We start from the raw sequence: 71,355 nt of genomic DNA on the forward strand, positions 1-71,355 counted from the left end.
AACGCAATGAGTAAAGCTTGCATGTTTCCACTAATAAAATTGCTAATATTAAAGCAATCTGCTAGCAATGCTACATCCTGAATATTACCAATTTAAAAAAATGAATTAATCGCCTTACTTTTCTTTTTCTATGCAAAAGAGAAAATAAAAGAAAACAATAACAAAAGAAAAGAAAAAAAAAGGAAAAAGAAGAAGAAGTAAAAGTCCAAATGGTCAACCCAATCGCTGCTTCTTCACAGGGAGAGGACTCAACACCTCCTCCTCCTCCTCCACCCAACTCCTCATCCCAAACTCCACCGAAGCCGGCAAATTAAGATCAAAGTCCCTAACGCTCGATCCCGACACTGACGCCGATCCAGAAACCGACGACGACCCTTCCAAATAATGCCGACGCTTGTGTCCACCGAGCGCCTGGCCCGTCGCAAACCCACGGTGGCAAATGGAGCACCGATGGGCACCGCCGCCGCCCGACGCATCAACCACCTCGGGACGTGGGATTGGTACAATATGCTCGTGCCCACCGGGCTTCCGGTGGCTCGACTTATGCCCACCGAGGGCTTGGTAGGAAGCAAAAGACTTGCCACAAATGGAACACTCATAGGAGAGCTCAGAGATAGGCAGTGATGGCATGGAGCTAAGGCAGTCGAACTTCTTGCTACCATGAGAGAGCATGACGAGGCAGAGAGCGAGGCAGTCGTCTTGGCTGATGGGGTTGAGGAGGGAGGAGGTGGAGAGCTTAGGAGAAGGGAGAGAAAGGGTGGTGGAGTTTAAGAGCGCATGGGGAGCCATTGGAAATGGAATTATGAGAGAGTGGAGTAGTAGTGGAGATTGATGAAGACGAAGACGAAGATGAAGGTGAGACAACTGCTTGTGTCTATTAGAATAAATACAGCAAGATTACTGGGGTTTCATAGAGCTGTTTAGAAGAGAAGGGAAGGGAGGATAACGATGGTTGGTGAGCAAAGCCGGTCAAAGGTGCGTGCTACCTCTGCATGCTATCGTGGAATCGATGATGTTGTGTTTGGTTCGGTCTGTGGATTTAAATTTTAATAAAACAAATCTTTCTGTTTAATTTATCACTTACATACCTTTAGGGTCCTCAATTAATTAAATTTTTGGATTTCCAATACGGGGCGAGGTTTTAAACAGTAATATATATTTTTATTAATACGAAAAAAAAAAGGGAGATGCATCTGGGCTTAGACCAAATCCTAGCGTTTTTTTTTTTTTTGACAAATAGAAAAATTAAATGGTATATATTCCACGTTAGATCGGGGAAAAGGACGTGGGGTTTTTAACACGTGGGTGATCTTTATTCGATGTTTCCTGGAGGTTTCTATATGACTGGTTGTCTCGTTATCTTTCTCAGCTCACCTCGTGCGCTTAATTTTTTATTGTCAGCTATTTATTACACCGGAAATGACTAATTCTCGTCACTCCAGAAGAGAAGAACGGCAGGAGCATAATAATAATGGTAAGAACACGTGGTATTAATTAGATTAATATAGAGTTAGACAATATCCAATTGTAGGGGTTGTGACTTGACTAGTGATTATGCGTTCAGTTATTGACTCTTTATTTGACTTTGTGGGACCAATGGGGATTGGGGAGGTCGATCCAATGGCCTTCCTTTTAAGTTTACTATCAAATCCATGTACTTTGATTATTTATCAATTAATTAATAGTGAAAAGTCCAAGTGGACCAATCGAGAGAAGGGGATTCATTTCTATTTTGCAAGAAATGCAGGGTGCAATCTGCAAAGAAGACTTCAAATTACACACAGTTATAATTTTGTGGAGGCTCCTCGTTTATACCACAAACTGGACCTAGTGACACAGAAAATATTTAAAAGCCAATTAAAGTCCTTGTCAGTTTTGGCAACAGTGCTTCCTCTCATCTAGAAGTTCCCTTTTGAGGACCCCACCTAAATACCTAACCAATTAAATTAAATTAAATAGAACCTAACTGCCTAATCGATAAAAATTATTAAATTTCTCTCTCCTAATCAAATGGTTGAGATTAAATAATACTAAATAAAATTAACAGACGGTTGTATGAACTAAAAATATCGATCACTTTTTTAAATTATAAGAGTAAATTAGTCATATTTAATATCTCTCTATCAGTTATCTATTTTTTTAATAAAAAATAAAAATAATAATAAATTGGTAAAAGTTGGCACTCATATTATTAAGAAAATAGTTATAAAAATAAATAAATAAAAAACTTAAATTCTATTTTTTCTTATCGATTAATCTAGTAATAATATGTAAAATGCCTCGTATACCTTTTTAACTTATCAACAGATAGAAAATTATTTTAATAATTAATTGTTTAGTATAGAATCATTGCTCTTAATCCAATTTAAAAAAAAATATAAGTTGGATCCGTACGCCAAAAAATATAGTACAATTTTAGAAGAAATCAAAGAGGAGGTTCATGAAGCTTGCACGGTTCTAGCTCGTCGCATAGCTTCACATGTCGAATTGAATGTATCTACGATTCTTTTCCTCCAAAGTTCTGGATAAGTTTGATCAGTAAGCTCCAAATCTACTTTTGAACCAAGCTTGGCTGCAAGTTCAATTAGTATATAATCTTATATAATATATAAAAATATAGTCCTAATATCTACTTAAAATATTTATTACTTGTCAATTTAGGTTGATACACTTAACTTAAATCTACTTAATTTCGAGCTGAGCTTTCTCTCAATTACACCCCTAGTCACCATTGTCAACCATGAATCTATTAATAAAGAGATGTGAAGAAGTCAAAGGACATACACCTAGTACGCTGCATAATGACATCTTTATAACTGAGTAATCCTGCTAATGACTAATAGCAGTTATCAGTATGGGCTGCCACAAATTTCCAATTTACATCATTTATGGAACATTATTACAAAGATAATTTAGCCTGAAACTGAAGAAAATCACTAGATGGGAGCAACTAAGGAGTGTACAACGTATCCTTGCAAGAATTTTAGCCGCCTTAGACTTGGATGTCATAACGTATGTGCTTAAGCAGAACAGGAATGACACTATCTGGACAGCTAAGCTGCGGGAGATGACCCTCAGAGGGCATAACCTCGACAATGGAGTAACCTCCAATGTTCTTGTGCAAGAACTCCGACACGACCACCGGTACTGCAAGATCCTTGCTACTCTGGAGGATGTGACAAGGAACTGTAACAAGACCGAGCAGCTGCCGGACATCACTTTGGAAGATGGTCTGAGCTACTGTCAATGCAATATCAGGACGCATATTGAAAAGCGTCCGACTAAATTCCTGGACGGCGACAGATTCCATGTCTCCTCCCACAGCCAGCGGCGCAAAGCCCGACACCCAAGCCTTGTAGTTTGATCTCATAGCCTCAAAAAGCTGGTTGAGATCCTCCTGTTCGAAACCCCCAAAGTAGTCAACATCATTCAAATACCTGTTTACATCAAAAGAACAAAGATAAAGTTAACATATGAGAGAACTTATCAACTATCATGATTATATTCCTTAACCTACAAACCTTTATCAAACTGTTATAGGTCAAGATACAACCACTCATGTTTGATAAACAGTCACTGTTCCCTACCAAACTGATAGGGTGCGTAAGGAATCTGCACTGCAATATGGAAAAGGATGATAACAATAATGATCATGTTCATTGCAAGAGAATAAATCTGACTTATCTAAAGAAGAAGAAGAGACTATGCCCGTCGAAGTAGAAAAAGAAAACATGTTTGTAATTAGGAAAGGATATAAAGCAGAACGAGAGGGAAAAAAACCAGAGTAGGCCACCTCTCTGAATGACATTGCAAGTGGCATCAGAATTTAGTGTATATATGTATGTATATATATATTGATATATATAACAGAGACCTCACATGACTACTCCATGGGCCAAAGTCATGACAGGTACATTCATACAATATGAGTCCCTTTAATCATTTGGGGACTATCCCATCGGCGAATAAACCAAGCATGTTAGTTTACCTATAACGATAATAGGCAGCAAGTTAGACTAAACATCAGTGAACTTAATAGAAAAAGATTAAAAGGTAAATAGTGTTCTAAACTGATCTTTTGCATTGCTTTTACAAAAAACAAACTTGACATATGAAGTACAAGATCACTACTTAAGGAAGTCAAAAGTTTCATACAAGAAAGTTAAATAACTTAGATCATGAGGTATCCGTGGATGTTAGTTCATGTTTTATGGCATTTCAACAAGCAAACTAAGTCAATAACGCAATTTTTCTCTCAAAGTTATTTCCTTAATAGCCTTCCTTATCAAGTATAAAAAATCCCTTGTAGGTGGACTTCATAATTAGTTTCTTCTCTTGTTGTATTACGGCACCATATTTTGATCCTACCAGGAGATGGGGAATAATTGCAAAGAGATTTTTCACATAATCACCTAAAGAATTTCAGGATGAATATCTTCTCTAAGTATCAACTTCATAGTAAGCAGTGCTCAATCATAGCACTTCAAAAACTTTTTGGCTTCAAGCAAGAAATTTTCTTTTTATTTTGCATCATCTGGATTTTTCTCTACAGATCAGGTTCATAGCATGCAGATGCCGTGACCAATCATGGCACTTTGAGAACTTTTTGGCTTCAAGCAAAAAAAGTTCTTTTTTTGCATCATGTGGCTTCAGAAACTTAAGATTTTCTTTTGGCACGGACCGCTCTTATAGCTGATTGTTCCAAATAAAACTTGTTAAGAGAATTGTAGTTGGATAGGAAAAATCTGAATGGTGAACAAAAATGATTGTTGTGACTTGTGAGGAAAAAAATCTGAAACTAGCTTAGGCAAGTAGGATATAAATGAGTTTGAAACCAGAGATTGCTTAACATATATAGAAACAAGATCAGGTAAAATGCAACACAACCTATGCATTCTTGAGAAACTTAAAAGATCGATTGTCACACATGATTTAGTTGTCTACAAACATTAAGTAGATGACCAACAAAGTTTACAACCGAATCTAGTACAGTACTCAAGAATAATTAATCTTGATGATTTAATTTTGAGGTGACTTTTGATCTTCACTATACCTTGGAGTTATGACAATTTTTTGGGTTCTCTAGAGGTTAAGAATCAAAGAGTCATATAGTGTAACAAAGAGTCAAAGAGTCAAATATAGTAGATCAAGAGTCATGTAAACTACTACATATATGTGGTCTTATCCTATAAAAAGAAAAGCAAGCAAGTGAAGCAAGAAAATTTTAAATTTTTTATCTATTTTATCTTGTGCTAAGTATTAAGAGGATAATGTTTTTCTTTTAAATTTTCTACAATGTTCTCCTAATAAAATGGTATAAGAGTTAGATTTGCTTAAAGTATTATGGCTTTCAACAGCTTATTATAACCCCAAACTTCCTTACTTTACTGGAAAGAATTACAATCAATGGAGTATCTAAATAATGTCCTCTATAGATCTGAAGATCTATGGGATACACTCACACCATAACAATTCAATAAATTGAAGGACAATCGCAAGGACAAGGTGTTGTTCTTCGTTTATCAAGTGGTGCACGAGGCAATCTTTGAACGGATCTCGATCGTGTCGATGATGAAAGAAGCATGAGATACACTCAAAGTATCCTACATAAGAGAAGAAAAGGTAGACCTGATCATTAGGCCTGACCCATCCAGGCCCATCCCGAACCTGCACGATTTAACCGAGCTAAACCTAGCCTGATATGTTCAACATGATCAACATGATCAAGTGTCTAAAGTGTGTGCAGTTAGAAAGCATCATCGAGACTCAGCATCATCGAGACTCAAGTGGAAAAGTTTGAAAAGCATCTAAACCTCTTGAGTTTGTTAATAGCAATTTTTGCAGCCCTATGCACACAACATCCATTAAAGATAATCATTATTTCTTTACAAGGAGGTGAATATATTTCACAAGATTTCTCTTTCTTTAACAAGCACGACATGAAATATTAAGTTACTACTTGCTACACACTACAATAAAACAAGGTGGCGAAAAGAAAAAACCGAACTATTATGGAGCTTGTTAGAAATATGCTAAAAGCTAAAGGGATGCCTAATATATTTTGGACCGAAGCCATTATATGTGCGGTTTATATTTTGAATTGTGCAACTTCTAAAACTTTGTATGACATGACGTCCCAAGAAGTTTGGAGTGGATACAAACTTTGTATCGCTCACATGAGGGTTTTGGAAGTATTGCCAATGCACATGTGGCTAATGTAAGAAAGAAGAAATTGGTTGTCAAATCTGAAAAATATATTTTTGTAGACTATAGTGAAGGATCCAAAACCTATAAACTTATAAATCTCATTACCAAGAAGATTATTGTGAGTAGAGATGTAAATTTAATAAAAAAGAAGCTTAGTGGTGGGATGGAAAAGAAAAGAACAAATATTCTATTCTTGCAGGTGAAAAAAAAAATCAAGGCAGTCATCCTAGAAGAGAAGAATATAGGTCTTCACTTACGTCTATGTCATCTTCTTCTATATCTTCTCTAACGTCTTTATAATTGAAGTCTCCACCAAGTAAGATGAGGAGCATACATTTATTACGCGGCAAGAAAAGTATTAAATAAAGATATGAGCAACTCTACATTATTTATTAATATGGATCCTATTACTTTTGAGAAAATAAAAATGGAGACATGTTATGTATCAAAAAATTAATTCAATCACAAAGAATCATGGTTTGCCAGATCGGCTGAAATCGATCACGATCCAAGCCCAATCCGAACTTTATCTCTTTCTCTATTTCACTTTCTTTTTATTCTCTCTCTTACTCTTTTTCTTTATTTCACTCTTTCTTTCTTTTTTTCTCTCCTTACTTATGATCATTATTTCTCTTACGGAGAGATCTAGCTCTGGTAAATTCCAACAAATTCCGGCGAACTCTGGTATATAATTTATTTACTTATTTATTTATTTTCTCTCTCCGTTTTTTTTTATTTCTTCAACTCTCTCCATTTTTCTTCTCTTTTCTTCTTCTTCTTCTTTTTCACTGCATCATAGTTTTTCTTTCTTTTGCTTAATTTTCTTCCACTCACTCTCTTTCTAATCTCTTATTGTTTTTAATTTTTATTACACCATAGTTTTTTTCTTTTTTTTTTACTTTTGGTAAACTTTTATCTAAATTTTTAAAAGTTTTCCTGCATTTTTAAATAATATTTAGAATTTTATATAATTAAAAAGTTTGATTCGATCCAAGCGACCGATCTGGCTGATATGTATCATTTTTTCAAAAGGCCGATCCCGATTTTTTAAACCTTGCAAAGAATAATACTCAGGATCTTGTACCTTCCTATTGGACACAAACCATTGGCGTTAAATAGATTTACAAGACCAAGTTGAATGAAAAGGTAAAATTGAGAAGCACAAGACTCGATTAGTGGCAAAAGGCTGCAATGAAAAGTATGACATCGACTACAATAAAGTTTTTATTCATGTTGTTTGACTTAAGAATATTTGCATGGTCTTAGCATTGATAGATCAAAATAGATGAAAAATACATCAAATGGATGCCAAATCAGCATTTCTAAATAATATTCTTGAAGAGGAGGTTTATATTAATTAACCTCTAGGCTATATGAAGAAAGGTGAAGAACATAAAGTATGCAAGTTGAAAAAAGCCTTGCATGGCTTGAAGCAAACACCTAAGGGTATGGTACAACCGCATCAACGGATTTCATGAAGGATGGATTCAGAAAATGTTCAATTGAGCATTTACATTAAAAAAGTTGCACATGGTGAATTCTTAATTACATGCAATTATTTTGATGATTTGATCCTCATGGGCATCCATCTAAATTTTTGTGAAGCTTTCAAAAGAAGCATGATGCACAAATTTGAAATCAAACATAAGACTTCTTCATTTCTTTTTTAGCGTGGAAGTTAAAGAAAAGGCAGACAATATTTCCATCTTACAAAAGAAGTATGCAATGGATCTCTTGAAGAGATTTTGAATGAAAGATGCTTCTCCTATAAGCACATCTATGAAGGTTGGTTTAAAATTAGAAAAGCAAGGTGATGATAAATTGTGCTATTCTTTATAGAAGATTTGTTGGCAGTCTATGTACTTAACAGGCACAACTCAATATTTTGTAGGGATAATTCCTTTTTCACCCCTTATACTATCACCCATTTCCACATTGATCCTCTAAACTTTTTTTGGTACACACTGACCCCCCAAACTATCAGAAATACCTCACTTGACCCCTTTCGTTAGAGTTTCATTATTTATTTCCGTCCAAAAGATGTCACGTGATAATCACCTGCTAAATATATGACAATTTTATCCTCATACATGTGCAAGTCACATGCTAAGTCATGAGAAACTTTTATGTGGATGAAAATACCCCTCATTCTCTTCTTCCATTGCTGCGGTCACAACCTAGCCCACCGCAGCCTCCACGACGTTACCTCACTTGACCTCACTTGACCCCGTCATCGCCTATTTCGCATCCACGGCGTTGACCACCGTCACCTCCTCCGCAACCTGTCGTCGCCCTCCTCTTCGGCGTGCTCTAGCTCGGATCCACCGCAGATCCTGCATCCTCGTCGAAGCTAGATCTTGGATCAGTGTAGCTTCGGCAGCTACGCCGTTGCTTCTAGCGACTATGGCAGATCAAGGCGAGACAAATCCGCCTCTTCTCCGAACCCCGCCCCGGCATCGCCGTCGCTCTCTTCTCCGAGTCCAGCGTCGCCGTTGTAGTCTTCTCCAAGCCCTTTCTCTCTCTCCAAATTTCTCCCCATTGTTGTCGCCCTCTTCTCCGAGCTCTCTCTCTCTCTCTCTCAAAATGCCTCACGCTCTCTCTCACGGCCTCAAAGGCTTACTTTAAGTCTCTGTTCACCAAAATTGGGTGCTTTGAGGCGACGGAGTTCGCAAAGAAGAAGAACCCATTTGGGCAAATCCAAAGCAAAGACGAAGATGGTGGCAAGCAAAGGAGGTCATTTTAGAGTGCCTTCGTACAGCACTTGACGATGACTGCCTCGAATTTTGGGAGGTGAGGGCTTGTGCTGAGTCTGACGGTGAAGGAGCGGCGGAGGAGGAAGAGGGTGGGGAGGAAACTACAGTGAGCTCGGCGGGAGAGATAGGTTGGCCGACATACACTTCACGTGGGCAATCGATCACGCCGTCATCCTTGGCATCCCGTTTGGAGGAGGTAGGAGAAGGGAGAGCTCTTGAAGATAGACCTAGAGAAGGCGAGAGAAAGAGGCCAACAGCGGCGCGTCGCGTCCCTCGAGGTCTATTGACAACTTCGCTATCAACGGCGGTGTGGCCTCTCCTTCATCTTGCACGCAAGAGGCTGAATGCAGAGGCCAAGCCGGAGCCATGCATCCATCGGTTCCCAACACTCAGCATCCGACGACGGTATGTTTGGACGCTGGTGGGAAGAAGACCAAGGGATGCACCATTGCCGGCTTCGAATTCTTTGAAGGGAGAGGAATGAAAATTTTTGGGAGAAAAGAGATTTGGGCAGAGGGCAATGTAGGAATTTTAAAAAATATTAAAATATCCCACTATAATAAGTAGAGGGGCAATCTGGTCAATTCACTAATTCTGTTAACAACATTAGGGGGTAAGGTATTTCTCATAGTTCAAGAGGTCAGTGTGTACTAAAAAAAAGTTTAGGAAATCATTGTGAAAATCAATGATAGTTCAGGGGGTGGAAATGAAATTATCCCTATTTTGTATTTCGTTAGTCATTTATGCATGTTCATGAGAACACCAAGAAGTTGCCATTAGAATGCTAGAAAAAGAATTTTAAAATATATTAGTGGTTACCTTGGGTGAAGGTATTACTTATAAAAGTATTGATAATTCATGTTTAGTTAGGCTATTGTGATAGTGATTGGAGTGGAAGCATCGACAATAGTAAAGGTACTTCCAACCAATGTATTTAAAGGCATTTGTGGCAGCCGCCATGGCGATGACCACCTTGTTGGGGTGGCACACCGGCTGCCCCACTAAGCCAAAAGGCCCGGCACAAGGTGGGTGACCACGTGCACGAGGAGAGGAAGAGGACTTCTTATTCTCATTCTTCTTCTTGTGTTGCCCCCGCTAAGCCAGAGGGCACCAATGCAAGACAGGTGACAATGTGCTCACCGAGAGGAGGATGAGGACTTCTTTTCTCCTTCTCCTTCTCCTCCTTTTCTTTCTCTCTCTATATTGGAAATCACTTTTTTTCATTGGGCCTAAACAACCACTCTAATTAGCAAACTACTCTATAATGCACTCATACACCCACCTCTCACTAGTGCCATGCACTACTAACAGTAGATATATTAATAAAATACACACACGTATATATTACATATAGACAAATTTGTGAACTATAAATGAAAAATAAGTTACATTATTAAAAAAATTATACATAAATATTAGTAAATATTATATGTCATATATAATTATTTTTTTATTATTTACATATTAAAACTGCTAGCCTGTCTTGACGCCCACCTTTCAATACATTATTTCTGGCTACGTTTTCAATGTCGGTTTTGGTGCAATCTCATAGGCTTCAAAGAAGCAAGATGTAGTGGCTCTCTCTCTTACGAAAGCAAATTATATTTGCTTGACATTGACAAGTTGTCAAGTATTATGGCTAAGGTAGATTTTGGAAGAACTCAAGCATGAACAAGAAATCAGCAATTACACTCAGAAAGAACCCAGTCATATTAGGTTTAGGTATCATTTCATTCAAGATTTAATCAAATATGGTGAAATCGAGGTCAAGTACATCAAACCTAAGATCAATTAGTGGACATATTCACCAAAGCTCTTGAGATACCTTCACCAAATTGAAGTTGGACATGAAAATGGTCGAACTTAAGAGGAGAATGTTGAATTATAAGCTAGCCCATTTGACTAGTCAATTAGATTAATTGACTAGTGTAGAATTCAAGAATAATTACTATTGACGCTTTGTTTTGAGGTTATTTTTCATCTTCTCTATGCCGTAGGGTTATGACAACCTTTTGGGTTCTCTAGAGATTGAAAAACGAAGAGTCATGTAGTATAACAAAAAATGAAATATGATAGATCAAAAATCATGTAAACCATTATATATATATATATATATATATATATATATGTGCGTGTGTGTGTGCTTATTCTATAGAATGGCAGACAAGTGAAGCAATAAATGTTTTAAGTTTTTCTCAATTTTATCTTGTGCTAAGTATCAAGAAGATAATCTTCTTCTCTTAGGCCTTGTTCACGTGTAGAACAGAATTCAAAACTTCAAATAGGTATAGCAATTCCTATAGGAGAAAACCAAGAGAAAATGAAAAAGAACTTGAAATATTTTAAACACTGATTAATAAGTAATAAATAGAAGAGTCGTCCTTCTAAAGATAAACTACGCTTTGATAGAGGTTCTTCCTAACATCCTATGTATCTTTTGGGATTAACCAGTCCTATGAGGAGAAACCACATACATGGATAGAGTTACACACGAAAGTAAACTAAGCCCTGCTCCAAATTTGCTCATTGATCCAGAAGCATAAAGAGCAACGAGATTTCAAATTAGAGAGCTGCAATAACCTTAATGTCGTAATTGAGTCAAATCTCGTTTGAATTAAGTTATTTGAGTCTTTTTGTCCAGTAACGTCATCTCTCTTGGCTAATTTTATGTATTTTGCAATATTTAGTAAGCTTTTACCTATGAGGGTGAGTGTTTTCCAGTATGATTTCGGTGAGCCAGCGTGATCCGGTAATTATCTACTTCTCTAGTCTATTATTCACTATTCAATTTCCCAGGAAAAGGAAAAAAAAGAAAAGCAACCAAGAAAATTCCCTTTTTGGCCTTCAATAGTTGATCTTAAAACTTCCTAAAACCCAATTAGCTGAGATCTAACAGTAATAGGCCAACATCAACCCTTAGAAATGGGAAAAAAACAAAGGAAGAAGGAGATTAAGAATTCGAGACCTTGGGGAAGCGGAGAGCAAGACGAGCTTGGAGAAGAGATCGGGCCTGGAGATGGAAGCGAGTGCGCCGATCACGCCGGAGACTGAGTGGCCGACGAAGACGCAGGACTCGATCCCGAGCTCCTGGAGGATGCCGAGGAGGTCGAACACGTAGCCTTCAAGCGTGGAGTAGCGATTGAAGTCGAAGTAGTCCGGGTTGGTGGGTCCGGCACCCATGTTGTCAAAGATGACCACCCGGTACTCGTCAACGAGGTGCGGAACGAGGTGCTTCCACACCGACTGGTCCGTGCCGAACCCGTGGGCCAGCACGATCGTCCGATCGCCACGCCCCAGCACTCGGACGTTGTGCGCCTCCTCCACGATCCCCATGGATGTCGGTAGAAGCTTCTCCGGTAAGATTTCTTTAATTCCTTTTCTCTTGCTATTGGTCGATGGAGGAAGGAGGAGGAGGAGGAGGAGGAGGAGGAGGAGGAAGGGTCTTCTTCGCTTTCTTGGTCGTTGACAATGACATTGAATTTAGAGGGGGGGTTGGGTTTTAATGGTTTCCAATCTCCACCACACAAATCGCGAACTGGAGAGGAAGTAAAGCGGAGAGTGTAAGGGGCGGTATTATGACACGCGGCTCACTGATGAATGCCTTTTTTCAAGTCAACGTACTCAAATATATTGCGCCAAAAATAACTTCCCAAATAAAAAAAAGACAAATAAATATATTACGTATAAAGTTTCTTTTTAATAAATTATGTTTCATGATACCAAATATCATATAACCAGTTAATTTGCAGGTTGTAGGTGTCGCAGATTGGGCTCAGTCATTTTTCGTTGAGGCAATAACTATTCAACCTGTTATTTGGGCAATAGTCTACTTGAGCATTATCAAATTATGGATAGAAGTCGCAGATTTTAACCAACATACTTAATGAAGTTTCTAACCACCTTAAAAAAATTAGATCTATCACTAGAATATCTTACAATCTTTATGAAATTGTTCACACTTATCGAGATGCAAATCCCGCGGCTAATTATCTCGCAAATCTTGATTGACGCCAAGATTTTGATTGTACTTCGAGCGGAGTGAGAGAGAGTGTTTCCTTTTTTTTTGCTTCAGTTTTTGACATCGGATCTGTACGGAGCCTTTTATATCTACAGCACCTTTTAATTAAAATTTGTTTTATTTTTAAAAAAATAACAGATAATATTGTTTATGCTCTTCAATCTCCACAAGAATAACACTTCTATATAAAGAATTTGAGAGCATAAGACTTAATATTTAATCTACAACCATGCTATATTAGTAATTAAGAATCTCTTAATCTAAACCCAGATTCGTTTTGCTGGTCAAACGTCAAACTTACAGATGATGTTGATAAACATTTTTCAGGCTTTAGCCATAAAATCGTTAACGGTAAGTATAGTCTATAGGCGTGATTAAAAAAAAATCTCCTGTTTGAGTTTTCGTAGGGGAGGTTTTGGGTACGTGGTGGTTGCTGCCCAGTTATTGTCCATGAAAACTATTACGGCGCGACTGTTCACACGGGCGACTATCCCGCACGAAACGTCGTCTCGGTTCAGACGTAGGTGTGGGCCCGTGGAAGTTGGGCCTTGCGAAGTTTGGATACTTGTGGACATGGACGGAATACGTCCTTCTCAGGAACAATGTGTGGCAATGGAAACTTCATTCAAGAGCTGCACCTCTTGAGACTAATTTTATAATATTATTATGTATTTTTAATTTAAGCACTTAATCTCTTTGTCATTTAAAATTCATTCCGTATTATTTTATATGAGTTACAAAACTTATTCAATCATCTACAATTTTATTATTAATAAAAATATTCAAATTCAACATCTAGTATAATTAAATATAATAAAAAAATTAATAATTATATTTTAGTTAAAATCACATATATGTTTAAGTGCTTAAATTAAAGTATATGGAGATTTTATTAGAGCTAGTTTATTCAAAAACTCAAAATAAAAAAAAATTGTACTCATAAATGCTTGAACCTATGGCCTCCTACCACTAGGGCTGCCAAAAAGGCTAGTGGGCTCGTGAGGCTCTTGCGCTCAGCTCATTAAGAGCCCAGCTCTCTAAACGAGCCGAGCCAAGCTGAGATATTAGGCTCGAAAAAACTATTGAGTTGAGTCGAGCTAGCACTGGATTATTTAAGCTCGGCTCGATTAGGCTTGTAAATTATGATATTAGATCCAACGGTTAGTATGATATATATAAGTAGAGAAAAAAAATCCAAGCCAACCTTCATCTCTCCCAAAGTTTCCAATCCCATCGGTCAAACCTTCTTCACCACCAAAAATCACCATTTATTACCATTCTCATCTTCACCGATCACCACCAAAACCCTCCTTCATCAATCCCTCGTCGACGAGACATCCATCGCCATCCTTACCCCCACAGTCGCTTCGTTGGCGAGATCTCCCCTTCCTTGCCTCCTACAATGAGGCTCTCTAAGCTCCCATTGTTCTCTCCCCACCTCTTTCCCGATCCAAGCCGTTAAGTCTGCGTTGCGTGATGTCATCATCGGGGTCCTAAATATTGAGTCTAGCCCAAATCTCCAAGCTTTAATGGTGCAGTTAAGTTGCTTTAGTTGGTGCCAGAGAGGTGGTGAGGGGCGTGCAAAGCTGGGTTGATTTCTTGTCGTTGTTGTGTAATCGGAAGCTAGTTGGAGCGAGAAGCTTCTCGAAAGGATTTTGCACCACTGGTAGTGGGAAGGAGTTCGCCTCAACGAGAGTCTAGTGGTGGTGGTCTCAAAGAGCTTGCCGTCGACGTTGAGCTTAATACAATCATTGGATTGTTCCATCTCTAGACAGAAGAGTGAGGCTGACCAAACCGATGAGGGTGGGTGGATTAGGTGAAGCTCAGCTTTAGGCTACGGGATGGCCTTGTGGGTCAAGTTGCATCCTATAGTGTGGATTGCTTAAGAGCTATGGAGACGAGTCGAACTCAAGCTTCATCAGCTGAGCTATGCTTTTCTAGCTCAAGCTCAAGCCGAACTAAGGTTTTCCACCTCTCGAGTCAAGCCAAGCTAGGCCCAACTTGCTCAAGCTCGGCTTGTTTACACCTCTACCTACCACCAATTAGTATACTCGTATTATTGTGTTGTATATTTTTATTATAACCATTATGTTTAGACTATCAAATATCACCGTTTGAATAAATATTAGGAAATTTTTTTATTTCATCCCTCATTTTTGCTTTATTTTCATTTTGACCCTTCCTTTTTCCTGGTCTAAATCAGCCCCTTTTTATTAAAAGCTTTAAAAAAACTGTTCCCATCGCTATTCCAAAACCGTACATGAGACCTCTTCTCACGGAGCCATACGTGGACGTTATCGCTCATACAGCTCTTATGAGGTTAATTTTAACCCAATAGAACCGGATGGAATGACATTTGTTTAAGAAATATTTTTTTCTTTTAGAACATAACTTCTAAAATGCCAAAATTGCTTATGATACTTCACAAATTTAGTGGCTTTGTTCCACTGCTCACCATAATCATTTTCTCTCATTAGGGACTCATTAGAGAAAGAAGATCATTTTTCATCTTGTATGAATAAAATTTCTCCTTTGAATGTTGAAATTTTCTTCATAAATTCCTCAAGAGCTCATCTTGAAGAAGAGAGACTAGAAAGAGAGATCGAGATGAGAGGAAAGAGATATGGAAATTAGAAGACGGAGGAGATGATTGCAATCAGTTAGGTCCTAGCCGAATCGGCTAGAGGAATCGGGTCGATTCGGGTTAGCCTCCAATATAAAATGTGGAGTGCAACTCAAGCTTATTATGATTTAGTCTAATTATGTTTTTCTTTCTCTGATTACTACAAGATTTTTAAGTTATAATTTATGATACCCATGCTGAAGAAATGATGATTAATGAATCATTCTAAGTGACGGTTATTATAAAAAAATGTCATCGTCTTAGAAAGATCAAAAAAATTATTTAAAACGCAAGTGCAAGGAGATCATAATTGAGGAACTTATTGCTAGGTATAGGAGAAAATAGGTCAATCGTACTTCCAAGTAGAAAAATGAAAGTCACTATATGTCTAAGGCAATTATGGTGGAGTCTTCAAAAGATAAGAAATGGAAGTACATCGACAAAACCCATAAAGGTTGCAACGTAAAGAAGTTCGAGGGCATCGTGCTTAGAATTGCTATTTATGAAAGAAGAAAGAAGAAGAAGACACAAGCCAACATAACCAAAGTGGAGAACTTTTGTGTTGATGTGGATAACATGCTATTTCTACCGTTGTCTCTAAAGTGAACCTAGTTGGGGAAAACTATAAAGAGTGGTGGATAGGCACTAGGACTACGTGACGCATTTGTGCCGATAAGTGAATGTTTTTATCTTATCATAATATGATGAATATAAAGCTAATGGGCATAGCTTACTTTCAGTGACTTTCAATGTGATTATTACGAGGGAAGGTCGTGATAAAGTTGACTTCAGGAAAAGAGCTTATCTCGATGATGTAAGACATATGCTTACTATAAGTAAGAATATGATTTCGAGATCACTATTGAGTAAGAAGGATTTTAAACGAGTATTTAGGTCTAATGAGTTTGTTTAAAAATGATATGCATATAGGAAGGGGCTACTTGAGTAATAGTTTTTTAAAGATGAATGCAATAACTGTAACTCTAAAAACTAATAAAGATAAAAAACTTCTTCTGCTTGTTTACTCGAGTCTTGTGAAGTTTGATATAGTAGATTAAGATAAGTCAATTATAGTACATTTCATAGATTAATTTTTTTATCTAATTTTCATATTAAATTAAATAATAAATATGAAATATATATAGAAGCCGAATTGGATAAGGCTTCCTTTTATTTCATTAAACGAAAAATAGAACCTTCAGAACTCATACATACCGATATATGTAATTTAAAATTTATTCAAACTAGACGTGAAAAAATATTTTATTACTTTTATTAACAATTACGCTGGATGTTATTATGTGTATTTGCTAAGAAACAAAGATGAATCACTTGAAATATTTATAAATTTTAAAAGTAAGGTTAAAAATCATCTTAATAAATAGATCAAAATACTATAAAATGTGGTAGTAGTGAGTATGAGAATTCAAGCCTGGTATGGGTGTGGCAGGCTAATTGATTAGCTCTATGGCCTATAGATTTGATTGGTTGAGCTAGTGATCTATATTGTTTTGTACTTGATCAGTCCATTGTGTTGATGGGCTTCGATAGCCTAACAAGATAGAGGCAAACAAGGAAGAAGCCATTATATTAATGGACCTAGGGATATTTCATGACTTAGGGTTAGGGATTTAACGTTCTTAAGTAACACATTCCCTAGTTGAACACTTCACATCGTTGTAGGATCTAGTATACAAAATCTAAGGAAAGTTTCAATAAATACTCCCTATATTAATTTAAGTCAAGTGCTATACCATCTCAATCTTTCTCATCAACCCTACCTCTCCCCTCTCATCCCTCGCCCACTTTCCTTTTCATTTTGGCTCTCTAATCTCGACTTATAACTGAAAATACTCTCCGATAATATATTTTTTTTCTCATAAAAAAAAGAAGAGTAATTTTACCGAAGAATCTATTCTTCGTCGAAGAGTGTCAACCTCATGCCGAAGAAAACTACAAGATGGTGCTCTCCGGAAAGACTTTTGATGGCCAAGAGTTTGAGATATGTGAGAGAGGAGAGACAGAAGATGTCAATTTAATGTCCTAATTAGATTGATGCTATAAAAATTTAAACATCAAAATACTTATACAATATTTGACTTCAACCATCAATAACTCCTCTAGTGGATGGTGGCTAAAACATCATCCTTCTCGCATTCATTAATTTTAGAATATTAACTCCTAATTTGGACAGACCATCACAATCACGAGGACCACTCCTATCATTTTATGTGTCATAGTAGTGACATAAAACACGATGATGAAAGGTTTGTCCAAATAGTTTTGGATCAAATGTTTACATTATTAAGCACGTTTCTCTTGGACCCAATGTCTCCTAGATTACTGACTTCTACTCTGATCTCGTTGTAACTAATAACAAACTATTACTATACTTAGAAGATATTTTACTACTAAAAAGTGGCACAAGAAAGTATTCATTTTTTAAACATTTTTAATGTTTAGTTACAAAAAAATTAAATTAAAGAAGTAACCTTCTTATCTATCAAAAATAGTTTTATTTTTGTTTTTAACTTCCTTTCTTTAAACAGTTTATTAAATTCTATATTTTAGCAACTAAACACATATTCCTAGGTAGGATTGATATCAAGAATGGAGGAGTAAAATGAGTGGGATTTTTCATTGTTACAGAGAACTGGGTAACTCATTTGAGAAGTTAATAATAAATAATTTATGTTGGATAGACCTCCTTGTTCGCTACTTTCCTAAATAATAGGAACCTTCTATCGATTATGCTGAATTATACACACTATCTTAGATCTTTTTACTATTTTTAGTTTCTCAAATTTTTTTTTATCACCTGTTTAATTCACCTTAAAATTAAATATAAAACTAGTTGAATAAAAAAATTAATTACCGAGACAATAATTTTTAAATATAAGTAGCTGACTCAGTGACTTAAATGTTTTTTCTTCATATAAATAATTAATATAGTCAGCAACTTATACTTAGAAGTAATTGAACTTAAAAATAACTTGCATGAAAATACTTTTTTCTGACATTTAGTAAATCTTTTTAATAGTTTCATACCATGATTTTTTAACTCACTTAATCTCAGTACTTAAATTTTAAAATGGGTTAAATGTATTTTAACCTCTATACTTGTGCCCATATCACTTTATCCTCATGTACTTTAAAAAGTCTCAAACATCAAATACCATGACTATTTTGATAATTTTACTGTGTTATACCAAAATATGTATGTCTTCTCTAGCAAACACGATAGAGATATTTTGATATCATTAAGTTAAGTTTAATAGAAAAACTAATAATTTTACTTTAGTCATACTTATAAAAGCTGGTTTAAGACTTTTTAAAATACACGAGGATAAATTAATTTTAGACATAAATTGGAAGGTAAAATAAATTTAACCCTTTTAAAATACTAGAAGTTGAAAAAGAAAAATTGAAAGGGCTAGTCTGGTCAAATACTCTACTATCATATGCAACTTCCCGTATGGACTACTCTCACAACCTTAAGATTTATTCCAACTTATTAAAAACACGTATGATTAGGTATAACATTTCTTGCACGTTTCTCGTATATTAGATAATTACACTTATTCTTTGAAACTATCACCGTTTTTATATATATCCTCTAAACCTTTTTATTATTCACACAAATTTTTTACGCTAAAATAAAAAATCCTCGGAAGTAAGAATTTTCTTAGGTTATGAAAAAAAAGTTTAGATAATATGTATAAAAAACAATGATAATTTAAGGAATAAGTATAATTTACTTCTTATGATAAATAAAAAATAACTCTAAATACTTGTGCAAAGGGGACCATGAGCAAACTATAATGGGAACCATTTGGATAAATCTTTTTCTAAGATTCCACCCTCCTTTTGAGTAAAGATTAAATATATATATATATATATATATATATCAAATTGGTAAGATGAAGTAAGACTCACACATTTCCGGTCACCTAAAAGTTGTTATACGACAACAAAACAAACGGATGGTATCAAATTGCTCTGCTTCACTTCTAAAGTAGTTAATAACAAACCAGCATGTTAGGCCTCATGATTCCAATCAATCAAAATCCCTCTTTGCTCTCAAATCATTTATCCTGGCAGGACTCCCTAAAATTGCAGCATAACAGAGTGGAGCTGTGAATGCCACCCAGCAAGAACACCCAAAAGGCATAACCCCTTCATGCATGCCACCTCTGTTTGTTTGTTGCAGTTGGGAACATATGGCCCTGCTGTAGGACCCTTTCACTCCTTGTTGTTTGAGCAATGTTGCACTTTGGAACCCAAAGGAGAGGTGGTACGCTTTTCTTTTGTTTTTTTTTTTGGAGTGGTCTTCTTCCTTCTTTTCCTTCACGTCCACTGCAAAAGCCATCATCACTTGTGATAGCAGTTCATGGGATTCCAGTGATGCTCTGCTCTGCTCCATGTGGTGGTAAAATAAAAAAGATTTCTCAACTTGGTCAATAAATGGTTTCCATTTGCATGGCTTGTAACACGTTCTGTACAAGTAGAACCACCACACCACACTAAATTTTTTTAATCATATATATATATAGAGAGAGAGAGAGAGAGAGAGAGAGAGAGAGTAATAGACACAATTTATATTATAAGTTTTGATCTATATTTGTTAGTATAGTTATAAAGTGAAATTAACGTACACTTTATACCGAAAAGACTAAACTTACTCCTTTGGGTTTCTGCATTAATGATTAAACTATTAAAGTTCAGAATGGACATAAAGATTTGCAAATGTCAAGACGGCAGAGGTTTGACCTCAAAACAGAGTACTCTTTCTCGTACTCCTCTCTAACTCACCCATCTCTTCAACCAGAAACTCCACAAAGTGGAAAGACTTAAAATTAAATTCCTAAGAGACATTAGACTCTGGCTGGTCTCTCTTTATCTTAAAGAACCGAAAGGGCTAAACCCCATTTGTCTCCCGTGACTCCACTTGGTTTCAGAGGAAAGAGAAGGTAGTTGATATAGAAGCCTATATTATATGATACCTAACTTCTTCTTTTTTCCAAGTGGCACTCCACTGCTACAAATCTACTGATATTTTTCTCTTCTTGTTTCTTTCTTCGGACCACCAGAGCATAATAATAACCTAACACCCCATTTATGAGGCTTTGATCTCCCTGTTTGATTATTTTGTCACTATAGAAGATATGCTTAATGCTACACTCGATTGCAGTCAAGTGTATGATTTGACTAAGTGGAGTTACGGTAACTTTTTTTATTGGAGAATGGGAAAGATTGGTTTCACCGCGAGCTAGATGTGGCGAGGCAAAGGTAAAGAAGAGCTTTTATTCTACCCACTTTGTACACGAATTGTGACTAATAAAATAAAATTTAAACTCATCGTGAGTATTTTGTAAATAAATATTGATAGGATCCTTGACATAAGTGAAAGATTCTCTATATATTAGTACTACTAAAATTTGGAAATTATTTTTACCATCTACAAAGCAATCCCCCACAGGTAACAAGACAGCAACATGCCAAAGCTGACCCTTAAACAATGCCCACAAAAGTGAGGCATGCAAAGGCCGGCCCACAAGCCAACACTAATGGGAATGTCTCCTCCTTTCAAAATGCCAAGTCCCCCCCCCTCCTTTTCTTTATTTCCTATTCTCCCCTGTTTTTTATTATTTATTTATTTTCTTGAGATATTTGCACATAACACCCTAGTTTGCAATTTCTCACTCAGAACCCTGTATTTTAACTATTTGCAGATAAAAGGAGTTAGCAAAGCAAGCATTCTTAGTTTGAAAATAGCCTGTCCACTCAAAACGATGTTAATAAGTTCAATTTAATATATATATTAGGAAACTTGTCCATATATAGAGATACGACTTGCGAGTATGGTATACGATTCTTCTCAGATTTGGTCAATAAATATAAAAAGACCATATAACCTTTGGTAATTTATTTATAAATAGTTAAAAGGATAGGGTTCAAAATGTAAATTCAGTTTAATATAGTGTTCTATATACGCAAATACACCCTCCTCCTGGCTCTATATATACCAATATCTCTCGTTTCCCCTTCCTCCAAACAAAGCGAGCAAGCCCTCCCCCACTCCCAAAACCTCCAACAATGGCTCAAGAAGAGAAATCCGAGACCCTCTCCCTAATCGACCTCCCCGTCTCCAACCCCGAGTCAACTGGCGACACCGCCTCAGCCTCAGCCTCAGCCTCAGCCTCAGCCTCCGCCCCCGGGTCCGACGCCGACGACTTCGAGTTCCGCATCTCGGTCGGCGGCGGCCTCGTGGCCAACGCTGCCGACACCGACATGTGCGCCGCCGACGAGGTCTTCTTCCGCGGTCAGATCCTTCCCCTCCGCCCCTCGATCAGCTCGGATTCCGGCCTCTTGCGACACGGGTCGAGGTCGGAATCCATGGATTTGAGCAGCCGAAGCGGGAGCAGCAGCAGCTGCGTGAGCCGAAGCCACTCCTCCAGTAGCCATTCCGGGAGCAGCGCCTCCAATAACTTCTACGCGTTCCCAAGCCCATCGCCCCAGCTCCGTGGCTCGAGGAGGCGAAGCAGCGCCCGGCGGAACAGCACTAGCTCCTCCGCGCCGCCTTCTTGGGGTTTGCTCCGCCTCGGGGTCGTGCCGGCCCCAGAGATCGAGCTCCGGGATCTTCGGTCGAGGCGAAGCAGGGGCGGTAAGCAAACCGGCGTTGATGGGAACGGGAAGGTGGTGGAGAAGAGATCGCCGAGTTTGAGGTTTATGGGAATTGGATTTGGGTGTAATTGCTCGCCGGATGCGGTGGAGCCGGTGAGGTTACCGGTGGCGTCTCCTCCGAAGAAGGAGGAGGAGCCGAAGAGGACTCTTGAGAAGGGAGAGAACATGGGGAGGAGGAGGATCTTCGAATGGTTGGAGGAGCTTTCCATTGCAAAAGCTTAATTTGTAGATTTTTTTTTCTTTTTTTTTTGACTTATATGTTTGTTTTGAGGAGAAGGGAAGAAGAGTAATTGGTGGGGGAGAGATAGAGATGTAACATTTGGGGGTGGTGGTGATGGTGGTGCAAAAGTGTTCTTCTCCAATCTCCAAATAATTATGATTACAAGTTTGAATTTGTTTCTAGTTGTGTATACTTTTCTTCAGATCGATCGTTATCTCAATTGTGACTTCACATTAGCCTCCCATGCATGATGTCATAATAGAAAGAGTATATTAATTTACCTCTTTCTTCTTCTTCTTCTTCTTCTTCTTCTTCTTCTTCTTTTTAATCTCTAGCTTAAACTAATCAAAACCCATTATATCACTCCTGACCACTCTCCCAATTTTAACGACTAGTGAATAATATGTACTAAAGAAAACACATATGGTGCTAAATGAAAGTTTTCTGGAGAAAAATAGCTAATAAAATTCTTATGTTTGGATTTGATTCTAATGTGCATGTACTAGTCTTATACTCCCTTGCAAGCAACATGAAGTATATGACCTTGAGAGTTGTCCCTGGAAAGGAGAAAAGGGCTTATCTATGTATATTTATTTCTTCCTTTTGAGAAAGATGGGAAAAGGAATCATGTCTACTTGAATTTGGCATCCCTAATAAGTGCCAGTTTCACAACAATGGAAAACTTTTGCTTTAAGCTACTGCTGGGTATCAAAGCGTACTGCAAAGTTTCAGATCATCACATTCAAAGGCACAAATCAATAAAAGAAAAAGGGGGGAAAAGAGGGAGAAAACAAAAAGAAAAAGAAAAAGAAAAAGAAGAAGAAAAAAAAAAAGCTGCTGTTAGAAACTGCGTACATATCCTCTTTTAATCTCTTATCTTTAATATTATTTCGGATCCCAAAACTTATACCTGCATCACTATCAAATTAGGATATTTATTCGAAATCGAACTCGATGTTCGAGTCAAAGTTACGCAGTGTTTTCAATTAATAGATTCTTGGCCTGATAGATTGATCGATCCGAATCCAACTAGTTGTCAACTTACGTTTTAGATAAGCAGGCCACATGTGAAAGAGAAGCTTTAACGGTTAAAGGTTACCCATCGTTGGCTCTAAATAAGCTCTCGATGTCTTTTTGGGAAGCATTAAATTGGATAAGTACTGGTGGAGAATACTGCTCATTTATGAAAGGATTATTTTTATATGAGAAATGATAGGAATATCGATCTATGAAGTTACCTCATAATCTCTCTCTTAAAACTAGGCATGTTTGGTTTGGGTCTCAGCCTAAACATGGAAGCCATTAGTTGATTCTATTTTTTAGTCGCGCCTTGGATAATTTGAATTAGACTAAGAAAATATGATGTTTGATTATGAACTAGGTTAAAATTATAATTATTATTTTTAATGTGATGTAAAAGGTTAAATATTTTTTTGCGACTTTGATAATATTAGGTAAAATATTATTATTAAATAAAACAAATTAGTTAATGTTTAAAAAATATATTAAAAAATTAGTATTTTTATAATAAAAAGCCTCTTTTTTTTGCGAGCTTGTAAGTTATTATTGGTTTATAAGCTGCAATCATACTATAATATTTTTATTTTTAAAGGTTGTGGACCGATAATTCATTGTTAACTTATAAGCCCTTAACCACACTATATCCTAAGGTTAGCAACTTTTTTTTTGTGGGTTTATAAATCATTGCAGGTTTACAAGCCCGCAATCATATTACAAGGTAAATCTATTAGTTTTTATATTTTAACATTTTTATTTTTATTTTGTTTTTTATTTTTTTTGTTATTAAAGGCTACATTATTTTTAATAAATTTCTTAGTATGCAAAAAAAATTTAAAAAAAAAAGAAATAAGTTGTTGTAAACTTGCAAATACTCGTGGATCTCGAAGCTCAAAAACTCACAACTACCGAACTTATTAAGTTCTAATTTTCTTTTTAAGAAAAATATGTTTATGTTGGAGAGGAATTAAGGATATCCGACAGAGAAGATTTAAAATAGAGAGTGTTATTATTACTTTAATGGAAAGTGTATATATCATCAAAATAGTAGTAAAAAATTATTATTAAATTTATAAAATATAAATGCAAGTCATTTCAGCGATACAACTATAATTTAGGAAATTTAAACTTAAGACCTGCATATATTTTCTTGAAAGCTAGCTAGAAAAAATGTAGTGTTTGATTACTGATAGCGACTAAGTCTTAAATTTTAGATTAAATGACACTCAGACTACCAGGTTAGATATGGTGGTCAAAAAACCTAAAATATCAATAAAGCACATCATCTCTATAAAAGCCTCTAATTCTATGAAGCCTTATCTTGTCAACCTTTCCGGATCAGTAAAATCATACTATGTTTGCAACATATTATAGTGTTATATATTCATGTATTAATCGATAAAATTTATGGCAAACTATTATTCTCATCTCTTCTTGTCACGAATTCATTTGCATCGCCTTAGTTTGAGACACTAATATGTAACCGGCTAAGTTGTGTAAATACTTTTTGGGATGTCTTAGCTATGGACTAAATAACAAGTTTAGTCTCTCTAATGATTAAGTTAGACAAGTAGATCAATTCTTGCATAGAAAAGAATTAGAATGAGCCAATTCAGGCGTAGGCAGTGCAGTTTGTCTTTATAAGGATTTTGAATCTCCAACCTATTCTACTATTAATGGTCGACCAATATTCTAGCTAGTTGATTGCTTGATTCCCCTCCCTGAATAGGTGTATAAATTATCCATTAGGAATTTAGACCTTCTCTGGGATTTTGCTCCAAATATTAGTACAATATTCCTCGTGGCAGTCACCCTAGCTAGTAAGAAGTTTAACAAAATAAACCATCATAGTATATACCACACACCATGGAAAGCAACGATTGCAGCTCACTGTAGCTTTTCATGGCGTTTGCGAACTTAAACAACTCGTTGAGAAGTATATGGAATCTTTCAGTCTTCGTGCCTCAAGTCCCATCATCAAACTCAATGCTCGAATCCAATTAAACAACCACGCCTTCCTTCCCCTGCGCTCATGCGAGACGACCAGAAATTGATTACCTCGTTCCAAGATAAAGAGAGAGAGAGAGAGAGAGAGAGAGAGAGATTTTTAATTAATTTAATCGCCGCAGACGGCACAAAAACTAAAACTGTCATCGGACAGTTTAGAAGCCTGAAAGGATTAAGGCTGACGTGACACGTACGAGTTAAAAACCAGTACAACTCTTAAGGAGCAATCGAGTGAAGTGAGGAAGTGAGCATCACTCGTCTCTTTCACTTTTGGAAAGTGAGATGCTACGTGCCGGTGCTTTTGGAAGCAACGAGCCATTTAGTAATCTCATGTGGAGCACCTCGTGTTCTTGAGCGGGAGGACACGAGTGTTTTGGTGAGGGTGGCAGTTTTGGAGGTTATGGGAAGAAGATTGTGAGTTTTTGTTGAGATTCTAGTGGGCGCCATGGATGAGAACTACGATAGCACGTTCTATTCTCTCATGGTTTGTTGGTAGTTAGCCAATAGGACTTTTATATATATAGAGGTTATATCCTATCCTAGAAGACAAAGAATATTCTCTTTTCTTTTTTTTCCCTTATTTTTTTCAGGGGCCAAAGCCAGCTCACAACAGCCACCGCAGGCATTTACCTAATACTTATATATGCCGGACTAACGGAGGAAGAAGACAAGTCGTTAATGATGAAATAGGTCCATTTAGTGGACTACGTCAACGCCCGGACAACATGAAATGGTCCACAGGAAGAAAGAGAAAAGATTGTATGTATCTTTGGAAGTAAATATTGTAGGAGTTTTATCCATTACTCCTTGGTAATTTGTGGTTCCTTTAGTTAAGGTGCCAAGAATGTGCTGTTGGACTATCAATTAACCTCCCCAATCACCCATTCTGAGTGTCAAGAAAGTGCTGGTTTCCAATGTGGAATGAGTTGAAGATGTGACATAATCTAATCAATATTCATCATCTTTTATGTATTACACTCTTACCTCTGTCACGAAAAAGAGAGAGAACCATGACGTGAGCGTAGAATTTCTTCAAGAACGAGTTAGGCAGTTTTACAACTAGTTCTCAACTATCACTCATTGGAAGATCAAGCGTTTTAACACTGTAACCAACTGTCCATGGGGGGGCTAAGAAACAACAGGAGGGAAGGTAAGCATGAAGCTAATCTCACTAAACGTAAAATTATCTACTGTACAAATTGGAGATGGTATACATAGAGTGACATTAGTCAACAAAAGCTTGCATGGCAATAAATAAATGTTGTTCTAATACAAAAATCTCTCTAAGAATATCCAACAACAGCTTCCGAAAAGCAAAAGCTCAAGGCTTTTGCTGTGAAGCTAGTAGAAGGCAGGGCAGCAGACAAAGTGCTCCTGTATGGCGCATTTTTGCCATTTATGCTTCTTTTTAATCATCTGATACAGAGTTAATCAATCAGAAAGTCTGCATGAGAGGTGGAGGCATGAAAGTCATTTCCTGGAACATTTAATCAGTAAACTTCTAGTAGATCTGCGTGGAATCACGAAAACTTGACCTCTCTGGCTGAAGATGTCAGATTTCTACTGTCGCATGACAACAAGTTGACTAAGGATATCCACAGGGACCCAGCAAGAAAAATATTGTCTCAGGGAGGATCACGACATCTTGAATGCTATAAACATCTTTCAACATGGACCCACAAAATTTGGAGAAGTGGCTAAATGCACATCCATTTGGAATAATGCTACCGACCATCCAGATCATCTCCACGTGGAACCTACCATGACAAACAACAAACTATAGCATTAACTCATTCAAGTTCTAAAGTTCTGTCGTGGAATGCAACACTTCATAGTTTGTATATGAAAATGAAGAATCAGAAAAAGAATGTTGGCAAAAAGTTCTAAAGTTCTGTCATGGAATGCAACACTTCATAGTTTGTATATGAAAATGAAGAATCAGAAAAAGAATGTTGGCAAATAGAGATTATTTGTCAGTTTCATCTAAACATGCTATTCTGAATGATATTGTTACATAACTGCAAGCCCGACCAACCTATGTTTGAGATTAATGGTTACTCTTCATATGGCTAAAAATGCTACTAAACAACAATACCGCATACAGACAATATATACCAAGGCACAACTCACAAGTGCCTCCCAAACTACAGTAACTAGACTACTAGTACTCACCTATATAAATCTTCTACATAAATAATACGTGAAATGACACGTTTCATTCCACAGAAACCACTTCAGGACATTGTTTCCTACTTTCCTGCCAGAAAAGCAGTCAAGCACAATTTCAAGGTGTCTGTAGCACATTAAAACTAAGCCCAAGAAATAAATGAAAAATGAAACCCAGGGATGTTTTCACTTTTCTGCACTTTGTTTCCATTCTTGAGTCACCTTCCCCATTATACTTTCTTTGCTTGAATTTTACTCATGCAGTTAATGACACCACTTTACAAGAAGATAACAAGCTTTTAATTCTCTTCATTCCAAAAATCACAATGAGAAAAGGAAAACAGCGATTCTTTTACTTGTTTTGCCGTCAAAATGACAGCAACAAAATCATGACTAATTTAAATTCTTCATCGAAGATACATGATGGATTTTGGCTTTCCAAGATTTCCTTGTAAAACCATATATATGTCAAAGCAATATAAGGTCAATTGCTTGTGCAAATTTTTAGTGATATTCTATTCCTAATGATACATATCTCAGAGTATTTTGAAGGAAATAAAAAACACCATATACTCCTACTGAACTATAAAAAAATGCAAGGTTTGATTTGGCTTTCCAACATATATGTTTACCTACGCAATGCCATTTTGCACTAGTTAATAAGCAGAATAAGATACAAACTAATCAATACTGGCCAATTAGATTCCAATCAATAACCACCAATCAATCAGGTTTTCATCAATTTGCCTGAAACAGAGTGCCAGAGCTAAAAAATGTTCACCAATCAAGGTATTTAGCATAGGAACACTGAAGAAAATCGCATTGAGGACACGTTATGAATCCAATTACAAAGGAATGCTCTTTGAGAAATGTGACACAAGTTCAATAAAGTAGTCATATGTACCTTATCAGCTGCCAAAATATTGAGCTCTGACCTGCCAAGAACCAGATGCCAATAGTCACCAGTTTGCTTTCAAAGCAAGCATCACTGCAACATCAAAAACAAAGTCGCAAAACATATTAAACCACAAGAAAATGAGGAGCTTGTTACAACAGAATTCTTATAAGAAAATTTTGATCTTCTTTTCTTCCACAACTAAAAGAGGATAGTGCAGATACTATAAAAACCTGAATGAGGATAGTGAAGGTACTATTAAAACAGGAAAATTTTAAATGTATCACGATGGGAATGGTGTCTTTTCATACTTTTCTTTTATTACTGCAAAATGAGGTACTACAACCCTAGCAGTAATAAATAATAATTTGAGCCTACAGTAAAGCAAATATAAGATAACTAGACAGCTAAAATACATTGTTAATTGAATCAACCATTCAACCTTACATCCAGACAACCATTGAATCAGGACAGTTGGCTGCCAACTTTGGGCTTTAGGGAAATTGACTATCCCAGTTTTAATGTTCATAATCTCAACAACTTGAAAAAGCATTGGGAATTAAGTTTTACTACATATTGCTCCTTTGATCTTACATCTTGCTTATTCATTTCCAAACACAAAATTAAAAGTTCAAATAGAAATAACAGGCCAAAGGTTAGAGTATATGAAGCATGATATGGATACGAGATAAAGATCCATTACAATATGGAGAAGGGATACAAAAAATCCTTACAAAGCATGATATGAAAAACAAATGAAATATCCGTGTTTCATAGGTTAGAGTTCATTAAGAAGAAAAACTCAAATAACCAGCATAAAAGTAAAACATTATCATGCTTGTTTCCACCTAAAAGTTTGTCCAAAACTTTCATATCCCTCTTGAATGTTACCCAAGTTTCTATATGGGCTGACATGATTGCCTTCATGTATCCCATTGTCATGGGAAATTTTAGGAACACTATTTACTTGGGCCATACACAAGGCAGCATACATACAAAAGAAACTCAAGCAATTAATTATAAAAATTTATACCAGTGTATGCTTATAAAATAATTTTCCTTCCACATGTATGCTAAGAGCCATGCACTACTCTTATTTACCAGCCAGAAGATGTGCGCAAGAGCACATAGTTGCCACAGCAATCAAGTAGTCTTGAACTCTTTCTTATGCTTAGCCCAATCAAGGCAATGTAAACTGATTAATCACCATCTGATCTAAATTAAGAGATCTGCCATAACTATAATGTTGGAAGCTTCTAGATAATTCTCCATTGAAAGTTTGAAACTAATGGAACAGATGGATAAAGTTCATCCAACTGAGGAAAGTGGTTTGAGGATATTGGCGATTCATGCACAGGGCCCAAATCTCATAGAACATTTTAAGAGATTCATTCAAATCACCTAAGTAGGAACTAGGAAATCATGAGTAAATACATTGTATATCCTCGAACATAAAAGTTTCTAAAGCATTCACTAGACATTTATAACGAAATTAAATTTTTTTTTCAAAGCATACAAGTTTCCCTCATTCCAACAGTAAATTTAATAAGTTTCCATCTTTCCCTAATACTGTCCTTCCATCTCTTTTCTTCCTTCTAATCTTTATGTTCTTGTTAAAGTTCATGGAAGAGAAAAAAAGCTGGTGGGGGTGAGGGCGGTCCACACTCCAGAATCCATTGTAACCTTTAAAACTTTGAATATCATATAATAGCAAATTCAATGGAATCAATTCACTCTAATAAACAACCTACAAAAAAACAAAAAAAAAATCTGGACTCGTTCTCATGTTTCTCTGCATATTTGTCAATGCCTTCAAAATTTATAGGCTAGGAATGAACAGATGAGAAACCATTAAATTTCTACCTGGGAAAATGCTTAGAGATAATCATAACTCAAAATTCAAATGTGCAGATTATCAGAAATTATATCTTAAATAGATTGCCTAATAAGTTAAATTGGCAAGTTCTAATAATAATTCAAAGTTCAAACCCTATAGACAGAAATATAAAGCAGAACAGGAAGTGACCCTAAGATTATAGGAGACTGTTACCTTTTATTCCTTCAAAATAAAATAACGCAAATTAAACTTAAGGGATTTATCCATTGGTTGCCTTGCATGGTGTGTTGAGGGCAGTTTACCACTATCATTTTACTATTCTTAACTCAGCCCCTGTCTTTACCCTGTTTGACCCTTGTATTTGTATAGATGTTTCAAAAACACAACCAGCATGGTAAATGCAGGGTTGAACTTAATCTTGAGAGAAAAAAGAGGGTTTAATCACTGTAAACACGTAAAGCAGGGTGTGAAATTAAAAGAATTTTAAATTTGGAACATATTTAGAAATATGGGTGATGACATAGCGCATACTTCTACCAATCTTTCAAGAAATCACTTTTGGGAAACAAAGATTAGTTTTTTTAGCAAAGTCAGAAGCACTATAGAATTTTGGATTAAATCAACTTAATGTTCCTCAAAGTCACAAAACACTAATCATGAAGCACATAAATGATATGATAAATGAACTCACCAATAAATAAAACAGATAGAGTTACCAAAAGAATAATCTTAAGAGAATGGCCATATTGGATTCGATATTGAGACCGTTGAATTTGCCTTTGGAGCACTCCGACCCACCCATATATCTTTTTATTGTATGTCTCTTCTCTAGAAGAACTTAAGCAGCTCTTACTTCTTTCGAAGCATTCATTGATTCCCTAAAGAGATGAAAAGAAATTCATAAACAAAGTTGACGAGTCAACGACGCACAGATTTTGAGATAAAAGTGCAGGAAAAATGAAAAACCAAAACATAAGTACCATACCTGACTCAATTGATGATTCCGTAAGGGGATGGATTCTTCTGCATCATTTTGGTTACAACCTTTCCACTTTCTTAGCCCATTCCTATACCATTTCATCCTAGGTTTTGATTCTAAAGCTCCATTCAGTGCAGAGTAGCTAAGTATCTTTGGCAAGGCCATGTTAGGACAATCATCAGATGATCTCTCAGAAGTATCCTCACCCTCACTAGGAATTGAAATATTCCATGATCCTATATCAGCACCAGCACTAGCAACTCTTCGGTGGCCTTTCAACCTCTCCTCCCTCATATCCCATGAGCTCAACTCAGTTGACTGACGAGAATTCTTCACGAAATCAATTGAAGCCTCTTTGTTCTGATTCCCCACTTTCTCACCAATGTCAAGATTACCATTTGACGAAATATCCCGTTCAGGTAATTGACAGGATAGGAAAAGAGCAAGCTCATCACGTTCATCTTCGTCCAACTTGACCCAGGATAATCCAACCTCCCCCTCCTCAATGTTGGATACCTTTAAAGAGTTCTCCACTGTCATTATCTGACTGCTAATTGCCGTAAGAAATTGATCATGCCGAGCCCATGTATCTTCCCCCACCGACAGTGCCTCATCGCTTGAATTGATTGCGCGCAATAATTCCTCCAGCTGAGATTTTAAGAGAACATAAATCAAAATCCCATTTTGAAACAAATTCCTTCACAGGGATCTCGTGTTCATCAAAGTGCTCGATTTCAATAAAATCAAAAAAGAAAGAACCTTGAGTACCGTTTAGGTTTACAAGATCCATCATTTAACAGATCTTGCAACGAGTAACACCAAAAGGTAAATTAAACGGCAAATTTCCGCGGAAAGCGATGGGAATCATAAGTCACCTGCCACTTCGCGGTGCCGAGGGCCATTTGGAGCTCACGACGGAGCTCGCCGGAGGCGAATTCAGACTCCACCGCGCCTTTCCTCTCCTGAACCCATCGCCTATAAACGGATTCCATCCTAGAAAGCCCAGAAGAAAAATAAGCCCTATTTCTCCTCCAATAATCCCAGTGGGCACGCGAGAAAGCAGACAAAGAGAAACCCTAAAGAAATTGCGTTACCTGTCTGCCGATCCCTGCACCTCCTCGGCAGCAGAGAAGAAGGGGTCCTTCTCCCACCGTTCGAAGCTCGTCGCCATCGATATCGTCGCTCTTCTAGACGGAAACGCAACCCTACCACTAGAATTGGAAAAAAATTTGTGCGAGGAGGAGGAGAGGGGGGAGGTCGGGAAATGGCGTGGCAAAAACCTATTACTATTAATGGCAGGGAGGAAGCAGAAGAACACGGCGACGGGGGTAAAGCATTTGATATCGACGACAGGATTTCAACCGTTGGATCTATATGCCTTGGCCAACGGTGGTGGGCTCCACGTGAACACGTTTCAAGCGTGTAAGAATCCATCCGATATGAAAGAGATGGGAAACTGGACTTGCTGACCAAAGAAAATTACTACCACATATCTTTTGTGTGGTCAAAGGAAGCGTGCGCGGAGGCTAATAAATTCGCCTTGGCTCAAGACCACAACTTCTCCAACATCTCTATCGAATCCGACTTCTAGAACTTCTGATTAATTTACTCCGGAGGCATATTGCCCTTGACATCTGACACCTGTTCTCTTCTTTCCATTCTATTTTATGGAAGCAAATCACACAACAAATAGAATTTTCTCCCCATCAATAAAGGTGCAAGAGATGAGTTTTGAAAGCTCCGGCGATAGTGGTGCAAAATCGAAAGCGAATGTTGCCTCTTTGGGAGCTTCTGAAGGTTCAGGTTAGGTGAGGAACCCATCGGGAGGGGATAGAAGACGGAGGAATTTGTGGAGGACCCATAAATCTAAGCAAAGAAACCTATAATAAGATGGAGAGAGGAATGTGTATTATTCAAAATGAATTGCTTGAAAAGATCACGAAGGAGACGGAGGATTGTGTGATCGTGGAATTAGAGGTGTGCCAAGCTAGGTGGAAACTCCCCCTCTTTGGCCGATTTCTAAGTAAAACTCTTCCCTTTGAAAATTTTAGATTTGTGCTAGCTAAACTTTGGTCGGGGATTGAAAGTTTCTTGGTCTTGAACATAGCTGAGGGATACAACATATTCTGGTTCTTTAAGGAAGAGTACATGTCCAACATCCTAATTGAAGGGCCTTGGACCATTAATGGCTAGGTGCTCAATTTTATCTAATCGAATGATGACTTTTGGCCTATATTGAAAGCCTTCCAAATTACTTTAGTGTGGATATAACTCTACTATTTACCTATGAAATGGTGGGAACTTAAAACCCTCATTCTAGTGGTGGCTAAATCTGGTAGGCCATTGAGGGTTGATGAGACTAAATTTAGAAGCCGCTTTGCGTGTGTTTGCATTGAGATTGATCTGGCTAAGCCTATTAAGAATGCAGTTTGGCGTGGTCACAAAGATTAAAAGGTTTATCAGAGAGCTATCTATGAGAGTATCTCTATACTTTGCTACAGATATAGAGTCATCAGACACTGGTCTAACTAATGCCCTTTCTCCCTGCCGAGGACGAAGGTGGCATTGAAGGCCAGGAAACTCAAGGTTCCGAATCTAGGCAGGGTGCAAAAAAGATACTGAAATCAATTCGAGGAGGGCAAAATAAGATTGGAGGTCTCTTAGAAAGAAGATAAGCATAATACTTATAGCCCATGAGTCCCTGTTCAACGACGAATGAGGGGTGGTGGTTAGCAACCTACCTCTTCCCATTGCTATGACCTAAAGGATTTCAAGAAACTGATGGACTTAGGTCTAGTCAACCCAACTACTAGGCTAGGTCAAGCCAAGTCAACTATTAGAGCAAGCCCGATTTTGCTAATCTGGCTAGACCAAGTATTGGGCTAGGTGAGGCTAAGGGGACCCATAGGGTTAACCCTAATCAACATCGAACTGTTCTCAATAACAATGAATTTATCAGGATACCCTCTACCTCAGGAGGAAGTAAAGGAGGATGAACAACTCTTATCAATAGAGCCATTACGCCCACCCTAAGTCCCAAAGTAGGCATGCCTGCTGACTCAGCCCCCTCAATAGGAAAAGGCAACCCTACCTCAAGCAACAACATTCACGTGGTGCAAGACACTTGTTGAACTCGGCGAACCTACAGAGATCTGCAAATCCCGACTCTATGATTATCATCGCCTCACCTGACCTCACCAACTGTGATGTCGCTTCCACTGACACTAATATTAATGAGGGTCATGCGACGGGAGCGGTGAGAGTAGATATCGTTAATACTAACAGATATACTATTCGGTTTGGCTCTTATTTAGATAAATCCACTCAATCCTCTATTGTGCCTATTATAAGAGAGAGGAGTGCAGGGTTTAAACCATCTCTCAACTCGACACCCAACTCCTAGACATCTAGCCCTAGCGGCACCTCTATCTCACGATCTAACATTTCTTCATCTTACTTGGACATGACAAGTGTAGGCATGCCCCTAAAGCGAGATGACCTAGGAGAGCCAATGGAAAAAATTGTAGACGTGGCTTCTTTTCTAGTCGTGTATGGCCCAAAAGGAAAAGGGAAAGCTGCAATGGAGATTGGCACCATAGAACCCATGGAGGTGGAACACGCAGCCACATTCTTACATAGCTAAGTCTTTTTTCTTTCTCTCTTTATAATTTATTTTTAATGTTAAGCACAATCATATGAAATTGCAAGGTAGTGGTAGAAAAGAGGTCCATGAACGATATATAAATTTTATTAGACGTTATAACTCTAACTGATTATCCTCCTAAAAACACGCGCTTCTATATTTGAATCCTTCTATTGTGTTCGTAGACTTGATCTAGACTAAAACCACTATTGTATCTCGGCGGTTGGTGCTTTGGGAGGCATCATCATCATTGCCTGGAGGAGCAGTGTGGGGGTGGTTTTTATAATCTCTAGGTCTCGTCAGGGCCCATATTATTATATCCCCATAGGAGGGCAAACCATGGCTATGGTCAGCCATGTATACTAGCAACCATGTGGAGGAATAACGAGACTTTTCGGCTGAAGTAGGTAAGTTTTTGAACTTAGATTTACCATGGTTAATAGTTCGGGATTTTAATGCCTTTTATATGTGGAGGATAAAATATCCTATGGTGTTGTTAATATGGATCTTAAAGCTAATGTTTTTCTAAATTTTGTTAATTCTAATAGAATTTATGATCTTGGGTTTGCAAGAGCACCGTTCACTTGGTGTAATAATTGGGATGTCCTTGATCGAATCTAGATAAGGCTGGATCGTGACTTAGCCACTAAAATGAAGTGATCCTAAGATTGGGATAAAAAATTATAAAGAAAATAGTGGAGAAGGGTGAAAACTGGATAGAACTAGTAATTTGACGTTGTGACAGGTTGTTAAAGGGGGTGGGTAGCCGAAAGCTCATGAAATGGCATCGGTAAAGATCTAGGGTTTTGGGCGTTGCTTTCGGAAGCTCATGAAATAGTGTTGGTAGAGATCTAGGATTTTGGGCATTGCTTTTCACCATGGCTGAGAAGATGACGCTTGGGCCTTCGCTGCAATGACGTGGTGGGTTTGTAGAGATGGCAGGGGCTCCACCACGGTAGGAGGAGGTGCCTTGGCCGTGATTTGGTGGTCCTCTCCACATCTTTTATAGGTTGGCATTATTTGCCATGAGGGTGGCGATGATGGAGCTAGGTTAAGACAAGCAACGATTTGTTAAGCTATTTAGTGTTCTCCATGGTAGAATTTGTGGCTCCTTCATTAAATCCTTCAAAGCCTCTATAGATTTAATTAGCACCTTCCTTTGCCCACAAGAGTGTTTCATCAACGACAATGGTAGGTGGTGGTGCCAAGGAACCTTTCATAGTGATGGAGATAAGTTCTTGGTCCTCCATGGCAGCAATCTCCCTCGAATTTACTTTGGATCACTTGTTCCACTACTGCCAACCTCTTCCTTAAGTCCTTCGCACTCAATCCATGGCCTAATCGCATACACTAAGAAACTGGCTCGAACCACCCATTGGTAAAGTAGACCATAGCTTAAACAAGTAGGCCTTAGAGCATAACCCACTATGGAGGCCCCTCCATATGGTAGATAGGACCCACACGGAGCTCGAGGACAAGTAGTTCGAGAGCAACAAAATATCTAAAACCACTATGGATACCTTTAGGATGAGGTGGTTGAATGCGAACCGAATCGGGTCAGATCACATCATGGGAATATTAGGCTTGATGGATTAAGTCTATTTATTTTTTTATTAATTCAAATTTAGCTCTCATATCAGTTCTTAAGGCAAGTCTAATTAAGTGATGTAAGTTTTAAATTCAAGTATAGTTAGGTTATGTACATTTTAAAGATAAATCAAATTAAGTCATGTAAATTTTAAAGGTAAATTTATTTAAGTAATGTAAGTCTTTAAAGCAAATTATAATTTGAATTTATAAGTCTTTAAGGCTAGTCCAAACTATCTTAGAAGTAAGAATAAGAGTATCATATGAGTAGCCATAAGAGTAACTTAGGAATAGAAGTAAAAATAATTATAGCAATTTATTTTTCTGTGAGTATATCTAACTTAGAACCCTAATTTTACCTCCAAACCCTAGCCACCTCTACCGCTACAAGCCACCCACTCATATGGACAACCTTCACCACCTTACGGCCATCCACCACCCACTAACGACCACCGCAATGTTAGATGACTAGTTTCAGTCTAGTTTCGACCCTTAATCACTATTTCCTTCATATCTTTTACCTTGGTCTCAGAATCATTTCACTCCAACCATTAGATCCGTGACTCATAAGGCTATATCCGATAAAATATTCAGAATTTTCCTACAAACTAATCAGTCCAGATCTAGTTCGTATCATGTCATTGATAATAGTTGGAATGACAACCATTTTCACTGGTTTAATCATTATATCTCTAGAGCTAGGAAAGCCCTAGGGAAATGGAATAGAACCAGTGTTGGCAACCTTAGAAAGCATCTTAATAGAGTTAAAGACCAAATCCATAACCTTGAACTCTAGGATGCTAGTGGCAACACTAGCGTTGATGATAGGAGAAGGCTTAGAGGTCTTTACAACCTTCAAATTGCTCTTAATCACCAAATTAATACTATGTAATGTCAACAGTCTGGGTTAAGTGGGTTGATATTAGATATCTAAATTTAAGTTTTTTTTTTATCTCTCAGCCACTATTAGATATAGAAGAAATCTTATTAAAGATATTAGGGATGAGAGGGACAACTCGACTAAGGATAAGGATCACATAAAAATTTGGGCTAATGATTTAAGGTGACGTAGGTGTCCTCTCTTATTGACCTAACCTTCCTCAAATTTCTTAGGCTAATTCTACTTGTCTTATTCAACCGATCACTTGTAATAAAATAAAGAGAGCCCTTTGGAATATGTCTACTAATTAGGCACCTGATCCTGATGGCTTCTCAGCTGGGATTTATCATTTTTATTGTGACATCATTGGTGTAGTATTTTTAAGGCTACATTTTATTTCTTTGAGCATGCTTTTCTCCCTATCAATAGGTCTTACTTACATTATACTTATCCCCCCCATAAAAGACAATCTGATGTATGTTAAAGATTTTTCGATCTATTGTGCTCTATAATGTTTGCTATAAGATTATTGCTAAAATATTGGCCAATTGCTTGAAACCTATTCTTTCGATGCTTATTAGCGAGAAACAAGCTACCCTTTATGGTTGGTAGAAGTATTAGTAATAATATTTTGGTCGTCCAAGAGAGTTATCCTGAAAATAATCCCTTTCCCTTTCTACCATGAGTTTTCCTAGTTACCGAGCTCAAAATTTGAACTCATCAATATCGAGGGGGAGTCTAGCATTGTCATTGATTCAATTGACAGCTTTGAAGAACACCCTTGGGCAATTCAGAACATTATCTACCGATGTGAACTTTTAATTGCTCTTTTTCATTCTTTTTTTGCTACTCATGATGGTTGGATTTGTAACAGAGTAGCCGTTTAGGCTGTCCATTTTGGTAGGCAGCATTTTATTATATTTCTTGGGATTGACATCTCTCTCTTCACCCTAATCTTGATTGTATTCTCGATTTTGATGCTTGAAGGACTTTCTCCAGGGGGTTAATCAATATCTAGCTAGCTTAGCAGCTCTCCTTTTAATAACAAAAATAATTTATTATATAGAGAGAGATACACAGGGTGCCTATCTCAATATCTGTTGATATATTTTTGTGCCTTTTTTAAGTAATATAATTATCTTTTCTTATCAAAAAAGAAAAAGAGAAAAAGAAAGTGTGCGCCAAAGTTATCGATGATTGCTCAATGATGGAGATCATAAATTTAATTATATAAACTATTTAACTCTAATACGTGTATCTTAAATTAAATAGAGAAGCTGTTCTTTAACATTTCTATTCTTTTGTGCCCATTTGTTGACTTGCTAGCCTAAAATAACCACTAGCCATTAATTGACTTAGTCTTCTAATATAATATCTGTTGACTGAGAAGTTAACGGGTTATGGTCTCCAAGATTCCATATAAAGCTTCATGGATCTGGGAGAGTTCTTTTGTCAAGACTAGTCGTGAGCAGGCAAATGGACTATCTTAGACATATGAATGGTGGTTTTCCAGCATATGATGCCCATACTGTCCAACCAATCATCATAAATTCACAATATCCAGGAGGAATCCATCTGTCAGAAAAAAAAAATTTCCTTCTGATTGATTGATCTCGCAAATATTATTAGGTGCACAAATTTTGAACACCATGACATGCATGTTGGTCTCTTTTGCTGTGAAAGAAATCCTATTATGACTGAAATCTGAAATAGATAATAGGATATAACACCACTGTCAACCAACTTACAAAATTTTCATTTGATGCCATCTTCTTACAAAGAGATCAAGCAGCTCCATATTTAGGTCAGTTCAATAAATCATCCCATTTGCAGTACTGTCCGCCTGCTAACGCGCGATAGTAACGATCTCTGCAGTAAACTGGCCTTCCATCTGCAGCCTCAGCTGCAGCAGCTGCAAGGTCATCATCCTTCATTACCTCAACTGGTAGTCTTAGTAACTCCTCTTTCCTAGGAGTTCAGGAAAAGATGAGAAGTTATAGATGAACATATCTCAATTATAGTTACTTCATAGATCAACAAGAACCATACCTCAAGTTTGACTTTGCCTTTGAAAGAGTTGGATTGTTTTCATTTGGATTAAAAGCAGAATGCAGGAAGTCCTCCACTGGGGTTGCAAATATGAAAAGTGATGCAGCAGTAACAAGCAACACTCCTGTTCCCACTAATGTTTGCTTCAACAAGTTAATGACTGGCTTAACCTAAAACATGAATCAGAGAGTATTACAGTAAGAATGGTTAATTTAGTTCTTCTGTTGGATCATATGAGAAGTTTGTTCAGGCAAACCTTAAATGATACAACTTCAATAGGAACCTATTGATTGGACCTTGTAGTTGAAATTATATTGGTTAAATTTTCTAACCGCCCGGGAGATTTGTGTAGATATAATTAACTTGATTTTGAGGGCGACCACCCTAAATACCCATGGACCATTGTAGGCATGTGTCAGAATAGCTGCAAATAACACCTATATATATGCCATTTACAAGGCTGACATCAGATCGATGGTATGGCATAGCACCTAAAAATTTCACCATAAGTTTAACTTGGATTACTCTTTTAAGGTCGATTATCTGATTTTAAGTGGTCAGAAGTTACTAATGTTAAGCTTATCCCATGTTCCAAGTATTACTTTCAGAGAGAGAGACAGAGAGAGAAGCTTTATGTCATTTTACCCCTTCCTTACAAATATTACTGGTAATATGTTTTCAAAAATATTCTGCATATCGGAAAATACCTTATAAGATCCCAACAGCCTATCACGAGCCAATACCTGTTACAAGTAAAAAAAGGTAAATGTATTATCTTCATATCCATATCAAGCATAATTTCTTGAATACAACTGGAGCTAACTATAAATTCTTAGTTTAATTATATAAACTTCTCGCTCCACTTGTTAATCCACATGTAGCTTTTTTTAGTTAGGAAGCAAGTACAGACTAAAAAGATATGCAGAATGAAATATAATTTCAGTAGATGTATATAAGATTCTGTCTAGAAAACTTGAGACATTGTTAGATTGGATTTACATAATACAATACCCTTCGTTTTGGGTATAGTTTCAACTATACTGTCAATCTTGATGTGTGTTGATATGCTTTGTGTAAATTATCTAATCAGAACTATATATCCATCTAGCAAAATAATAAAATTTCCACTACATATGAACCTATATTCCCAAGCACCTGCCTATCGCCTAGTTGTTCTGTCGAGGGATTTGAGGGTTTCATCTAGTTGAAAACTCGTGGGTGCTCCAATGTATGACCTTCCAGTGAGTTTATATAACTTTAAAGGATTTTCATTGCCAAGAATATTTGGATTGGTGCCTCCTATGATTAAATTTTAGAACTTCAGATGTACCTTTAGATGCCAAAATATTTTCTTTTCAGATTGTCATTATCTGAAAAGTAGTAAAATTTCCTCTCTATTTTCAGATTATGGGAAATGAAAACTGAGAAATGGAACATCATATCTCCTTTTAACAATTTTTCTGCGCTTACTTCTGGTGGCTTAACCCACATCTGCCCATCATACCACCCAGTTTCTTCATAAGGTACAACTGCTGATAATAGCCTATCACCAACATAACTCCAGCCCTGCAGAATTGAAAATATAGAAGTCGATTATTACCTCACTGTTGCAATCGTTTGATGAGTCAAAATAACAAATCCATTGATATATATATGCAGTGTTTTACTGAAAAAGGTATGCTTGCATTCGTTTATGGTTGTGATATGGTGAAGTATGTTGCAATAAATTCATTCTTTTGCAAATGAAACCTATTTAAAAAAAGCGGCACAAATAATTCATTCTTTTTCTATCCTACACAATTAGAAAGATCTTCAATTTGATTTGATGATGATTGTTCATCTAACCTCAAGCTTTCCCTTCAGATTTGATGACGACTGTTCTTATGTGATAACTAGGTCATGGTTTATGAATTTCTCCATAAGAGAACTTCTTTCTCCGCATTTATACCAAGGCAAATCGGTTTCGAGGATTTGGATTTTTCATATATATGCATGTTCGATGGTATGCATTCTGTTATTACACTGTCATGGCTTCACTACACCATTGTCAATAGTATGTACTCTTCTAGATTTTTCATATATATGCATGTTCAATGGTATGTATTCTGCTATTTACACTATCATGGCTTCACTACACCATTGCCAATAGCATGTATTCTTCCATGCCTAGCGTACTTTGTTCATAGTAAATTTATGGAATATTCTTCATCCCTTTCTTCAGGGCACATATCTAGTTCAATGCTTTTCTTAAAACAGACTGCAGTTATCTATAAAATGCTGAACTTACCAGATATATCCGCAGAACAACCAGAGAAACCAGAAGAAGAGTTCCGATTCCAGCAGCTAGGACAAATTTTACTGGATCCTGCATGATATGAAAAAGAAAAGGAACAATAAATACTACAGAAGATCCAAATTATCTGGAGACTATTTCCTTATCAATAAGACGCCCACAAATTTAAAACATATCTAAGTGATCTTTTCAGCATAAAATGTGCCAATAAAGTGGAGGGAGGCAACATAAACAGGACTTACGAGTCCGTTTAGATTCTATGATCTACATTATTGGATTCAAAAGCATCTATGTACCTGGTTTCAGTCTTTCAGACAGTATGAACTCAAATTTCCAGCTCATGTCATAGTATTATGGCTTTTATCTCAGTAGTACAAGTGTACTATGAATCATCATACCATACCTTGGAAGGATTAAAGCTTGCAGCCGCTATCGGTGCTCCTAGAACTGTAAACGTTACTAGCCATAAGCCCCCAAGGCGCAGGAAGAAGGAACCTGGAGTTAGTTCGGCCCATGAATAAAGGATGCTATCCTTCAAAGAAGAGTACTCATTGACCTGTCATAAAATGGAAACAATCAGGGTATAATTGAATCCATTTAATCTCTGAAAACATGCTAAATTATTGTCTCTCAAAAGACCATAATCTGAATAGTAACATATTTCAAAAAGTAACCATATTGCAAGCATAATAATCATAATCTTATATTCTTGATTACATAGTGCCTTATGCAAAGAATCTTACAGGTCGCTGCTCAAAAGGGACTTCAATCTCCAAGCCAGGATCCCAACTTTGCCCAGCAAATCCACTGGTGCCACCTTCAGGTTCATCTTTCAAAGCCATGACTACTTTTGCATGCTTCAACTTCAAAGGACGATTGATTTTCCAAACACCAACAACCCACTCGCTTCGTTCGCTTGCAGTGCTTGGAAATCTACCGCTTTTGATTGCATTGCAAGTAAATCGTAGCCGAAGCATAGCAAAAGAGTTGGAATCCACTGCTTTAGATTCTATGTGGGCTTCTGACTTGTTTCAGGCGAACTTAAGAGAAGCCAATCCAATCTTATGTTTGCAGCCATGCAAATTATACGTGGTGCGGGGAATTTTTATCTGTTATCCAGGAGGAAGAGTGTAGTTTGAGCTCTATGCCAAACAAATAAGTATAATAAAATGCTTGGTGCTAAATTTTGTGATATTTTCCACTGCAGACGACTCCTCAATCATTTTTGTGGTTTAGGAGGAGCACAAGGAGAAGAAACTCGGTTCACGTGGCTGGTAGCTTCCCACTCGTTGCCAATGCGTGTACGCCTCATGCAGTGCCAACTTGGAATTATACTGTGAAAGGAGAACTTGGTAAGAGTGTTGAGTGTTGACTACATCATAAATCCTACGCTTAGCACTTCAATAGTAGATTTGATCAGGATTATTTATATTTAAGATTTAGGTATAAAGAGTTTTTCTTAGAATATTTCAATTCCCATTTCATTTCCAAATTGTTATACATCCTCGAACATAACACCTGATGACATTGGTATTTAATTAAGCCTAGATTGTAATTATTGAACATCAGTAATCTAACAGATAGTCTTCGAACCTAAATATGGCAAAATATCCTAACGAAGTCAGGATAAAACACACAACAATATTATTTCAAGAATGGGTAGAATGCTCTCATCAGCAAGCGATGCCCAATAAGACGGTTCCGAAACCTGACACACCTTACTCTGGCAAACACGATTCAAAGCATAGAACGGTAGAGGTGTTACACAAGTAAGCTTTAAGGAGGTTCTTTTGCTCATTAACCATCTGGCTGACAGTAATAGGTGGCAAGACAGTGAGGATTAAGACCTTGTATAGAAAGTCAGAAGGAAATCTTGCATTTTGAACTCCTAAGACCATTTGTGAAACTAGATAGTTCATTCAGAATTTAAGCGCAGTTGTCCATGTCCCTTGAACACTGGGATGTTTAGTGACATGCCTGGTCCTCAGCTTCACCACCTTTCTGCCAAGAGCATTCCTTAGCCTGGTGGCATGCAACAATATGTCCTCCGGTGTTAAATTCTTTACGCAAATCACCCGTTGGTTATGATTTTCTGCAATTGGGCAAACCAATCATAACCCAGTCAAAACAAGAAGAGAAGACCTCGCATTACCGTACTCTTAATTCAAGCAATAGAAAGTTTAGAAGAATATATGATTATAACGACAGATATGTAAATTATGGACTACTATTGACAATGTCAAAGTAGAAATAGTTTGATCAGGCCAAAAGAAGAATAGGTAAACAAAAAGGGAGCAATTTCTAGTTAACCTCCTAATTGATGGGCAGATTGATTCCTGCAAGGTCAAGATTGAATAGAAAATTAATACAGCAAAGTATATTTCTACAATATTTCAATTACTTGGCATGACATTTTCCTTACTTGGTGACTATACCATACATATAAGCTAATTAACATTCATAAATCAAAGATTTTCTTGACTAAATTCTTTTTTGATCATAAGAACTTAAACAACAAGATAATTTCTCTACTTTAATGAAAAAGAACTAATTCTTACTGTAAAGACCCTTTAAGTGAGGATGCTGGCCACGAATGAGTTCTGTAACCACCTCTAGCTGAGGATTCTGTTCCTTAAATGCTGGCAAATGAGTTTCCATGAAGGCCCTGTTATTTCAGGAATTTAGTTAACTTTGAAGAATTACGATAAACAAGATATGCATCATAATTTATTAATGTGTTCAAATCCAATGGGATCAAAAGCAGCATATCTTAAAGATGCTCAGAAGTTATTCCAAACATTAGTGTCTTAATGGAAAAAAGCACCCTGGAGCCTTAACAATTGCAATGCACTTGTTATTATGCAGAAAGTTTAAGATGGTTTAGCAAGATCCATGCAATAACTTGTTCCTCATCTTATCATTGTACTGAAAGGTGAAACACTTTGTCAGGTTTTTAGTGTTAGCAAATATGTACAAAACTTTTCAAGTGTTTTTTTTATATATGTATATAAACATATCTACAAGTTTTGATAAAATTTAGTTTGAAAATTTTCAAAATTTTAAGTAAATAAGGCAGAGTGTTCAAAGTGCATTTAAATGCATTTTGGCTGCTGTTTAAAGTCATTCGAAAATACAGAAGCATGTTTACAAACGTTCGAACGTGCTTTGAAAAGCATTTAAAGTCATTTGAAGATACAGAGGCAAATTTTTGGCCGTTCGAACGCACTTGGAACTCAAGTCAGGTTGTTTGAACGAGAGTGAATTGCATTCGAACATGGGTCACAAGACTTACGAAATCTGAGATTCCATGAGACTTGATTTGACGTTATCTTCATAAGGTATATAAGGATTAGGATGCTCTAACCCTAGAGAACGTCGATCATTGCTTTGAGAAAATGTTGTTGAAAAAACAACATTTCACTAACGGAGGTTTTACTCATCTTCTACATTAAAAAGATTCGTCTTAATAGTCATCAAGACGGAAAGCAATCTCAAGAGTTACTGAGATTAAAAATTAATCACAAAAAGCAATGAATCGCATAATCTAGCAATCAAGACTTTGTCAGATAAAATCATAGAGATCAACGGTTTATCTATAAGTCAGTCTTATAGATTACTACGATTTTCAGTTATTAGTTTGATCCGAATTTGAATTCATGGTTTTTAATCCCGTTTGAAATTTTTTCACGTAAAAATCTTGATATTCATATTTGCTTGATTCGTTGATTATTAATTCATGGAGTCAATAGATAAACACATTTGGTTTGCCGTAGTAAACAGTTGGAGTGCACCTATGCATTTAGTAGATAATGAGCTCGTTGAAAAACCTATTGAGTTTTGAAAGAAATCGAACTATGAGAAAATTGGCTGAAATAGCAAGGCTATTATTTTCAGTTGTGTCTTATCGGATAATTTCTAAAGAATCTCTATATGTGAGGCTGCTAGAGATACCTGGTTAATCCTAGAAACACAACTGAAAATAGCATTTATAGCCGTGCTATGTCAGCCAACCACACATAAAGGTACCACTGCTGTTAAGCTCTCGAATGAAAGAGAATGAAATTTTTAATGAGTTTTACGCAAAATTTAGTGAGATAGTGAACTCTAGTTTCAATCTAGGTAAAACAATTCTAGAACATAAAATAGTGCCCAAAATCCTTAAGTTCTTATCTAAAAGGTTTCAAGTTAAAATAACTGCTATAGAAAAAAGTAAAAATGTTGACACTATAAAAGTTGAGCAATTGGTAAGAAATCTATAAAATTTTGAATTCACTCTCTCTGAACTTAAAAAGTTCAAGTTATATGGCCTTGGCTATTGTTAGAGATAACCTAGATAAGTTGGATGAAGAAAATGAAATAGATCCTGAGATTATGGTTATGTTTGTGAAAAAATTCGCTAAATTTTTATAAGAAACATAACAAGTTTATTGCCGAGAAGCTTGAGAAGAATAAAAATTTTAAGAAGAATAAAATATTCTATGAGTACAAATTCTGGGTTTGAGAAATAATTCTTCAAAATAGAAAACTAAGAACCAAGAAGGTAAAATACAATATTGAATGTTCTAGTTTTGGTCATATTGCACGGAAATGTCATAATTGGCTCAAGAGGAAAAGAAAAGGTATGAAGATATCTTGGGATGACTCAAATGAATAGGATGATGATGATCTGAGAAAAAAATAAAGTAACTATATAGCTTTTATTGCCTCTCTTTCTCACACTAACGCAACTTTTGATTCTGATATTACAGATGAGTAGGATTTGTTACCACCCAAAGACGAAGAGGACTCAAAAATACAAAAAATGTACAATAAATTATACCTAGAGTCATTCAAATTGAAAAGAAACAATATACAACTTCTCACAAGACTCAAGACGATTGAAGGGGAAAAAACTCCATACAAAGATAAGTACAAAGAAGAACTCGAGCGAGTCAAAACTCTTACACAACAACTGAATAAACTTAAGGAGAAGTCAAAGATTACTGAGACTGAACAAGCGCGTTTATTGAAGGAAGTGATCTTTCTTAAAGGAAAGAATAAATTGGATGAAATTCCAAAGGCCCAAATCTCTGGAAAAGATAGGTATAAACTTGATTACACTGGTAATTCAAGTAATAAAAAGATTATTTTTGTGTCTGTAGGTTTTCAAAAGGAAAATAATGTAAAGTCATCATTTGAAGCGCCAAAGCAAATCTAAATAAACTTTTCAAAGTCAAACCCAAATCAACTTCATTTACGGTGTAAAAACAAAATTGATTTGGGTTAAAATAGTGATCTTAAATGCTATGTCGTACATACTACTTTAAAAGCCCTGAATCCATACATTGGTATTTAGATAGTAGTTGTTCAAGACATTCGTCATGTGGCATATCTATGTTTTTTAAACTCGAAGATTATAAAAGGAAAATTGAGACCTTTAGCAATTGAAATTCAACTAAGATAATTGAAAAATGAACTGCAAGTACTCGGTGTGCCTACTTTGGAATATACTTTGTATGTTGAAGGTTTTAAAGCAAATTTCTTGAATATCAGTCAATTTTGTAATGAAAATTTTTAGATAAAATTTTCAAAAAATAATTCTCTTATCTTCGATCATGAAGGTAATATTATATGTTATGAATCTAGGACTTCTAATAATTATTATGTTGTTGACATCAAAAATAATTTAAAATATTATAATGTCTCCTAAGTTAGATACATTTTAGATTCGACTTGAATCTCAAAAAAAGATTAATTTCAGCCTATATTGTTTTTTCAACCAATACGATTGAGTTCCGGCCAATTCAGCTAATGTGGATCAACCGATACCGGCCGATACCAGCTAAAACCTGACCAAAATTGGTCTTATCGAGATCGGTTATGGCCGATCCCGATCTAGATCGGCTAATTTTGGGATTCATGTTGCCAAGAGCAAAGATTTAGTAAATCTTCACAAATGAGAAGATAATGAACAAAAAAGAATGGCATCAAGAAGATAATAATCCAATAGACAGAATAATAACATTCTAATAACAAAATATAGATTTTGATGACGTGTCTTTTACATTGCTTCAAAAGATCATATGGAATTTGTTATTGGAGTAACAAATGAGGTTGTTAGTCAAGATGAAAATTTGTTATTGTATACAGGATACTATTGAAAGATGAGATTTTGCTAACAAAATCAAGATTTATTCTGCTAAAGATTAGATTTTTAATGATATTTATGTCGTCTAGCTTTTTTTTTGAACAATGGGAATGGCAAGGAATAATGCAGCAAGTATGAGAAATGAATGAGAGAGAGAGATGGGAGAGTGAGAATGGGATGTAAGGTGGCCGTTAGTGGGGGTGTGAAGAGAGTTAGATGTGAGGTGGTCGCCAGTGGGGGTGTGAAGAGAGTTGGATGTGAGGTGGCCGCTAGTGGGGGTATGATGAGGGTGAGTGAGATAGTGAGAGTGAAAGTGGGCAAAAAGAGACAGAAGGGGTACCGTTGTCATCTGTCGCAAACCACCATTGCTTATTGGTTGCTGCCACTCAAGAGAAGAGACGATCGAGAGAGGGAGAGAGGAGAGGATTCGGTTCTTTTTCTAATCGATTAGTTCTCACCAATTAGCTTGATCCGACCTGCTCTATCACTAAGGCCAACACCAAAGCGGGCCACTAAATTTGCTAGGCACCATGGCAGCCCACCAAGACCGCCCAAGTAGCTTGCACACCATATCCTGGCAACAATTTTTGTTTTGCTGGGCAGCTAGTGGATGCCCCAGCCACCTTTCAGAACCTGCTAACAATAATCCGACACATAGTTGTTGTATATATAAGTATATACATTTGCTTCATGTATATTTTCCTACTGTTAGTTTACGTTCAATTCTGACGAGGAGAAAAGTAATTAACATAATAAGGAACTTATGTTCTCTCAGGTGAAGAATGAAAGCAATTGGAAATACTGATCCAGACCTACCAAAGTACTAAGTTGATTATAGGTAAATTGTCATGATTATAGATTCATCTAAACTAGAACGATGATAAGAGGTACATTTGTACCTAGATTCCGAAACTCCGTATCAGGATCCGAATCGGCCATTAGAAAAAATAATACGTATTGACCGTATCGGCTATATCGGTCGTATCGGCCGCCTGTATCGAATCAAACTATTTTTAATTTTGTAAAATTCTAAATATTATTTAAAATACAGAAAATTTTCTAAAAATTTATAAAAAGTAACAGAAAAATAAGAAATAAACATTACTCACATATGGACTTTAAAAACTAAAGAAAAAACTCATTCAAAACTATAATAAATTTTGATTTGAATTAAATAATTTTTTATACTCATTAATTATTACTGCTAAACAACATGAAGAGAGAGATCTCTCTTCACTGTTGTTCTATAGCAATAAAAAGTAGGATTTAAAAAATGGGTGAGAAAGAAGGGAAAAAATCCATCTGAATTCACCAAAGTATGAACTAGCTAGAGGGGCTCATCAAAATGGTCACCAAATAAACTCAATGAATCGTGAGAGTGCAAGAGTGTGTGAGAGATAGAGAGTTAAAACTAAAAATTTGAAAAGAAATCAATTAATGACATCAATTATTAATGTCACCTAGATTAGATATATTTTAGCCAATCTAGCCAAGTTTCGGCCGATTCAACCGATACGACTAAAATTGGCCGAAACCGACCGATACTGGCCAAAACCGGTATGAGATCGATTATGGCCAATCCCAACTCGGATCGGCCGATTTTAGGATCCATGTTTTGTACTTCCATACAATTGCTCATCAAACTTAAACATACAAATCTCCCATTCTGTTTCATCCAAACTCAATAGTTGGAGCAAAAAGACAAATAAACTGGTTGTTAGCCTACAACAACATCCGATGGCTCAAAAGTGAAGGAGGCTTTGAGCCTAGGAGTCGAGAAGTTAATACTAACAAGTTTGAAGGTGCTATAGTGCAGAGAGATAGACCTACAAGAAACTGCCCTCCCAAATTCCCTACCCATACCACTCCCTCTGATTAGCAGGAAGAAAACATACCTCAAAAGCTAGAACTCAGGCATGGAACATTACTAAGTCATATAATCTAATCTGTTTTCACCCCTGGGTATATTATCTTATTTATTTCAATTATAGAAATCATTAAATAGGTGCTCTTTTAAAATTAAATAGCTATTTAGGTTTAACATTAAACAATGGACACTTAGAATGACATGATAAATATAATCACGGAATGGAGAAAAGAACAAAAATGTTATAGCTAGGAAATCAAATAAAACTGTTACTCTTACAAGCCCTTCTAGAATCTAGTTTCTTGTTTTGTTTCATTCTTCTTAAAACCATCATTAGATTCAATTGTACCTGAGCCCTCTGCTACTTCCTCCCCAGTCGCTGTAGCTCACCACCAGTTTCTGAAGTTGCCAAACACCCCTCAGAGCCATGCTTCTGGAAGACAAGAACAATGAAATTCACAGAAGTATCAGAAACTTAACACTCACCGTAAAGAAGATTGTTAAGATTGTTGCTATGTAAGAACCTACTAAGCCAATGTTTGAAAGGCGACCGCGGGCGGCGGTGGTCACCCCACCGCCTAGCGCCTAGGCAGAATGGGTGACAAGGTGGGTGACAATACGGTCTAACATTTTTAATATAAAAAAATAAAAATAAATAAATAAATACTGTTTTACACTTTCACTTCCTCCACCGTTTAACTCACATTTTAAAAAATATAAACTAAAATCACTGTATAGAATAGGAAGACAAAAGTACTAACTAATTACTGATTTAAAAACAATAAAAACAGAAATCGATAACTACTTGATAACTAACTCTAGTTTATTCACATTTCAAGATCAGCAACTATATATTAAATTAGTAGAATTTAGCGGGTAATTACTTCCTATAGCAGCTTACCATAGAAGATTAATTCCTATAGCAGATTAAGAGTAATTGAACATTTAAGCTTGGGATAATTAAAATATAAAAACAGTAAAACACTAAAACTGTAAGAGAACGGGAGTGAGTGAGGGAAACTGAGAGAAACTGAGAGTGAGAGAGAGAGAGAGAGTGGGAAAGAGACCGCCGCCGCTCGCGACTTCGCTGTGGGAGAGAGACCTCTGCCGCTCCCGACTGGTCGCCGCCTTCGCTGCCACCGGCAGAAGAAGAACTGTTTTTTTAGGGTTGAGGTTTGGAGCAGCGAGCGAGAGAGAGAGAGCACCGAGCGAGAAAAGCGACCGAGAGAAGAGCAATGTTTATATATATATATATATATAGGTTAATTATTGAAACATGACCCGTTTAAAAACCCAACCCGACCCGCCTCAAGAAATAGGCGGGCCGAAGCGCTGGCCTGCCTATTCGGGCCGCCAAGGCGGCCGACCGCCATTCACCGGCGCCAATCGTCTTGGCGGGGTGGCAGATGCGCCGGCCCCCCATGGCGGCCCCCATTTTAGCTTTCCAAAATCATGTACTAAGCAAAAATAAAACTAGTAAAGATCTAGAACTATATACTGCTGATTAACACTTCACAGTAAATAGAGTTCGACATAATTTACAGATGTCTTGTTTCAAATTATATACCAAACATAAAACATTATTTCCAAAACATCTCACAGTTTTACCATCAAAGGTACCTCAACGGAAAGTGTTAGTATTGTGATCCAAAAGCCAATCATTTTATGATTGTGTTCTAATTTTTGTTCATGTAATTGGATGATTGTTAGTTCATTTTTGTTCCTTGAGTATTTTATTATTTATAGATGATTCAAGTAGAGGACTTGAATTGTAGAACTCTATAATGGAAATCAATAAATACTCTAAATAGTCTCTAATTTTGGTAATTAGCATGGAACACTAATTATTAGTATGTGGATTAAAAGATAGTTTTGTTCTACAAACTATGTGATAAAGAGCTATCAATTTAATCACATAAATACATATCGAATAATAGAGTATTGGACGGACCCTAAAATGAGACATTATATAGATTGTGTTTGTGTCATTAATATTTCATTTGTGTCATGAATTCTATAATATAAGATAATTAATTTTCTACATAAGAAATATATATCTGTAGGTATTGTCCAACACCGCAGGGAGCTATATAGATAATGTCTCAATATGTATATCTTGTGTTGAGAGAAAAGATTTGTCAAGACTATTGACATCTCTTATATTTTAATATGAGTGATGATATTTTTAAGCCTCTTGATTAAATAATAATGTATGCATAAAATTATGATTAAGTTAATCATAACTTACAAATCACTTTGAATCAAGAAAAGAATAAGTTTGCAAGGATGACGCACTCCTACCTTAGATTTATTCATGATATCATGAGAATGAGAGTTGACATGGACAAATGTTGCTTGAGAATCGTGATACTGTATGGTGCATATCATCTGTGTCATTTGGGTCATTATAATGTATATTGCTAAATACCCCTTATAATTTATAGAATTAAAATGAGTTTTAATTCTATCACCAACATGACATCTGTTTCCATTACTCCGCCTATATATAAGAGGATTTTTCTTAGCTTTTTTCCTCTCCGTCCCTAGAGATCTCCTCGCTTTGGCTCCCTCTAGGGTTACCCTTGGTCAATCCCACTCAACTTCTCCACCTCTTCTCAACGAAAACATTTTTACTAGTCCCCCATCCTCTTCACTTATGGACAACTCTGACTCTAAGCTTCTGCAAAAGTTCACCAACCTACTTATGGAGGACAAAATGGATGAAGTTATCTCGCTAGCCAAGGTAATACCATCCCAACAAGAAAACCGTCATTGTGTTTAATTGGGAAGTTGATAACAGATTGGACCATTAACGTCTCCGACTTTAAAACGGCTCTTGTAAAAGCCTAGAACCCAAAAGGTCAGCTCTCATTCATCGAAGCAGGAAAAAAATACCTTCCTCATAGAGTTCGTCGAGCTACGGTCAACCACTAGAAGGCGTAGTATGGCTCACCATGATCTTTCAACAAACATTTATTCTATCTGGCCTACTTCGCCCCAAATACGTCGGCGAAGGCGTGGAACTTCTCAAACGTTGAATTCTCAGTTCCATGGCCTCCCTTTGGAATACTTGTAAATGAGCACAGCTGTCACCCTAGCGGTGAGGGTGGGCGAGCTAGTCTCGACGGATAGCCTTGATCCATCTAAGAAGTCACTTTACCTAATGGGAGCTGTCATAAAGTTCTTGTGAAGTATGAGAGGATGCCAAGATACTATATCTACTATGGAAGAAGAGGCCATGAAATGCAAGAGTGCATGCACCGGGAAACCCTTGAAATGTAAATCAAAATAGACTACCCTCCTCGCCTCCATGCCAAGCTGCTTGCCCTCATGAAGCCTAGATTCATAAATCTTGGGGCTATGAGCTAGCCTGAACCCCAGTTTCGTCGGTGGGGGGGATGGTCGGCCGCAACCTCGGCACCCAGTGACCGAAACTGAGGGGAGCCAACAAGAGCCATGCATCCTCACGACTAAGAGAGACTGACCATGAATGCTATTTCTTACCTCAAGCTACTGAAGCTACCAGTGACCCTTCCTATGCCATGGAATATCTAAAACTGACCATTCGACCGAAGCGACGAGGCCTAAAATGCCGCAAGATAAGAAATGAAAATCTTGTCCTGGAGCTGTCGAAGTTGTGGAGGAGCTTCAATAGTTAGGACTTAAAAACATCTTCCTTAGCTTAGGTGTCAACTTGGCTTTTTTGGCAAAAACAAAGTGTAGCGAGGTTAAAGCAAAAGCCATCTTCCCTACTCTTCCGCTCTGCAATCACTTTATTAACCCTTCTATCCGTTTTGCTGGCAAACTCTGGCTTGTTTGGGATAACAATATCTACATGGAAATCCTTGAGGCTGACAAAAGCTTCATTTATGCAAAGGTCCATGATTTGTCCTCTCTCCCCCGATTGGATATTTTGTGGAGTTTGTGGTGATCCATACCATGCAGATACTGCCGTCTAGACTTGCATCAGCGACCTGATTTCCTTTTTTAACCTTGCATTTTATTGTTTGGGAGAATTCAACCGAATTTTCTCCCCCTCAAAAAAAATAGGCGGCCTTTCTCCCTCTCCTAGCCAAATGGCCAATTTTGCTAGTTGGATTAATAGGTCTAGTCTACATGACCTAAGCTTCGTTGGGCCGGCATACACCTAGTCAAACAATCGTCGGGCATGTGCCCTAATCTAAAAGCGCTTGCATAGAGGTCTAGCCTCCTCTCCATGGTGCAATATGTTCCCCCATGCAAAAATTTTCCATCTTCCAACTATTTTTAGCGATCACAACCCTATGCTCCTATGCACAAATCCTTTGAAGAGGTTTGGAAGGAAAAGATAGAACTGAAAACTGGTGGCTATCTATTGAGGATTTTATCCCTTACTACAAGATGGCTTGGAGCTAGATCCTTAACAACCATGTTCCCATCTCCACTAAACTCAAACTTCTTAGTCAAAGCTTCCAATGATGGCCTAGGAGCCACAGGAGCAACCTTCATGCTCAAATCAAATGCTTAGAGACTAACCTCAACCATCTCCAACCAAAGGAGGTCATGACTAATGAAGACTGTCTTAGAAACAATACTCTTAGAAGCCAGTATGATCATATTCTTCTCATAGAAGAGCAAAATTGGCACTAGCGGGCTAGATCGCTCTCGCTCTTGTGGGGAGATCACAATAACCATCGGTGGACTCAAGACCAAACAGAGATTCGTAGGACTTTCGTCAACTACTTTAAAGATATATTTAGGTCTTCTAATCCACTATCCATATTCAATGGTCACAAAAGGCTGCTGGCCGACGTCTTGGCCATTTCGGAGGACACGAAAGGGGTTTTAGAAACTTGCCCTACCTTGCATGAGATTGAGCAGGTTTTTAAGAGCTTTAGCTCGGACTATGCTCTTGGTCCTAATGCCCTTAATGCTAGATTTGTCCAAAGCATCTGGCCTATCTGGTAGGATGACATTTGTTATGGATCGTGCATCCATTTCTAACCAAGCTTGGATGCAGGGAAACAGTCCACATAGTCAGAGGAGAATAATCTCAAAATATGTTTCCATAGTTAGAAAATTATGAAACTAGTGGTGATCGTTCCGTATATTTATGATCTATATTTTTTATATTCACGCCCTTCACAGATTCTGACTGCACATGGGGTGAAAATACGCAATTTTGTGGTGAAGGTGGAGATGATAGGTGATGGTGATGATGATGATAAAGGTGGTGATAATGATGATGGATTTGATGGCACATAGTGTTGAAGGGATAAGGATAAGGGGGCGAAGTTGGTCAAGATCCCAGGAAAGAGGGAGGATTCAACAGTTGAGGGGGATTAGAACTAACCGGCGATAAAATGACACACACTAGGGCTTGAACGAGGAGAGAGAAGAGTTAGAGTAGAGAAGGAAGGAAAAAAAATTCAATATTCATCCATAATCCTCTTTTAGGTTGCTATTCACATCTTAAGAGATTAACCTAATAAGCCAAACTAACAAGTAATAATCCTAGAAATATTGTATTCTCGTCTACTACGTTCAAACGCACAATTTGTATTCACTATTGATGTGAACGTATGTGTGCGTTCGAACGGGGTCAAGCGCATTCGAAATCATGATTTACGTTCTCTGTCGATGTGAATGTATGCAGGCATTTGCAAGGGGTGTTCGAACTTGACCTCCCCGCATTCGAACACAACATCCCAAATTCTTATTTTTCTGAAGAAAATAACTAAAATAAAACATAAAATATATCTCATAGGTTGTATCCATGCAGGAGTTGACTTAGTGTGGTATGAATCACATTAATATTTTGGCTACTGTCAATTCTTTCTTTTAGACTAGTGTCATGGACCCGATGATAAATCGCTCTAACATTGTGCTTATCCTAAAAATGGCCTCTCCCTCCTCAGTTGCGGGCTACTGGCCCATTAGCCTGTGCAACACTATCTACAAAGCTATCGCCAAACTGCTCGCAAACAAACTCAAACACTGCCTCTCTAGCATCATCTCACGCAACCAAAGCATGTTCATTCCTCGCAAACATATTCAAGATAGCAAGATCCTAGCTCAAGAGGCAATAAGGTTCCTTAAGCTATCACAAAGCAAGGTGGGTAATTTTCTTCTCAAAGCTGACCTTTCTAAAGCATTTGATCTCATGGAGAGTTTTTGTGCAATTATCTCAAAATTCATGGATTCCCAAAAAAGACCATTCATTAGATTCGCAATTGTATTTCCACCTCTAGTCTTTCAGTGGAGATAAATGGAGAGGTTTCAGCAAGGCTGCCCATTATCCCCATATCTCTTTATTATTGGGTCTAATATTTTGTCACACCTACTCAAACAAAATGTTCACTCTAAAATTATTTCAGGCCTTAAGATCGCTTGCTCAGCTCTTGCTCTCACACATCTGCTATTTGCAGATGATCTATTGCTATTTAGCAAAGCCTCGATTCGGGAAGCCGTCTCTCTGTGTCAAACTTTGGATTTCTATTGTTCCCTATCTGGCCAACAATTGAACTATGAGAAGTCTGCTATCATATTCAGCAGATGGGTAGACTGCGAGGCTAGATCCAACCTTATTTCCATCCTCAAGGTTAAAGTCTTAGATAATCGGGCTCCTTACCTGGGTAGCCCTCCGATCATGGAGCGCTCTAAGATTCAAAATTCTATGTTCATAGTTCAAAAAGTTCAGAAGTGGCTGGCAAGATGGAAAGCTAAACTACTCTCTCATCCGAGTCGTCTAGTCTTGATCAAATCAGTACTCAGCTCCAGTCTCGTCATTTTCTTGTCTACCTCCTCACTCCCTAGAGCCACCCATAAAACTTTGGACAATCTACTAAAGGACTTCTGGTGGAGTTTTTCAAGCGATGCTAGTCACCTCTATCTGAAAAGTTTGCAATCTATTTGCTGACAGTTAGAGGGCGGAGGCTTGGGGGATCGTAGCTCAAAATTGACTAGCAATTCTTTAATGCTAAAACTAGGCTAGAGACTTCTCTCAGACTCGAGTAGCCTATGGGATTCTATTATAAAGGCCAAGTACTTTCCTTGAGCTACGTTCTAGGAAGCCAAAACTAGTAGTAACTCATATTGGACCTAGCGTTCATTACTGAATATCAGGGAGGTGCTAAGGAGATGTGTTCATTGGGAAGTTGGTAATGGTTCTTCCATTTCTATAACCAAGGAGCCTTGGCTGCCCTCTCTTGACCTATCTAATTTGAGTTTGCCGAGAAACTTAACCTTTGTAAAGGATTTGCTCTCTCCGAATGTTGGAACATAAATTTGATAGAGTCAACTTTTCCTCCTAAAGTAGCTAGTGCTATCTGCAAAGTTTTCATTAGTCTTGAGTCCCTTAACATATAAGATAAAGTCATCTGGACAACCTCCAAGCTGGGAATTTTCTTGGCCTCATTAGCCTCAAGAGCTTCTCAAATGGAACAAGGAGCTAATCTCAAATCAGCTCGCTTATGCATTCTCCACCGCCTAGGCTATCTAGAAAGCCATGTGTGAGCTTATCTTCAAAAATTCTCACCCCAACCCCATTGCAATCGTCAAGCATGCAAAAGGCCTTTTGCATGGTTCTCCTTCTTCGCATCGCCCTAATGGCACTCTCAGCAACCCAGAGGAGTGCTCTCCTACCTACCTGGCTAGCACTTCAGATGGGTTTATTTGCTGGGTGGATGCCTCATGGAAGTGAGGCCCCCTAGGCGGCGCAGGCATTGTTATTAGACAAGCCGACAACGATCTTCATGTTAAGAAGATTTTTCTCAAAAGTTGTGAGTCTGCTATGAAAGCAGAAGCTCTCACTGTGCTCGAGGGGCTCAAGGAACTCTCGCAGTGGGGTGGTAAAGAGAGATGCTTCCTCTTCAATGATTGCCAAATTGTGGTAAAGGCCATCAATGACCCTAGTAGCAATATCGAATGGTTATTGCTCCAATTATCAAAGAATGCACTAGGTGGATGAGAATGTTCTACTCAATCCAAATCTTGTTTACGAGCAGAACCAACAATAGTGAAGCTCATGATGTAGCTAGTCTAGCTCTCAAAAACATCTCTTAAGCTCAAACTGATCCACCAATGTAAGTCAGTGTTTTAAGAAGCAATGAAAGGGTTTACAGACTTTTCTCCAAAAAAAAGCCAACATGACAGATCCCATTGGGTCGCACCAAAGAAAATTGATTAAAAAATGCTTTTTCAAATATATCATATATTGATATGAATATGATAGTTAAATTAATTATAATACTTGTAATTTATTTAATCATCATATGATGCTAAAATAAATGTCAAGATAACAACCTTGATACTAAATAAATTTATTTAATATGCATGTCATATCATATAAATTTGCATTTTAAAATAAGCATGAGACATATAATTATATAGCTATTGTGCTAAAATTAAAAAATGCTTAAATTAATTAATTAGAGCATAAATTAAGGCCTCATAGCAAAATGGTAACTAGGAGAAGCTCCTGTTGATTTCGACCTCAATAAAAAAGAATCTAACTTCAATTTTCAGCCTCAAAAGAATATTCCAAATGTTAGGGAATATCCAATAAGATCAAGCAAAAATAAATAACTAATTAGGTCTTTGTAATTCATTTAAGTAATTAATTACATAAGGACAAATTAGATATTTTAAACAATCAACTCAACCCTAATCCCTACTTTATACAGAGGTGAATTTTGGATACTCTTCTTCCCTTTTGGCCAAAATTTAATTTAGTATGGCTACCACCAATTTGGGTGGTTTTTAGCCAAAATAGCATAAAACCATTTTTTCATATGTTGAGATCAAAATTCTACAAAAAATTTGAAATTGTTCAAGTGTGTGGAAGCCTAGGACTCAAGATTAATTAATCAAGTATTCTCTAATAAAAAGAGAGATTAATTTTTAATTAATTTATCGGTGGAAAAGTGTATATCTAATTTGGTGCAAGGGATGGTGTTTGGCCCATCTTCATCACCACCATCGGCGAAGGAGGTGAAGGAACTTCAACCGTACGTTTCAAAAACCTTCTTTCTTGTTTAGAGACAAGAATGTAGGTATAAAATTTTGTTTATTTATTTTTGGTTTTGAATTAGTTGTATGTGTTAATCATTTGGTTCTTTTGTATAAAAGTTTAAATTTTGCCTAATTAAGAAACCATAAAGAATCTTCAAGAAATGATTTGCTCGAAATAGCTTTAAGATTCATCAATGGGAAACCACTTGACAAAATATAAATGAGAAAGTTATGATTTTAGAATTAACAAGCCAAGCATCTCTCTAATTATCATTATATCAGTATCATTATGCACTACATGCATAAACATTTTACATGCAATAATCCTAAAAACTCATCAAAGGATTCATCTTTAGTTTTATCCTATTAATATGAGCTTTGATAGATTAAAAGTTTTATTTTTTTAAGAAATATTCATTTGCAACTCCAAATCTACTTTTTAACGCAGAAGAGCAGACAACCTTTATAACCGAATTAAAAACCGTAACACCAAAACTTCCTCCTTTAGTAAATAAGAAAACTTGATTTTGAAGAAGCGAAGATTATTCTGATGAAAACAAAGTAAAAAAGATGAAGATCACTAGAAACCAAAATCTTACCCTAGTAATTGTTGTGACTATAAGGGGGCAAAATTGAGCTTAGAGACTTAATTCGTGAAAACCATAATGTATCCCTTGATTTAGGGCTCTTCAACTTCAAGGAGAAATGAGAGAGATTGAGATGTTTGAGTTATAATAACTGAACACTCAATCTCTCTCATTTCATTTGTCAATACTTGAAGAGAAAATCGGCATTCTTTAATTTGAGAACTTCATTTTATCAAAGTGTAGAAACTCAAAATGTTCTAAACCTCAAAATCTCACAACACAACTAGAATTAAGAATATAGAAGACTACCTCATAATAAATAACCCAAATAATCTTAATATATATAATTATAATCTTTACCACAAAAATAACAATTAAGGTATGAACCCAAAATACCAAGTACTTACAAATGAATATACCAAACTCAAAAGAGGAAAAAGAAATAGAATAGAAAATTACCCATCTTCTATCTAACAAAACTATAAAATGAATCATCTTTTCTTATCTTACGCTCTAAGATGACATAATAAAAAAAATATAACATAGATGTCTCACATACTTGAGCTCTCTTGACATACAATAACTTGCTTACTTATATATAATTAAATAAGACTCATAAAGAATATAATAAAAGCTATTTCTAAAATGCCCCATAGTTAAGTATGAGAACTGTAAAAAAATAATTGTGGTAGTAGCACATTAATTAGCTAGATGAAATAGCATAACAAAATAATAAACAAATTTAGCAATAATTTTTAATAATACTCTCATTATTATTATTAGTAACAGTTAAAGAATTTTGAGTAGAAGAGGAGCTTAATGCATATGAATATTCCTTAAAAAGCTTTTTCAAAACTATGTTTAGTATTTGTATAATTTTGCAAAACAAGATCGTCATCTTCTTTATATATAGCATTAAAAAATTCCATAACACTATTTTCTTTAAAATGAGGATCTAGTATAGTTCTAAAATAAATAATTAGTGAAATTGGTTAAAAATATTTTAAAATTTTTGCTTCCATCTTATCAAAATGTCACAAAAACATAGTTCATCTTGAAAAATCATAAAAAGTTGGATAATATTTAAAATGAGTAGGAGCTAGTGTCAAATTAGTAGAGTAAATAGTGGAAAAACTAATTATTATATCAACAAAAGCATTTAGAAAATATTTTATTTATTTTAGTAGTTTCCTATTTTATAGGAGATCCATATTGTAATTGTCTAACAAAATTAAAATAGTCAATACCTGTATATATCTTACGACGTATTTGATCGTTAGAAAGTGAAAAAAGTTTTAGTAGTATTAAGAAATAGAGATTGCTAGGAAACTTATTTTTCAATAAAAAAAATTACTATTTTCTATTGTTTGATAAGATATTTAATTGGAACTAAAAGTCCCTTACTTTTACTTATTTGATTGAGGAAAGTGAAAAACTAAAAAGTAAGGCTCACTTTGAAAACTAGAAATATTGAAAGTAGAGATCTTAATATTAATGAGAAAGTAACTTAAAACTAAAATGGAGGGTTTGTGTAATACTAAAAAAAAAGTGTGTTTCTCAACCAAGTTAAAATAAACGATATGCAATAATAATAATAATAATAATAATAATTTCTATAAGTAATTGTTAATATAACATTTCAACTATTAAACGTAAAAGATAATTAAACCAACGATTAAGCAATCATTGCTCATATGTGAGTCACAACAACTTATGAATGAAACACATAATGAGAAACTAATAAAATGATGATGTAAAAGGTTTTTTTTAATAAGGCAATAGTTTATTGGCCTAAGTAAAATTATTCCAAAAATAAATAAGATGGTATATATGAAAATTGGTAACAATTCCTCCGAAAATTTAGGTATAGTTACTCCTAACAAATAATTCATTTATTACATAGGAATTTTTTTACTTGTTAAAACACATGCAACCTAATTTACACCACCTGAGCTATCACATATTTTTTTTTTTCATTAGCTTATGATTTAAAACTTCTCAAATCCGTTTTCTGTTTATTCTCTATTATGTTTTCCATTCATAAATTGTCAATTGACTCGCAGATGAGTAATTTTGTAACCTTTATATCTTTATTTTTAGAGGGACAAAAGAAAGTGATATTTTTTAGATGTCATTTATGTCTTTTTCACTTTTTATGTTAATGAAGTTAAGTGAGATTTTTAATAGTTTAAAGGTTTATATGGACTAAACAAAAAAGAGTATGTAAACATGATTGATAGTGCAACTAGTCTAAATAAAATTACTCTTTTAACTAATACAGTTAGGCACTATTAGATGCCTATCAGTGCATTGATTACAAGCAGTTAATTTTATCTCAAAAATTACCACCCATATAATCGAGCCAATAGAATGATGTATAGTAGCAATGGGCCAGTCCGGCCGTTCTTTATTGGGCCCCAGCCAGGCATCAAGGAGAGTTGGCCCAGGCCCAGAACCATTTTCGATCCATCTATTTCAAAGTCAATGAGTCGTAGCCCCAATTTTGGGAGTATGAAAAAAAAAAAAACACCATCGAGTTTGAAATAATCTGTACTACAAATTTGCCAATGGCATTTTGATGGATTATGTCCAATTTTGGCTTCATTGAATTTATTGATCTCTCAACTAAGCTCAAGAACAAAAATGATATTTATGATGAATAAACGTATGCAATGCATAATATTTATATTTCAAGAGGCCTATTTTTCAATTGAAATTTCTTCTCTAGTTGAGATTAAAGATTAGTTAGTGAGATACATAGTAAGACTTGATGATATGTTGTTTCAAGCTACAGATTACAAATAACTCCTACCTAGGAAATTTATCATGTTAAATTCAGACTGAGACATTGGTAGAGCCAACCATTCCTGCTCTCACTCTGACATCTCGAGGCCACATCTGATGCTTGGGGGAGTCGCCATCCATTGCTGTTTAGTTTTGGATCAGAAGACTCAGTTGATGATGATGAAAAGCTTGTTCCAGAATCTGAAGTAATCGATGTCTCCTGCTTTCTCCTTTGGCTCTGAGTGCTTCCAATTGCCAGTGTTAGCTCTAAGTCACTCTCTTCGTCGACGACTAGCATGACATCTCCATTGTCTTCTTCAGTATGCTCTTCAGCAGGCAATTCCAGATCAAGCATTCGACTAGGTTTTCGCTGCTCGAAGTAACTATAGCTTGATTTATCTGAACCTGCCTCATTTTCTGCACTCTTCTCAGGATTGTTTTGGGTGTTCGCAGATGCGCTTTGCCTCTTCGTTTCGGCATTCTTCATGTCTCTCATTAGTAGCTTCTGAATTTGGTAAAGCCTATGGAGTTCATGAACCTGAATTAAGGATGTAGAAGAAGTAAGAATAGGTATAAAGTTGTAGGTGGACATTAGATGGAGAAAGAAAAGAAGACACTATGTTACTGCATGCCTGTTGTTTGAAGGTCTCCTCATGCTGCAACATGGCCATCTTCATGTATTTTTTGTCGTAGTGTTGTCGATATGTCTCCATGCCTTCTGATGCTCTATTGATTACTCCAATGGAGAAAAGATTCACAATATTTCTTGTTCTACCTCTGCTTGTTTGAGTTAAATGTCCTCTTTTTGCCTGCACATATTAGATTTGGATCAGTGACACAGTACATGAAATTTGATTTTGTAGTGAAATGACAGTGATGAAAATATGCATCGCTCTGCTTCATTGGAGCACCCTTGCAGTATGGATAACATGATGAACAACAACCTTACAATCATTCATCGTACTTAACTGGAAGTTTTTCATCTAGATATACAATCATCTCTTAAAGGAATACATATGCTTCGCAAAATTTCATGCATCCAACGCTCACATCGATATTTAGCTAATTGTTGAAATTGATTTGTCTGTTTGTGTAAATAGAAGCCTCAAAGGCACTGTTGTCTTTGCTTTCATTGATAACAATTGTCACATCTTGTAGCTTTTCCACATTTAGGATGCAAGGAAGCAAGAACTTACTATGGTGAGTCAAGAGACGACCATAACAACAACAAAGAAGAACTTCTGCCAATCTTTGTTGAGAATTCGCTTACCGCAACCAATGAATGGCACAAGCAAAAACTAGAAAAAGAAATTGATGCAAGGGATTTGGTTAGATCTAGAAGGAGGTTTGTCTTCCAGTCAGCTAGCCTTCTGGGTCTACCAATAATTTTTCTCTTAGTATATTCTACTAAATAGTGAGATTCTCCTACTCTCACAGATGACATCTGACCCTGTAAATTTCATATCACAAAAGATAGAGAAAAAGAAAAGACTTCCCTCAAATACAAATTATGTAGGTTGTTCATGAGTGCCTACATATCTTCAAAAGAATTTTCAAGGTACTAACTCTATTGTCCACAGAAAGGAACTAGTTTTGGTTAAACATGCCACTAAACAAGCTACATGGCACAATTTGACAATGGAAAGAGAGCAAAGTTCCCAACTATAATGTAATTTTGCTGTCAAGAAAGAATCATAAGGAAGCTGAAACCTATTTCAAGCAAACTAAACTCTGTCTACCATGAAAAGTTCTTGATGTACTAACTTCATCTTCTCATCAGCTCAGTGTTGAAAAGCACAGTAGATCTTCCAGAGTAGGAGGACATGAGAGGGAACAAAAACAAAACAAAACAAAATATCATAAGCAAACGTCACCTGAGAGATTTTATCAGCTGATCACTTGCTATGGGAGGAAAGAAGAAGAAGCTGAAGAAGAAGTTGCAACAGTTGCTTAGGCTTTATGATTCTTTGGGCAAAACAGCATCAACATCCATATACCCAATCTTCTAAGGAAGGAGATGTATTTGAGATTCTCTTTCACAGACTCTCACAGGAATAGTTTAATGGGCTTCTCAGAGGCATGCCCAAATAGATCCCAGTTCCTCTGGCCAATGCAGTTCCAAGTATATGAGGAGGAAAGATGCCTCAGACTGTGCCAAGAAAGGACAGTGATAAAAATAAGATGACCCACTTCTCATATAAATTGTTTGACAAATTATGGAGCACTAACTAAGCCAAAAGAATTAACTAAAACTGACAGCTAAACCCTGCAATGGTAGATCACATGTGCTCTCTGTTTTATTGATCATTCCCAGATGTTTCTATAGGTTATATTATCTCTATGTCTTCGTATCATGAATTATAAAAAAAGAAAAAGAAAAAGAAACCAAAGTGTTAATAAAAAAGAGATTAATGTCTTAAGTTTTGGATTGAGTTTAATTCTAACCTGTGTGCATTAAGCCTAGTTTCACATGCTCAAGTTGATTCTTAAAAAGAGGCGTGATATATATTACTAATTTATTACTGAATAATTTAAGTTTTTTTAATGCCAATTGGTAAAATCTAATATGGTTGAAATGTTTGTGTTTGTACAAGAGGATGATTTGACAAAAATGGGGACAAAAACGACGAGTGAGAATCAGAAGCTCCATGGCTGAGAGCCAACTAATTCCTTGTAGATAGCTCTGTGCAGTCTCTTATTAAACTTTGGACTATTCCATAGATTTTAGACAACTCATGCAATAAAATCCAATGTTAGGAGACATGGTATGATTCATTCTATTGCAGAAAGTGTGACATGAAAGTTATCGTGTCTATCACTCATTAGCTGGAATTGTCGACTTTGTTTGCTGGAATAGTAGGTGGGTGTGTATGATAAAAAGGATGATAGAGGCAAAGATTTGGCTAATTTATAATCATAGATGCATCCAAATGGCCCAATAAGAATAATTTGCACTCCCATGATAAGCTCCAAAAATGCGAATAACTCCACTTATTTGGGAAACCAAAGGGGGTAGTAGTTATGGTAGAATTTATCTCGTGCTAATTGTGGTGGCAACTATCATGCCAACGTTATACACGGTGACGTGTTATAGTGGTCCCAAGCCTAGAGGAAAGTTGTTGGATAGTCGATATCATGGTGTACAACCCATCTATCATGGGGAAATAAAAGAGTTTTTTTTTTTTATCAAACTAGCCCTCTTTTAATTTTTTTTTTCTTTTACCAAAATAAGCCGGTCTATATTATTGTAGCCGTTATCAATTTTTACCAAAATAAGCCGGTCTATCTATTTTCAAAACATTGAACTTATCAGCGTTCAGCGTCAGTATTTTATGTGTGACAACAAAAATAATTAATTTAACATTTTATTTAAAAAAATAAATAACTTATAGATATAAATGCTGAATTTATTAATATTTTCGTCTAATTACTAAAAACTAGATTGAAACTTATCTCTGATATTAAGGTCTTCATATTACACCGGACTGGGTGTTTTTTTAATATACATTTCCATTCTCCACTAAAAATGATAATACTATAAAAAGACAATGTTTGGGTTAAGCATCTTATTAAATTTGGAACTACCTGATATGATCAAACACCGTGGGACCGACCACCCAAAAGATAACGTGTAGAAGTTTTTCATTGCAACCACTTGAGTGGCATGATTGTGATTTATTGGGGATCCACCGGGTGCCGAATTGATGTACTTAGTCAAATTTTGAATGTAGCCAAGGTTAGGTGCATGCTCCCATAGCCCATAGGGTTACGTACCTCTATAGATCTGCATTTTAATCCTTCAATCACGCCTTGAGGGGCTTAGGGGGGAGGTACAAACTTAACTACCTAGTAAGCATCCAATAAATTAGATCTGCATGAGTGAGACGTGCCTTTTTTTTATTATTTTTTTAAAAAAGGTTTTTTATAAATTTTACTGTATATTTTATCTATTTTGTAATTCGCACTCCGTCTCCGTGGATTTTACAATCGGACTCATCTTTTCTCCTTATAATTCTCATTTAATACCCTGACGTCATTTTTATTAATTAACGTCGACCAAGTTACTAAAATACCCTGAATCACAAAATAGGTAAAATATAGGGTGTGATTTGTAAAAAGCTAAAGAAAAAGAAAAAATTTATATATTAATCAACTGCCACGGATATAAAAGGAACCAACCGAAATATGTACAAGAATATCACAAAATGTTGGCAAGCCAATCGAGAGGCCCATTAGTTTCAAGTAAGGTTGCATAGAGGTGATCACATGACCCAATCCGCCCATGCCCAGCCCGACCCAAGCTCAAATTGCTAATGGGTAGCATGGGCCAGCCCTTTGCTTGCTCAGCCCGGCCCGAAGGCCCCACCGTAAGCCCAACCCGAAATCCTGCCCATCGCCCTGACCTTTTTATTTACAACAATATTAGCACAAGGGTCAATACAAAATAAAATGAAAAAAATATAGAAGAGAAGAAAGAGAGTTTCCGTTGTCTCGCTTCCTCTTCTTCTTCATTCCTAAGAGCAACCTCGACTCCTCTGCTGCTCTTCTCCAGTCTCTAGAGATCTCTCACCTCTAATCTTCATTACATATTTCCATTGCTCACAGTTAGCTCTCCTTCGCCGCTCACCTCTACCATTTACCTCCAGAGATTGCTCACATTTGGTTTGCTACACATCGTTGCCAGCATTGAGGGATGAAGGGACCAAATTGTTTTGCTAGAGGAGCTGGAGAGGAGATCGGAGGTGTAGGGCGATGGGGTTATCAGCGGTGACAAAGAAGAGACCGTAGGTAAAGGTGAGGACTGAGGGCGAATTTGGCAAACCATGTGGTAGCGCCTGCTACGAAGGAGATATCGTCAATGACCTCTACGACCACCTCAAGTTGGAGCTGATGATGTTGTGGGAATCGAAGTCAGCGTGAGGGAAGAAGGGAGTAGTAGGGATTGGGATTTGGTAGGAGAGGTGGGTGGACCACTGTATTTAAGCCTGATAACCATTCTATATTTAAGCTCGCTCTTTCATAGGCTGGTGGGCGGTAATGAGCTAGATTATTCTAGCCTAGTGGTACGCGAGTATAAAGCATTTATATTATGTAGTCCATGCTAGCTCTAAGATCAATTCAAATAGAAAATGTAATTTACTAGGCTCAGGGTTGGGCAAGACTTAACATAATCTAATCTCAAACTAATTTCGGGAGAAGTTTAGGATTCTTGACTTGGTACAATCATTTGTTCGTGGCATACTAGCGGGTTGGATTGCCCCCTTTTGGTGACGCAACCGGACCTCAGAGAGAGCAACTATCATTGAGATGCCGCTCAAAAGGTCAAATGGTTTGTGGAAAAGTATGGAGAGGAAAAGGAATAATATATATAGACGAGGGAAGTGGAAGGAGGAGGGAGAGGAGAGAAGGAACAAGATAAGAGTGATAATTCTTTATTCAACACGAACCAAAAAGCTTTAAATGAGTTTAGGTTTAGTATAATCAAATTTGAGGCATAAATGGGTTGACTGATCTAGCTTGAGTATTAAAAAGTTATGTTCATATTTATTATCTCAACTCGTTTGACCCGACTCGATAACCCGACACGATAACCCGGCTGTTAATCGGGTTTGGGTTTAGTCTAATCAGGTTCAGGTTATAAATGGGTCAACCTGCTTAACCCAGTTATTAATCAGGTTGTGTTCAGGTTTATACCTCTGACCTGTTTGACCCGTTTACACACACACACACACACACACACACACACACACATATATATATATATATATATATATTCTAATTTCTAACCCTAATACCCTGAACTCAACTACTCAAGTGAGAAAAGAGGCACCGTCGCCCCTTCCCTTACCCCCTTGCCTTACCCATGCCTGCAGCCTAATCACACTTTGTTGTCGCCCCATCCCTCCTCACTCCTCACATCGACTAACATCGCCGGATTCTCCTCACTCCTCACTCCTCACGCCGCCGGAGTTTCTCACTCCTCACTCCTCACACCTCTCGAGCTTGTCACGCCGCCGATAGCCCATTGGATCTCCCCCCTCACTCACGCCGCCGGAGTTTCTCACTCCTCACTCCTCACTCCTCACACCTCTCAAGCTTGTCACATCGCCGATCGCCCGTCGGATCTTCCCCCTCAGTCACGCCGTCGGGTCCTCACGTCGCTCGAGCTTGTCATGCCGCCGATCACCCATAGGATCTCCCCCCTCACTCATGTCGTCGGGTCTCCTCACGTCGATCGCTCGTTAGATCTCCCCTTCACTCAAGCCGTCGAGTCTCCTCACGCCGCTGAACACTCGAGCTCCTCACATCGTCAGATCTTGTCAAGTATGAATGTGATCATAAATTTACTTTGAGCAGTTGAGCATTAGTTTTGCTTTGAGTAAAATGAGATCATAAATTTTCAAATCCTTGTCGGTTAGGTTGATCTTGTTTAATTGATGATAACGTATAGATACCAAAGAATATTTGAGTAAAATTGGCTTCATTAGACCCTCCAAAATTTAATATCTGAATCACAAGATGGTCCTTAAACGGGTTAGATGGGTTGTGTTAACATGTCGGGTTATCACGACCCGTTTAAGTATACGAGTTAGATGGGTTATGTTAGCATGTCGTGTTAACCCGACCCGTTTATTAAACGGGTTAGGCTGGTCGGATCGTGTTTGTATTTACCAAATGTAACATGTTTATTAATCAGGTTGTTGTGTTCGTGTCAATATAATATTTACCCGACCCAAATCTAACTCGACTTAAATCCGCTTAACTCGACCTGATTGTCACCCTACCCTCAAAGCACATGGATTATCCCATGAATAATGTGAACAATAACAAAAGTTATATTTTGTATTAAGAAGGCATAAGGCAACAATTGCATAGGTCATCTGGATAAACTTTCTTATTCCCTTCTCCTATTTGTACTCTCTCTCTCTCTCTCTCTCTCTCTATAGATAAACTTTGTTATTTCCCTTCTCCTCCGAGGACAGATAGGATAGGAAGGACCGACAAAGTGGAGCACGCTTTGCCGGGCAAGGGAGGCACAGCCGTATGGGGTTGTGGGCCCCACACTTTTAGGCCTGCTAGAAAGGACAACTGACCTATTGGCTAAATGGGGCCCACTAAGAGAGAGAGAAAAGAATAGGGTTGCATGCATGGCTTTGCATTACTTTTTTTTTTCCTTAATCTCATGAAAAGTGTAATTAATAATATGGATAATTTAATTTTTCCTCATAAATTATTACCATTTTTACGGTAACTCTCTAAACTATCGTTCCTCACCTAACTCCTTCATTAGGTTTTTGTTAACTATTTTTATCTATAAATTATCATATAATAGTTATATGATAAAAATATGACATATTTACTCCTCGTATGTATGTACAAATCACGTGCAACTCAAAGAGAGAATTTTATGTTGACTAAAATGGAAGAGCAATTATGTTATTTTCCTAATTCCATCTACGACGTTAAAATGGTGAATTATTTTTGATGATTTAAGAGATCATTGTGTACCAAAGAATAGTTCATAAGTCATTGTAAGAAGTAGTAATAGTTCATAAGGTGAAAATAGAATTAATCTTTAATAACAAAAAAAAAAATACGACATAATCCTCATTTCTAAGCAAGGGCCCTTCAAATTATGTTAACAATGGGACATTGATTGGACTCTTATAGCTAAGTGTTTTTTTGTTTACTTTGATATGCCATAATAATGATACCTCTTAAGTGGTCCTCTTTAGTTTTTTTTTCTTTTTGACATAGATTGAAGGAAATATTAGTTTTTTGTGATTCAAACCCTAATTTATAGCCTCTTTCGAAAAATAATTTATATTTTACAAAATGTATCAATTTAATATTTAAAAGAAAATAATATTCATGGTTATATTTCTAAAATTTCTTAGCTACCTTCATTATGATCATAATGAGGTCACATGTAATGATTTTACTCTTATTATATTTCTAAATTTCTCTTACAAACCATAAAAATAAAATAATAATAATAATACTAATAATAAAAGTAGATTTCTAAATTATTCTAAAATTTAAAGAAGACACACACAGAGAGAGAGAGAGAGAGAGAGAGAGAGAGAGAGAGAGAGAGAGAGAGAGAGAGAGAGAGAGAGAGAGAGAGAGAGGGAGGGGGGGAAGAAAGTTAGATTTGGGTGTCACTATCATCTTTACTTCTTCTTTTCTTGTTCCCCTCTCCTTTATTTCCTCGTTGATGTTGATTTACTCAAGTTCCGTCCAGAATTACTCAAACTTGTCGATTTCACGAGAACTTTGCTCATATCAACGTCTAACCAAACGATGCATAAAATTTCATCTCCTTCCTGTTTCTTAGGTCAACAAATAATTTTGCCCTAGGGGCCCCACCCACATCGACCTGATCCACGTAATGCAGCACTTGTACTTGTTCCCCTCTAACCGAGCTGGACAAAGGGAGTGGATGGATTTGAGGGATGATGTTCATGGAGATATTTCCACTTTCTTTCTTTTTTAATGCTAATTATCATTGTTAAGGGATAATTACTTCTGTTGGTTGGATCTTTAATCAGAAAACTAGTGTTGATTAGAATATAAAGAGAATTAGAGTATGAAATATAACAAAAAAAAATTAATGTTAAACTTCTTTATTAGACTGGTTGGTGAGTTATTAATTAACACCCTGGACTATACTGCTACTACTATTATAACAGTTATTATAGGGGCCATAGATACCTTTGGATAACATTTTTGATGTGTGACCTTTAAACAATAAATTGTTACTCAATCATGGACATAAGCTGTCATGAGTCGATTGAGAGGCCATATTATAAATCTACTTATATTTTATTATTTAGTTGTAAAACATAAATAAATATTTTCAATAATTTATATAAGAATTTATGTTTGATTATTAAAATGTGAATAAGTATGGTAATTGTAATATAAATTTTACTTAGAAAATGTGTATAATTTTATTACACCTATATATTTATGGTAAAATTATGTGCATAATTTATTATATGACTTATCCTACACAAATATTATGAATCAGATCTAAATCGATCTAAACGTAAAAAAAATATGAAAATTTAGGTGGTGGTAATCTCGTGAGTTAGAGTTCTCTGGATAAAAAAATATAAATAAAATAGTGGACCAAGT

General features: G+C 36.6%; 7 protein-coding genes across 9 annotated transcripts; 1 reads left to right on the plus strand and 6 right to left on the minus strand.

Moving 5' to 3' along the window:
- Positions 1-213: 213 nt before the first annotated feature.
- LOC140787786 (zinc finger protein 36-like) lies at positions 214-789 on the minus strand. Its single transcript, XM_073136887.1, has one exon. The coding sequence runs from the start codon at positions 787-789 to the stop codon at positions 214-216; it is 576 nt and encodes a 191-aa protein (XP_072992988.1).
- A 2,001-nt stretch (positions 790-2,790) lies between these two features.
- Positions 2,791-12,583, minus strand: LOC140786941 (probable esterase D14L). The gene is made up of 2 exons (XM_073135663.1): positions 11,926-12,583; positions 2,791-3,437 (listed from the first exon to the last, which is right to left on the minus strand). The coding sequence occupies exons 1-2, from the start codon at positions 12,291-12,293 to the stop codon at positions 2,993-2,995; spliced, it is 813 nt and encodes a 270-aa protein (XP_072991764.1). The 5' UTR covers positions 12,294-12,583; the 3' UTR covers positions 2,791-2,992.
- A 9,042-nt stretch (positions 12,584-21,625) lies between these two features.
- On the plus strand, positions 21,626-22,687 carry LOC140786735 (uncharacterized). The gene has a single exon (XM_073135359.1). The coding sequence runs from the start codon at positions 21,698-21,700 to the stop codon at positions 22,505-22,507; it is 810 nt and encodes a 269-aa protein (XP_072991460.1). The 5' UTR covers positions 21,626-21,697; the 3' UTR covers positions 22,508-22,687.
- Positions 22,688-26,675: 3,988 nt separating this feature from the next.
- Positions 26,676-32,730, minus strand: LOC140786606 (uncharacterized). The gene is made up of 6 exons (XM_073135170.1): positions 32,501-32,730; positions 32,282-32,399; positions 31,413-32,054; positions 31,119-31,305; positions 28,600-28,683; positions 26,676-27,286 (listed from the first exon to the last, which is right to left on the minus strand). Exons 1-5 carry the CDS (start codon positions 32,575-32,577, stop codon positions 28,655-28,657), a joined length of 1,053 nt encoding a protein of 350 aa, XP_072991271.1. The 5' UTR covers positions 32,578-32,730; the 3' UTR covers positions 26,676-27,286; positions 28,600-28,654.
- Positions 32,731-39,092: 6,362 nt separating this feature from the next.
- LOC140787249 (protein CONSERVED IN THE GREEN LINEAGE AND DIATOMS 27, chloroplastic) lies at positions 39,093-43,161 on the minus strand. The gene is made up of 7 exons (XM_073136061.1): positions 42,602-43,161; positions 42,262-42,414; positions 41,853-41,930; positions 41,036-41,131; positions 40,273-40,308; positions 39,566-39,735; positions 39,093-39,484 (listed from the first exon to the last, which is right to left on the minus strand). Exons 1-7 carry the CDS (start codon positions 42,833-42,835, stop codon positions 39,322-39,324), a joined length of 930 nt encoding a protein of 309 aa, XP_072992162.1. The 5' UTR covers positions 42,836-43,161; the 3' UTR covers positions 39,093-39,321.
- A 318-nt stretch (positions 43,162-43,479) lies between these two features.
- Positions 43,480-51,080, minus strand: LOC140787250 (large ribosomal subunit protein mL43-like). The gene is made up of 4 exons (XM_073136062.1): positions 50,920-51,080; positions 50,202-50,285; positions 44,417-44,523; positions 43,480-43,950 (listed from the first exon to the last, which is right to left on the minus strand). Exons 2-4 carry the CDS (start codon positions 50,279-50,281, stop codon positions 43,778-43,780), a joined length of 360 nt encoding a protein of 119 aa, XP_072992163.1. The 5' UTR covers positions 50,282-50,285; positions 50,920-51,080; the 3' UTR covers positions 43,480-43,777.
- An 11,052-nt stretch (positions 51,081-62,132) lies between these two features.
- LOC140787220 (uncharacterized) lies at positions 62,133-64,690 on the minus strand. Of its 3 annotated transcripts, none has more exons than XM_073136028.1 (4): positions 64,660-64,690; positions 64,089-64,363; positions 62,847-63,023; positions 62,133-62,752 (listed from the first exon to the last, which is right to left on the minus strand). In XM_073136028.1, exons 3-4 carry the CDS (start codon positions 62,925-62,927, stop codon positions 62,255-62,257), a joined length of 579 nt encoding a protein of 192 aa, XP_072992129.1. In that variant the 5' UTR covers positions 62,928-63,023; positions 64,089-64,363; positions 64,660-64,690; the 3' UTR covers positions 62,133-62,254. The 3 variants fall into 3 exon arrangements, with proteins under 3 accessions (XP_072992129.1, XP_072992128.1, XP_072992127.1); XM_073136027.1 differs by lacking the exon at positions 64,660-64,690 and adding an exon at positions 64,472-64,508; XM_073136026.1 differs by lacking the exon at positions 64,660-64,690 and having other exon boundaries at positions 64,089-64,383.
- Positions 64,691-71,355: the final 6,665 nt, after the last annotated feature.

Source organism: Typha latifolia, chromosome 4 (assembly GCF_019914945.1).
Source record: "Typha latifolia isolate L0001 chromosome 4, TyphaL0001v2, whole genome shotgun sequence".
Lineage (NCBI taxonomy): Eukaryota > Viridiplantae > Streptophyta > Magnoliopsida > Poales > Typhaceae > Typha > Typha latifolia.

Coding starts and splice junctions, on each gene's coding strand:
- LOC140787786 (XM_073136887.1), bottom strand. CDS start 789: ATGGCTCCCCATGCGCTCTTAAACTCCACCACCCTTTCTCTCCCTTCT.
- LOC140786941 (XM_073135663.1), bottom strand. CDS start 12,293: ATGGGGATCGTGGAGGAGGCGCACAACGTCCGAGTGCTGGGGCGTGGC. Junction 3,438..11,925: donor TTGCTCTCCGCTTCCCCAAG/GTCTCGAATTCT, acceptor TGATGTAAACAG/GTATTTGAATGATGTTGACT.
- LOC140786735 (XM_073135359.1), top strand. CDS start 21,698: ATGGCTCAAGAAGAGAAATCCGAGACCCTCTCCCTAATCGACCTCCCC.
- LOC140786606 (XM_073135170.1), bottom strand. CDS start 32,577: ATGGCGACGAGCTTCGAACGGTGGGAGAAGGACCCCTTCTTCTCTGCT. Junction 32,400..32,500: donor GTGCAGGGATCGGCAGACAG/GTAACGCAATTT, acceptor TGGGCTTTCTAG/GATGGAATCCGTTTATAGGC. Junction 31,306..31,412: donor GGAATCATCAATTGAGTCAG/GTATGGTACTTA, acceptor TCATCTCTTTAG/GGAATCAATGAATGCTTCGA.
- LOC140787249 (XM_073136061.1), bottom strand. CDS start 42,835: ATGCTTCGGCTACGATTTACTTGCAATGCAATCAAAAGCGGTAGATTT. Junction 42,415..42,601: donor TCCCTTTTGAGCAGCGACCT/GTAAGATTCTTT, acceptor ATTTTATGACAG/GTCAATGAGTACTCTTCTTT. Junction 39,485..39,565: donor AAGGCAAAGTCAAACTTGAG/GTATGGTTCTTG, acceptor CTGAACTCCTAG/GAAAGAGGAGTTACTAAGAC.
- LOC140787250 (XM_073136062.1), bottom strand. CDS start 50,281: ATGGCTCTGAGGGGTGTTTGGCAACTTCAGAAACTGGTGGTGAGCTAC. Junction 44,524..50,201: donor GGAAGTAGCAGAGGGCTCAG/GTACAATTGAAT, acceptor CTGAAATAACAG/GGCCTTCATGGAAACTCATT. Junction 43,951..44,416: donor TCACTTAAAGGGTCTTTACA/GTAAGAATTAGT, acceptor GCCCAATTGCAG/AAAATCATAACCAACGGGTG.
- LOC140787220 (XM_073136028.1), bottom strand. CDS start 62,927: ATGGAGACATATCGACAACACTACGACAAAAAATACATGAAGATGGCC. Junction 62,753..62,846: donor AGGAGACCTTCAAACAACAG/GCATGCAGTAAC, acceptor TCCTTAATTCAG/GTTCATGAACTCCATAGGCT.